This window comes from Mytilus trossulus, chromosome 8, assembly GCF_036588685.1.
Source record: "Mytilus trossulus isolate FHL-02 chromosome 8, PNRI_Mtr1.1.1.hap1, whole genome shotgun sequence".
In the NCBI taxonomy this organism is placed as follows: Eukaryota; Metazoa; Mollusca; class Bivalvia; order Mytilida; family Mytilidae; genus Mytilus; species Mytilus trossulus.
In genome coordinates, this window is record NC_086380.1 from 2,824,483 (window position 1) to 2,879,584 (window position 55,102).

The 55,102-nt window shown below is 32.1% G+C and overlaps 1 protein-coding gene across 1 annotated transcript; it reads right to left on the bottom strand.

Annotated features, from left to right (window-relative positions):
* Positions 1–25,004: 25,004 nt before the first annotated feature.
* LOC134681584 (hemagglutinin/amebocyte aggregation factor-like) lies at positions 25,005–40,612 on the bottom strand. The gene is made up of 5 exons (XM_063541232.1): positions 40,503–40,612; positions 38,029–38,263; positions 33,310–33,444; positions 28,068–28,188; positions 25,005–25,178 (listed from the first exon to the last, which is right to left on the bottom strand). Exons 2-5 carry the CDS (start codon positions 38,246–38,248, stop codon positions 25,130–25,132), a joined length of 525 nt encoding a protein of 174 aa, XP_063397302.1. The 5' UTR covers positions 38,249–38,263; positions 40,503–40,612; the 3' UTR covers positions 25,005–25,129.
* Between the last annotated feature and the right edge of the window lie 14,490 nt (positions 40,613–55,102).

The window sequence follows — 55,102 nt, forward strand, 5'->3', positions numbered from 1 at the left end:
ATATAGATGTCGGATAGTATATCAGTTTTATGTTAAAAATGAATGCATGGGTGACGAAAATTACTTGTATAAAATATGTTTTTATACATGCGATTTCTTTTTGTTACACTGTAGTGTATAAACAAGGTAAAAATCTATCATATACACATTATATATGACTTATGCATAAGGCTATAGATATTTGATAAGAGGATCCTTCTTCTCATCGTGATTGAAAATGAAGAAATTGCAGCAAGTAATTACCTCACTTTATATCTTATCATACAAAAATTCTCGTCTCATCTATAAATCTATTGTTATTTTTTTTAGCATGACAAACATTCGATATTTCAACTATACCTCCCTGTTTTAATAGAGTAAGAAAAACACAATCTTTGAGGAGATTAATATACAAAATATATGAAAAAAAAAACCAACCTCATTACCACCTATTATGTATGTTATCTATGAATATTAATTTCAAAAATGTCATTATACTTTCGTTTTAACGGGTGTTTCCCAAGACAACAAATACATTAATGCTGTTCTGATTTCCCCCCGAAAGATTGTTATTTCAATAATACTTACATTTTGCGACACAAATTCGCTGATTTTATTGATAGAATAATCATTATATTATAATATCATAATATAAAAATGACTGATTTATCAATCAGCGACTTGAATGAGGAAACATATCATCTGGGCCTTACAAAATATACCAAGGTATTTTGTGTGTACATGATAATCAGTTTTAGATATTCGCTTGAATAATTGCCTGCCCAAAGAAAAGAAAAACACATACTATTACAAATTATTGATTAAATCACCGTTTGGAAACTGTTGTAAAAAACTACGAACTAGCAGACAAAACTAACTTACTTTTATCTGATTCAATATAATGTTATTTTGGACTCGTCCAGTGACCGTCTAAATAGACTTCCTGTTCGTTTGTATATGTGTTTAAATGTTTGTAGTGATAATTATTAGTATTTAAATGTTTAAAAGTACACACTGTTTTTATTTAGTTTAAATGTTTAATGTTATATTTGTAATTCTCATCGGATTTTGTCAAATGTGTTGACGTCTTTTTTTATTATATTTAAGAGTTACGGAAAGAAAAATAATCACTGCCTTTATTAATTATATATAATTTTGTACGATAATTTACGTTTGAAGTTGGATTCATAACAGACTTCCTGTTCGTTTGTATATGTGTTTAAATGTTTGTAGTGATAATTATTAGTATTTAAATGTTTAAAAGTACACACTGTTTTTATTTAGTTTAAATGTTTAATGTTATATTTGTAATTCTCATCGGATTTTGTCAAATGTGTTGACGTCTTTTTTTATTATATTTAGGAGTTACGGAAAGAAAAATAATCACTGCCTTTATTAATTATATATAATTTTGTACGATAATTTACGTTTGAAGTTGGATTCATAACAAACTGGACATATATATACTATAGTGTATTGCTATTAATAAGTATTGCAATATGCATTGTTTAAATGTAATATCAGTATTAAGTTCTAATATAATCTTAAATCAATCCTAATTCTATTCTACTTTTAAATTATAGATTTTCGTATGTGACGTCACGCTGTTTCTAAATTTCATAAATTCTAATATGGCGTAATGTTTGTGCCTTTTCGCCATCGTATGTGACGTCATTTTTTAAAATTTATGATTTGCTGCGTTTAGGCCTGAAGTGAGTCGGGTGTGTCTATTCTGTTCGGTCTTGGCATTAGGTATTCGGGTTTAGTTTTCAGTAATTAGTTAATACTTCAGTTTCATTATGTATATCTCTTTCATATTCATTTGATGAAATTTGCTGTTTGCGATAGCATTAATTGTTCTAAATGATAAGGATGTTCTTATCCCAAGCATAAAAACTACGCCGTATTTGGCACAACCTTTTTCAACTTTTGATCTTCAGTGCTGTACAACTTTGTACTTTTTTTCACTTTCGATGTTTTATATCTGGGCGTCACTGGTGAGTCTTGTGTTGACGAGGCGCGTTTTTGACGTATTGAATTTTAAACCTGATTCTTTTTGTTATCTATTAATCATGTGTTTCTTTGTATGATATGTTCTCCTATTTATTTGTTTTGTAGTCCTGTAATATTATGTTGTCATTTCAATGTTATATTTAACTTGGCCATTAAAGTGCGAGGTTTGGCATGCCACAAAACCAGGTTCAACCAGGTTATTCCCCTTTAAAAATGTCCTGTACCAAGTCAGGAAGATGGCCATTGTTATATTATTGTTCGTTTCTGTGTTTGTTGCATTTAAATGTTGTGTCGTTTGTTTTCTTTTATTTTTGAGATATTAAGATAAGACGTGGCACGGTACTTGTTTATCCCAAATTCATGTATTTGGTTTAGATGTTATATGTGTTATTCTCGTGGGATTTTGTCTGATGCTTGGTCCGTTTCTGTGTGTGTTCCGTTTCGGTGTTGTGTCATTGTTCTCCTCTTATATTTAATGCGTTTCTCTCGGTTTTAGTTTGTTACCCCGATTTTGGTTTTTGTCCATGGATTTATGAGTTTTGAACAGCGGTATACTACTGTTGCCTTTATTTGAATAGTTGCATACAATTTATCATGTTTATCTAAAAGACAGAAAATACCAACGGGGCATTAAAAAAATAACCTGATCTTGAGAGCTTCAAAATAAATTATTAATTTGGCAATTAACTGAAGCAACAGTATTTTATGTTTTATCTATGAATTCGGTGATTCAGAAAACGTAGTGAACTACTATACATTGTAGGAGCAGTTTGAAGACTTTATTTGTGAAGATCGAGAACCACATTTATAAACAATAATAGATTTACAGGGAAAAGATATACGATGACGCCGTTAATATATTACAGTGGGTCTCACAAATGTCACACCTGCGTAGTAAATGAATTGTGTTTAGAAATGCAAAAACATGATAATTTCCTCGACAATGAAAGACCTTTAAAACATGTTTTTTTGATTCTATCTTGTATCTTTTGGACATCTATTCTAATACAATTTATTTTCTCAAGAATTCTCTAAATCACACCATTAAACAAAAAATAAACCAGTGCACTTAACTCCTAACCAAAGGTTAATGGTTGGTGCCATAATTGTGTTTTGATGAAATGCACAGGATATTGAAACCACTTACGTTATTTTTTCTGTTATTTTTGTCAAATATTTTGAATACAAATTCTACATTATTTAAGTAATCATGCGTTGTTTAATACGGTATCTTTAAACAAGAATGATCAAACATTTGATTTCACAATATTGAGGAATGTATGTGTTTGCTACCAGAAAAAAACCCTTTTAAGATCAACATCAAGCCATTAAAGACTCTGGCCTTTGTTAGTCTTGTATGATTTTTAATTTTAGTTTCTTGTGTATATTTCGGAGTTAAGTATGACGTCCATTATCACTGTACTAGTATACATATTTTTTAAGGGGCCAGCTGAAGTACTCCTCCGGTACGGGAGTTTCTCGCTACATTGAAGACCCATTGATGGCCTTCGGCTGTTGTCTGCTTTATGGTCGGGTTGTTGTCTTTTTGACACATTCCCCATTTCCTTTCTCAATTTTATCTTTTGTCCCTTTAAAGCACTCATCTTGCGATTGTCTTCAATTCCTTATACTATTTAAAATATCATATTGAACCTCTGCTAAATTAAATTAATTCTAAACGATTATCATCAATGCATCTGTATTCAAAAATGTTATATTACCATACATATATGGAACCTCCTACTGAACATGCATGAAATGATGATTTGAAAAGGTAATGCATTTTACTAGTATTTCACAGTTACTGTTTTTACAAGGTATCTTTAATAATATCATACTCGTAACAGAAGTACATAGCCAATTTGGATTGAATTTTTATATATTTGTCTAAATTTCGACAATCGATTGTCCTGCGGGGTACCTATCAGTGCTTCTATTTTAGATATAATGTACTTGTCATCCCGCTATGACGATCATATCCTTTCACACTTTCTTTTCTTTCAACACGAGATTATGACATAAGGAAACAATACCTACATCTTCAAACCAATTAACTATTCTTTGACAAATGAAATACTATTGGTTATCGTATAAGTTTGACATGATTTTGTGAAGTAGATTTTTCCTTGATAACTATACTAGGTTTTTATTCTATAAATTTGTAAACGAGAAAAAGATATCAAATGCGCTCTTATCTTTATACTGTGTCTCATAATTCGATTTAAAGGGCTTGACCGTTAAATCACGTTATCAGAGGAAGACAAGACTTGCTACAGTTCATGCACAGGTCAATGTAACGCGCATGTCTTAATTCGATTACACGGCATATCAATTTTACCAGCTAAAGCACTCCTCACAATATTTTGAATGCACGGTCTGCTAGGAAGTAACTATATATATCTACGGTCAGATTGTTGAGTTTATTTTACGCATAATTATTGTAAATACTTATCTTAATAATTTTTCAATTTCAACTGATTATTGATTAATTAATTTCAAATCGGTCACATTCAATTTGATAATTTATGAATTATTGGACAATTTACTAAAGCAAGGATTTATATATAGTATACAAATCTTTGTCTAAAGTTATTATAATACGAGCGAATTTATTTTAATTTATTTTTATGATTGTATAATAAATTTTTGATTCGCATAATTTTTAATTCAGTTATATTGATATTTTTGTATCTTTTTATCGAGGTATTAAAATATGAAAACTAGGTTCCAGGTATTTCTATTCAATTTACATTTCGTAATGCAGATTAAAATGGTAATGTTCCATTATCAGGTATGTTTAACTATTATTTAATAATGGGGTTGTCTTGTGAGACATTAACACCATCAAATGCAATAATTAATGTATGGTACCATAACGATTTATTGTTCTTTAGCGTGTTTAGGACAGCAGTAAATCGTAAATTATATTTCAAAGTTGAGCATCCGTTAAAAGAAACTAGTGGATAAAATTTGATACGGCAGCTACAGTAATGTCTTTATAACCGATTGTTGTTCAGTCAGCCAAATTGCGTTGCATATATACAGCGACATATAATACAATATGTCTCTGATATTTATATTTAATATTTATTTCAAATAATATTCATTCATATTTTGAAGTAATGTCTTTATAACCGATTGTTTTTTCGGTTATCCAAATTTCATTGCACACATTTTGATATTTATTTAGTGTATAAAATCAAGGATTTGTATAGTTGTATATTATTTTAATTATATTTGTTCATATTGACATTTATTGTAAGGTTTATGATGCCTGAGAAGTAAAGGCGTTAAAAGAGGTGTTATAATTGGGGTAAAGAAAATGGCTTTAGCTACCTGTGAGGTAAAAATAGCTACGCATCGGAAACAGAAACTGAAAGTTTGTTATCTAGGATTATTTCATTCATCAGCAGGATCATTTTTATGTATGTCAGTCAGAGAAGTGTCAGTATGCCTTATCTAAATACATCAATAAAAAAGGTACTTCTTTTATTCTTTAATTTTAATGTAACTAATTTAGTACATGACTTTTTTAGCTTTAGCATTAATTTGAGTAGTAACATTTCGAGCATAATAAGAAAACGATTCTAAATGGCGGATACTATATTGATCCGGATTGCTTTTTACTATGAGAGACCATACCACGAATAAGAATAAGATTGATTTAGTTAATTGGTTTCTTATCTATATTTCTCACCACGATTAGAAACATTTCAACATTGATTTATTTTATAATTACACTGAGAAGGTATAGTCCCGCAGTCATTTTATATTCAGTGCATATTTTTAGTATGTGTATATATCACGAAGGAATTTTTACATTTTTCTCTTTGTATCACTCTGACCACAAGTATATCTAAATTTGATTTATTTTCACGCATCTTTATAAAAGAGAGAATCATTTCACTAATCAAGTTTCAGAAACTAAATCTGCACTACTTGTGCGAAATATAAAAATAAATGGTATCTCGCAGCTATATACAAATTCATCAACAAAATATCAATGATGATGCATTTTATATCAGATATTTTTTTGACAACCAATTTGAATTAGGCAAGAGAGCAAAGAAGACTTGGAGCTAGCAGGGTTCAGGTCATAAGTTGGAAACGAGCTGTTTCGGTTAAGGAAAGCAATTTCCCAGTCTTGTAATTGGGGACCAGTTGATTTAGATCTATGGATATTATTCATGTACCATGATCACAACAAATCATTCATGCCCTGTCTGTATTATGTGTAATTAATATGATCAAAACTAAGGTCTTGCACAAGGGTAAACCGTCATGACTCACAAAGCTTTTTTTGCGCACGTTTTAATCGTGCCCAGAAAAATAAAATGCTACATGTAATGGACAAGATAATCAATTGTTGATTTTCAAATATTTACATAAGATGAAAATAGTATTGCCATGTGTTTGACGTTCAAGTCACGAATCTTTATTGTTTTTTTCGGGGTTTGTTTAAACTAGCTTTATTGGATTTTTCATATGAGTGGAACTAGTAGCTATTAATCCGGGATCCACTTGGGCATTTTTAACTTTAAAGTTTCCATTAGCCTCAAATTTTAGAAAATTTATCAGCAAGGCAAGACATTTTTACTACTATACTTGGAAAAAGGCTTCGTTGGTTTATGTCTGTGTCATATTTGTTTTTCGTAAACTGCTTTGTTATAAATTAGGCCGTTAGTTTTCTCGATTGAAATGTTTTATATTTTCCATGTCGGGACCTCTAATAGCAGACTATATGGTATGGGTTTTTCTCATTGTTGAAAGCCGTAAGGTTGACTATATTTGCTTACATTTACTTCATTTGTACTTTCAAGTGGATAGTTGTCTCACTGGCAATTATAATCTTTTAATTAACACTAATAACGATTAGAGCAGAAATAGTATACACTTCTGCAAGTTACGTTTACAAACTTTATTACCAGATGCGTAGATCTCTGATAAAATTATCGTCTGAAAATTGTTGATATAAATTTACAACTTAAGCGAGTTTTTGTCTGGGTTAATGGTTTTCTTTAATCTTATGTATATCATTACAGAGGTCAAGAAAAGTCCAAATTAGTTAGGTGATGAATTGATTTTATTGCTTTTGTAGTTTAGATATTAAAGTTGCGTATATCTCAGACTATAAAATTGCTAATTAGTGCGATTTTGTTATCTGAAAGAGAAACAACGTAATTGGGTTAAATACTGTGAACAGTTATACATGGAATTTTATGTATATACGTTTATTAGAGAATACTAGTTTTTGTAAGCAGTCATAAATGATTTGGCATACTAATTGTTGTCGAACGCCATACTAATGATATGCAATAAAACAAAAACAAAACAAAACAAAAACAAACAAAACAAAACAATAAACAAAAACAAAATAAAACAAACAAAACAAAATATTACACGATACCAGTTTTTTTTTTTTAATTTATCATATTTTAATGAAATCTGTACATTTGTTAGTTTAAAACATCAAGTATCGGTACCTTATCCCGGCCTCGTTAACATTAGTAAATATCATATTTATACAGTTGTTAGTATTTGTTAGTAATATACATTCAATTTTCAATATTTGAAAGAAAAAAAAAAGAAAAATAAACAGAACGAAGTTTACTAATGAGATTTTCAAATACAATTATTTGTATAACAAATGCACAGGTTTTGAAAAATATATATACTGTTTTCTATATTAAATTTCTCTTTTCCTTATTTGCACATGAACATAATAGGTTACACACATTTGTATGCATAATAGTTATATACACTAAAAAATAGTTTGATACATTGCAGATAATGATTTTAAGACAGAGGCTGTTTGGATATGAAATATATACACTATATGTGAAGTCTATTTGGTTTTTGTTTTTTTTGTTTTTATGATAGTAAAGGAGTCCAGGGGTTCCAGCAGTTTTCTGCCCTACTGAGTAATTTATTTTTATAGAATATATTTTTTTCTATCAATAAGTTTTCCTTCAAATAATTTTAAGTGCTATTATATTGGTTTGTTCCATAGCTAATTTGCTTCTATAGATGTAGAATTTTGTTAGCAGAAGTATTATGTTTCTTATATCATTTTTATCTGTTTTTGTTAAAATACCAAATAAAACCAAATCAATATTTAAAGTTAGTTCTATTTCTGTCTTCTCAAATATCCAGAAGTTAAGGTCTTCCCATAATTTTGATATATATGGGCACGTCCAGAATATATGTTCTATTGTTTCGACCCCTCCGCACCCAAAACTGCAAATATTTGTATCTTTAATTTTAATTTTAAGGAGGAGTTCATTTGTGCCTAAGATTCGATGTATTATTCTGTATTGAAACCACTGTAATTTTGATTTTTTTGTTATATGAAAGGGCAGTACATGAATATTTTTCCAATTGAAGTTTGCATTGAGAATTAATGACCATTTTTGTTCACATTTTTGTTTAGGATTTGATTTGTTACCATTCAAAATGTTATACATATCTTTTGAACCTTTCTGGGATTTAAAAAAAACCTTTAACACTGAGGGCAAAACAGGACCGTTTTCTCTCTTTAAGTCATTTGGACATATTTGATATTCTTTTAAATACTTTTTGATTGACGAAATTAGGCCTTGATATGTGAGAAAATTAGTTTTAATATTGTATACCTTATTAAAGTGATCAAAAGTCATAAAATTTCCATCTTCCTGTAACAAGTCATTGATCAGCCAAACCCCTTTTTTTGTCCAATCTTTATATAGTACTGGATTGTTACCAATCTTTATTCTCTCATTCTTCCATAAAGGGCATGTTTAAATTTGACAGTTATTTTGTACATTTTGTAGATCTTGCCATGCGTCAAATACTTCTTTCCAAAATGGATTATTCAACTTTTTATAAGGACCAAGAAATTGCATTTCCAAAAAATTCAAATTTTCTGAAAAGAGGAATAGTTTTACTAGTTTTGAATTATTTCTATTAATTCTTCTTATCCAGGTTAATTTAAGACCTTTTATATAGTTTTCAATATTTATCATTTTTAGTCCTCCTAAACAGTGCGGTTTGGATAAGGTGTCTCTATTGACTTTATCTGGTTTGTTATCCCAAATAAAGGAAAATATTTTTTCAGTAAAATGTTTCAGCTTTGTGCTATTTGGACTAGGTATGGATAGGAATAGATGGTTTAATTTTGATATTATAAGTGTTTTTATCACTGTAATTTTTCCAATTGGTGACAGTATTTGATTAGTCCAAGTTTTTATAATGTTTTCAATTTCTTTTAACCTTGGGTTATAGTTTAAATTTTCAATTTCACTAATATCCACTGAGAAATTTATCCCAAGAAGTGTAAATCTGCTGGAACCCCATTCCAATCCCCACTTGACACACATAGTTTCTTGGCTAAACCTTTTCTTCCCAATCCAAACAACCTTGGTCTTGTCTAAGTTTATATTGAGACCTGATAAATCTGCATATTTATCTAGAGTACGGAGAGATGCATCCAAAGATTCAGGTGATCCATCAAGTATAAGAGAGGTATCATCTGCATATTGTGATATGAGATATTCTGAGTCATCTATAGTGATTCCTTTAACCTTGTCATTATTTCGTATAAGTATACCCAGTATTTCTGCACATAGTAAAAATATATAAGGTGATAGGGTATCCCCTTGTCGGCAGCCCCTCTGAATCTAAAAAAAATCTGAGAGATTGCAATTTTGAGTTACTGCAGATTGAATCTTAGTATAAAAAGTAGTGATCCAATGTTTAATAGAAGGCCCAAAATTAAAAAAGTCTAATACACTTTCAATAAAACTCCAAGAAATTGAATCAAACGCCTTTTCAAAATCAATAAGGAGGAGAATACCAGGTATATCATGTTCTTCTGTATACAATAAAATATCATAAATTAGTCTAGTATTTTCACCAATATATCTACCAGGGATGAACCCTGTTTGATCATTATTTATGAGAAGTGATAAAATAGACTTCAAACGCTCTGCGATACAGCTAGACCCTAGTTTATATATTGTGTTTAAAAGACTTATTGGTCGCCAGTTTTTCATATATTGTCTTGGTTTATCTCCCTTTGGTATACAAATAATTATCCCTCTTTTTTGGGATACTGACATTTCACCCATATTATACCCATAGTTGATTGATCTAAGAACAAATTTACCTAAATCTATCCAAAAGAATTTAAAAAACTCACTGGTGTATCCATCAGATCCTGGGCTTTTGTTACTTTTCATTCTTTTAATAGCAGATGTTAATTCTGAATAGGAGATTTTTCCCTCAAGGGTATCCCTTATTTCATTTGTTAACTTGGGAACGTCTAAAAATGGAATTTCCTTATTGAGATCAACACTATTTATTGTATCTTTCTTTGAATATAAATTTTTATAGAAGTTTTTAGCTTCCAATAAAATATGTTCTTGTTTGTTTATTAAACAGCCTTCATTATTGACTAGTTTTGGAATTGTTTTATTAACAAAGTTCTTAGTTTCTAAGTTGAGAAAATATTTTGAGGATCTTTCTCCTTCTTTACCCATTGCATTTTTGAGCGAACATAGTGACCACGCATTTTTTCTTGTCTTAAAATTTGTAATTCAGATTTCTTTTGGTTGAGATCTTCAAGAGCTTCTGTGGTTTGTATATTTTCTTCTAATTTTTGAATTTCATGTATTAAAGCATTTTCCAATTTATTTTTTTCTTTCTTTTTATATGATGCAAAGGAAATTGTTTTACCCCTAATTTCTGTCATTAATGTTTCTAAGAACAGCTGATCATTTATTGTAAATTGAATATCTAAGCCATAAATCTGGTCCAGTGGGTCTCTATTGTATACTAAAGTTGCATATTGATCTTTTACTTGTTTTATTTTTTCTTTAACAGATTTAACATATTCCATATCGTACAATAAACTATTATTAAACTTCCACAAACCCTTCCCAATATTGAAATCACTTATTTTAAAGTGTAGAACTATAGGTGAATGGTCAGATCTATAGCTGTGTTGAATTTCTACTTCTTTTACATTTTGATAGAAACTTCGAGATATAAGAAAAAGGTCAAGCCTAGCTTGCTTCAGAGGATGAGTTTTTCTCCATGTAAATCGTTTCTTGTCTGGGTAGTATTCTCGAAAGGGATCAATTAGATCATAAGTTTCAATAAGTTCAAAGATTTTTTCTCTTGCTCTTGGATTATTTATATTAAGATAGTTGTATGTATCTAATGCCTGATTTTGAACTAAGTTAAAATCCCCTGTCAGAATAACTTGTTGGTAATTAAAGTTTTCTATTATTTCATTAACTTTATTATAAAAAGATGGTGAGTCATTATTTGGTCCATATAAATTAACAAGTGTTATATTTTTACCTTCAATTGAAATATCTACACCAAGAAAATTTCCATTATCATCTTTCTTTATCTTATTTATTTTAAAATCAAGATTATTTGCAAATAAAATGGCAACTCCTCTTTGATTTGAAGCAAAAGAATTGAAAATGCATTCTCCTCCCCATTGGTTTCTTATAAATGATTCATCTTTTTCAGTAAAGTGTGTGTCTTGAAGACAGTAAATATGACAGAGCTTTGATTTTAAGTATTCGAATACATCTCTCCGCTTCTCTCTAGAATTTAAACCTTGACAGTTGTATGAGAAAATTTTTAAAGAATCCTTAGTCATTTAAATAGCTAGATATATATAGCATAAACATTCCATTTATAATTTTTATTCCTTTTATCACACTTTGACTCATACAACTGTCTATGAAAATACAAAACTGTAATATTATATATGAATAAACAAGTTGATATATAAATCTATCTTCATGCATAAATAAATCTTTATAAAACATTGTGCAAACATCATAAGAATTGAAATAAATAAAAAAAGCAAGAGTAACAACAATCATGATTGTAATATTGTGATATGTTTTCTGATTTTTTATAAATAAAAACAAATTTTGGATTACCTGTTTCCAAAGAAAGGGGTTACTGGAGAAAAAAACTAACAAATGTATACCCATTCAAGCTAAATTTCAACAATCAAAGAGAGATAATCCAAAATATTTTCTCCACTTAATTGTAAGATTGCAAACATGTATATTTTAGTCAAGATTTTAGTCAGCATAGTAATTCTATGGCTATTATCAAAGTCTTAATTTGAATGTTATATAATTGTTCTTGTTATTCCTAGGGTATTATTTTTCACAATTGTCCAAAGAAAGACCTTGGTCTCATAACCATAAAATGGACACATATTTTGATATTTAAAATGTTTTCCTTTTTCGAGCAACGAGTCATGTATGTTGGTTATTTAAAACGAGGATGCAAATTTCTTGTACATAATGTACTGCAATACCAAACCAATTGAACAAAGCAGCACAAAAAAAAACAATTTAGCATAAAGTAGCATGCACTTTCATATAAATGAAAACAAGCAATTGCAAACATGTTTCAACAGTTACAAAAGTAAGCATGTCAAGCCTAAAGCAAATAAAATAAAATGGCTGTAGTCAATAAATACAACTTGGATTCAACCCTAGACTATAACTTTTCCTCCGAAATAATTTATCAATTAAGACATTAAACATTTCAGCCCGTGGTTAAATATCCACATGAAAAATAAATATATAAGTGCATATTTAGAAAGCTGTCTGAAAAAAGAGAACTGATTCCCTTTTCCCTTTTTTTCCCCCTTTTTTACCAGTTTTAAAAAATACCAGTTTTAATGCCGTATTGACGAGCGCCCCTAAGACGGCTAATATTCCATCGGCTATTTTTAGAGTCAAATTTTTGGGGGGTCTTAACTGCACCTCAGTTTTAAAAGTTTTTGTCTGGGCAACGCGATTCATTAACTAGTTTGAATTGACTTTGAACATGCTTTCAGTAACTGCGAGTACTCTTAGGTGGGTACTTGATGTCTTTAGTCTATTTGTTAGTTGTGTATTGTGTTTTGTGTCTAGCTAATGAGTTAAACCTACCTCAACTTTGTTTTATTTTGTGTTGTTAACCCGGCGATGTCCCCGGTTACGGTAGGGATAAATTCTCACAAACTTGTTGTGTGTCGCAGTCTTTTATACTTGTTGTACGTTTAAATTGAGATATACTTAAATATGGCTTTGTTTTCTTGTTTGCCGGGACCCTTTGTTGCTATTATACTGTTTGGACTATGTTTATTGGTGAATGCTGTACGGTGGTATATAGCTGTTTACGACCACGCTATTAAGTTTAAAAATAGTTCATGTCAGATCTTCTAGTTTATATATTTTCTGATAGTAAAAGTAGAATTCAGCCAATGGTAATATAAAAAGTATCAACCATATATCTGATTACAAACATACATATAACAGTTGGCAAGTCAAATATTTTTTATCTGTTATCATATCAATTTTATTTATTTTTCTATATTGTAAATTACCAATCTAGAGCTGATTATTGATTGATTGTCAATTTAAGATATTTCATGTTTCCAAAAGCATGCTTGGAAAGTGGGGGTTTTCAATCACCAAAACTTCGTTGTTGCTCGGAAGTTTGTAGTTACTTATGGTTGTGTTCTCTTATACATTTTCGTATCACAATTTTTTAGCAAGGTCAAAGTGTTATGGGGCACTTTAAGTAAAGAGATAAACTAATCGTATGCTCATTTTTGAAGGGCCCTGCAATATTAAGTAATCCACTAAAATGAACATGACATCGGACAACCGTTCTATACGATAGGTCCTAACTTATAAGCGATTTGATTTTCTCCAAGATTTGTTACCTTAGTCAAATTTGCTTTGTTCAAATGTTACCACGATTGCAATACAAGCACAAGATTCCAAATAAGTGATTGAACCAAACTACAGTGAGAAGGAATATGTTATTTGTCAGATTTGAAAGCTATCTAATTTTATACAAGTTACAAGTTACAATTTTAATTTATGCTATTATCTATTTTCATCTATTTATTGTCTATCAAACGGCGAAGTAGGTTATTGGCTTCGGGAATCGGTTAGCTAGTAGTGACTGCGGTCAGATTCTTGTTATTACACAATATAACAATCAGAGTTATCTGTTATATCGACTCTCAATGTATGGTACTGGTTGGCGGTAACAAGTTCCAAAACATTCTTTGTGAAATCAGTGTTTTTGAACTTGTTTAGTGGCGGACTTTATAGGCTGCGCCAGTACCGATGAACTTGATTTATCACTGTATTATTATTTCATTTGGAACATTAATCCATGTTATCTTTATTTTCACCTCAAACGAAATTTCTCATGTTGATTTTGGACATCTGTTGCCAGGGTTCAATTCAGCACCCCATTATTTCAAAATTTTCAATTCATTTTAGTTTTTATTTGAATTTTGAATTTTATTTATCTATTTTATTTGCATTTTATTTACGGTTGCCCAAAGACCCTTTGTTTGTGGGTTGGTAACCGACAGAAGCCATGATCTTACTTCGCCAATAAAATATATTTTGACTTTAATAACGTCTTCTCTCTTATAATTCGATTTAAAGGGCTAGACCGTTAAATCACGTTATCAGAGGAAGACAAGACTTGCTACAGTTCATGCACAGGTCAATGTAACGCGCATGTCTTAATTCGATTACACGGCATATCAATTTTACCAGCTAAAGCACTCCTCACAATATTTTGAATGCACGGTCTGCTAGGAAGTAACTATATATATCTACGGTCAGATTGTTGAGTTTATTTTACGCATAATTATTGTAAACCCACCCATCCCTCCTCTTATATTTTTTCGATACTGCTGTTTTATGTCTTATTTTACAGATTTCTGCTTGTTTTTAACCTCAACATAGAACTCCTGTCACGGCTTCTGGATTTACAACTCTTCGCCAGTCTATAAACACGATTAACCACATTATGCCGTCCATCTGACGAGTGATAACGGATTAACAGTCATAGTGAACCGATAAATAATGTTATGACAGTCTTTTAGAAGAGTTCATCACTAGGGCGGACTTTATAGGCTGCACCAGTACCGATGAACTTGATTTATCACTGTATTATTATTTCATTTAGAACATTAATCCATGTTATCTTTATTTTCACCTCAAACGAAATTTCTCATGTTGATTTTGGACATCTGTTGCCAGGGTTCAATTCAGCACCCCATTATTTCAAAATTTTCAATTCATTTTAGTTTTTATTTGAATTTTGAATTTTATTTATCTATTTTATTTGCATTTTATTTACGGTTGCCCAAAGACCCTTTGTTTGTGGGTTGGTAACCGACAGAAGCCATGATCTTACTTCGCCAATAAAATATATTTTGACTTTAATAACGTCTTCTCTCTTATAACTCGAAACTCTACAACTTTAGATGAGATTTTTTAACACATAGTTCTATTAAAACATTTAAAACGTACATTAACGGAATTAAAATTGTTAACGTTTTGTTGAATGTATCTATTTGAATCCTAAGAAACCTAAATGATAGATTTACCAAGTAGGATAGTAAGTATAGTTGGCATTCAATCTGTATCTTTGGTATTTCAAGGAGAAATATGTTTTAAAAATCTGATTTAAATGACTTCTTCCTTATTTTGTTAATATATCAATAATGATTGGTTATTACATAATAAAGAATATAGTCAAGTTAGTTTACCATCAACAGTGTCGTTTTCTGGAGAGGTCTTTGACAGATATATCTACAATTGCATACAAACAAATCGTCAATTCATAACACTAAGTAAGATTTAAGAGAGCAACTATTTTGTTTTATTGGAGAATATAATTCGCATGATAGAAAAGGTGTATTTTATTTGTGAAATTAAAACATTTACTAAAAATAAATTGGTGCAGCGCTTATGACATTCAGGTTGATATCTTTGGGTGTTTCTTGTTAAGTGTAATCCAAAAGAGATCGTTGGACACATTATAGAGAATAGATAAAAAAGAAAATTGGTACCCCACGAATAAAATTATTTTCACAGTAGTTCGTTTCGATGTATGCTGCATTGTCGTTTCATTGTTGTTGCACTTCGGTGTTTCTGTTTTCACTCATAGTTGATGTGTTTCTTCAGTTTTCTGTCAATCGATTTATACCTTTTAAACAGCGGTATACTACTATTGTTTTTATCTAAATTACTAATGATTGATGATGTTAGTGCTGCATTTATTGTATAAATATTTCGTTTACCGTGGCATCCAATGGCATATCTGTTGCGTTACATTTTATAACACACGTGTCTGTTCCATCAATACATTGGAATATAAGTCTAATATCTGGTTTTGCTGCTACAACATAAAACATTTCAGTCAATTGCAGCAATTCAATTGTCAAACACACTCGAAACATTATTATTTACGACCAAAACACTGGCAATAGAAAAAAGGTAGTTGGTATGATTGGCAATGAGACCGATGTCCACCAGACTAAAAGGACATCGTACGCGTGTGGTATTTTTTTAAGACAAATACCACAGCGTATAGAAAGGGCGAAAAAATAATATATTATTGCGAATAATGATTAAATACGATTTGACATAAAACAAAATTTGAGAATCAATCTGCATAATAAATGTAAATTTTTTCTCTGTAATCTTAACTTTGTTTTTCCTTTTTTCACCTTTTTTTCGTTTCAATACAACCCAACAAGAATGGATATGTAGTTGTATATTGGTTAATTTCAGCGTTAGAAACTGGTGACACTATGATTCAAGGTTATTCCCCTGTACGTTCAGTAAAGATCTCGGGTAAGATGTTCATACAATGAACCGTTGATCGCTTGAAAGGAGTTAAAAAAAGAATAAAAGATCTGGAATTATCCTTTGATCGAATTATAATTGATATACTGCAATTATGTTTTAACAATTTATTATGAATATACGAATGAAAATATATACATATGGTGTTGACAAAAACAATTATTTGATATTTTGTGTTTATTGTACAAAAAAAGTTTAAAAAACAAAAAACATCAATATTTTGAGGAAAATTTTACCAAACATTGCATTTGAATTATTATTTTTTTATTTTTTTTTTTTTTGAGGTCATTGTGAGCTACTTGGAGATCATTCGGTACTATAATACATTTTATTTAAGAAATAATTCATGAAGGCATTAGATTTCTATTTGAAAACGGTTAAAAAAACACTGAAGCAGAGAAAAGTATGCTGTTTATGGAGTTGTTTTATTTGACACCGTTATTTTTTTTTAAATATGTTTAAATATATTGCATTGATTGTTTCCTTAATAGCCCCTAGAAACAGTATGTTAAATCCTTATAATCATCAATCCATAAATTGTTTTCGTGGAGTGCAATGAATTGTCAAATCCGCAGTTGACATTACTATTCAGTGAGACTCCATGTGTACACGGTGACAGTCATAAATGACGGAGAATACAACCAAAATGGAACATTAGGCAGTACATTCGATGTTTTGGTTTTTTTCGATTGAATTATTTCATATTCTCTAGAAATATGTAATATGTAAAAAAAAGACTTTCATTGCAAGATTATTAAATTGATGAATCAAATCCTTGAAAGAAAATTTTTCTGAAAAACTCTTTCTTTTTAGATTTTGATAACTGAAAGGTAAAATTTTCAACGGAAAGTCCCAAATTAAATGGCAAAATCAAAACTTCAAACACATTAAACGATTCCATAAATATTTACTGTTCAATTTTCCTGTTTTTACAATAGAATAAACTTAAGGTGAACTCTTTCTATAATATTAGTACATACTTACAACTTCTCGTCCAACCAAATTGCTTATATTTGCCTTCTAATTTTCACAGTACATAATTTTTCCATGTACTAAGTAACTACGCATGAATTACTACAAGGGTAAGATTTCATTGTATCGTAATCAAGATATTAAAACAAAAATTATTCTGGCTTTTTTTAAATAAATTATGTGTTCTAAATTAAACTAAATAGTTTGCAATTAGTTTTAAAGTTGATTTTTAAACATTGTACCATTTTATCTTTGGATCTAAAATTTTTTTTGTTTAAATAAAGATTAACACGTATGTTTTTTGATACCTTGAGTACAACACCATCTAAAAATTGTAATCATTTATCCTCCATGCAAATACTTTGTACACAAAAAAAGTGAACCATAAAACCACAGTTTGAAGGGAAATTAAAAGCAATTTGATCTATTTCGTCATGAATTGATTGATAATTGGTTGATTAATGTCCAGTAACAAATAATTCATGCACGTAAACTACCCATGTTACTCTCTATTTGTAAATAACAGGGGTAGATCCATACATTTTTAAAAGGGTTCCCAACCCAAGATAAAGGAGGGGAATTCAACTGTATGTCCTCATTCAATTGCATTGGTCATCAGGAAAAGGGTGTTTTCTATCGTCCTCCCGAACTCCCCGGTCCCTCTTTTTGGATCTCCCACTGCAAATTATGCTTTAAGGTCAATGTTTTTTTATCATCTTACTATGTAAAGAAGTACATATATAGTAAAACACCGCTTTATGTCAATAAACATACTCACACCAGCAGCTACCTTCTTTTTATTATGGATTCAATATTTTACAATGATACTAGTGAGTAGATTTACAAAACTATGAAAATGAGCTACACTCAGTCAGCCAAACCATATCAATAGACTAATTACAGGATTACTTAAGTTGTAAATATGTGCTTAATTGGATAGTGTATGGAAAGGTATATTCTATGAACTTAATAGCTCGGGGCAAGCCCCTCGCTCTTAATTTCATAGTATATACCTTTACATACACTAACCAACACAAATAAACGTACAGTTAACTGTTTCTATAATAGAATAAACTAACAGTGGTCGGTTTCTATAATATAATAAACGTACAGTGATGCGCGTTCATTGTTAGAGGTTTAACAGTTTATTGTGTTTTAAAGAGAGACAAAAAAAATGCGAAAAAGTCCTACCTGAAGCTCCTACTAACAGGAGGTAAACAAAATTGATCAACATCTTTTGGCTTGTTGTGACAAAGCTGTTGTGAACTTGGTCTGCCTGCTCCATGCTGACAGCTTTTTATATGAAATTAAATATTAAATATGTCACACGATTATTGTCCGATTATATAGTACAGAAATTGTTAAAACTCACTCATCATAATTATTGTAATATATCACATACAGTTAATTTGAAAACAAATGATATAATTGGCTTTCATACTTAAATTTTCAATTGATGATTATATTTCAAAGTACTCTGAAATGAGCAAACAGTTGTAATGAGATGATCTGAAAAATATCCAGGGCCAAACTATTTAACTGTTTGTCCAAAAGTTACAATGCAAACTGAATGTCAACTAGTGTCACTTTCACATGTTGTAATTTGCATAATAAAATATCAAGATGGTTTAGTTTCATGCCAAAAATTACCAATCGATGTACCAAATGTTTGCATATAAATTAATAATTAAGAAGGAACGACACATGTACGAGTAAAATTCAGTTAATAGAATATTTTCATATTACCAACTTTTGATTCCGGAGTTTATATTTTTTGACAGATTACCTATTCTCTGGTAGGACATCCTGGTACTTGGTCAAGTAAGAGCGACACAAAGATTTAAAATTAAGCTGACAATATTTATATTTTTTTGGGAAAATTAACTATTTCATGTTTTCTATAGACGCCAAATCATCAGAAAAAAAGCAAACTTTCGCCCTAAATTGCACCGATTTTATGACTGATTTGCCTTTTGTTGGTTGCTTTGTCTTGACTGAGTACTAGGACGTTCTATCACAGGTAACCTGTCTAAAAATATATATAATCATGAGTCAAAAGTCGGTAATGTGAAAAAAGTCAATTGAAAATGAACACAACATTTCTTCGCTATTTCAGATAAAACTAATCAAGTCATTGGTTGATAAGCTGAAATGCTGCCCGCTTCTGTCGATATATCATTGATTTAGTTCTTTTTTATTGGGATTTATGTCACTGGGTATCATATGAATATATATATATATAAAAGGCGACAAGTTAAACTTTAATTATAGAAGCCAAGTTTAAAGTAAACATTACGATATTATGTTCTGAAACATAATCGACGAAAATCGCCCTATTTTATGTGACTTTGACTTTAAATTATTCATAGTGTTATAAAGTGCTGACTCCACAAAATATAAAGGTCAAATTAAAGTTTATTGAACGCTTATCTATTTAAAAAAAAACAACATGTTGTTCATTTGCATGATATAAAAAAGGTTTTGATAAATCAGATAACTATATATTTTAATAGTAATATTTGTTCAGTCTGAAATGCAGTAAAAAGTAAAATAAATTAAAAAAACTGAGATCTGAGGAAAATTCAAAACCTAATCAAATGGCAAAATTAAAAGTTGAAACACATCAAACGAATGGATAACAACTGTCATATTCCTGACTTGGCACAGGTATTTTCTTATGTAAAAATTTGTGGATATTTGGGAAAGATATGTTAAAAAAATCAATAAAACAAATAGTGAAGACAGTAAAAATTGGTACTGTGAGTGATCTCGATCTAAAATCGCTACGCAATTCTACACCAAATTAGACCTTACTAACTATCCTCAGCATTGTTTTTTTTTATAAAATATTCATAGATAATTAATTTTGTTTACATACGGGTTTCCGTTATGGTCTCTATGTTGCATCTCATAGAGTCATAACTTTTGAAGGTTACCAGTAAATATACATGTGTATATTGTTTATATTGAAATCTGTAGTAACTCTAGAGTCGAGATAGGGGTAGTTAAGAAATATAGTGTTTGTTTAAATTGTTAGAAGTTCGGAGCATATAAAAAGTTGAAAATATGCCTCACAGCCCTATATATTGACCTTTGAAAACAAATAGTGCATATGAACTTTCCATTCTAGGATATGATTTTTGTTGCAAAACTTCATAGTAAAAGTGGTAGAGTTTTAGCCGTTAAAAGGGGTTCTCATGGGAAAATGCATTGTCAATATTTACAAATAATGCAACCTGTACTGTGTTTAAGGATAAGGAAGGTGGCGATTGCTCTATTCCTGTCGCTCTTTGATATCTCCAATTTATTCTAAAGACAGATTCTAGTCAAACAATGTCATTTTACTCTGCAAATAAATAGTATTGGGGTAAAAAGGGATAATTTGGAAGGCCAATAAAAAAGAGCTACAATTTTCTTTGGTGCGTGACAATATTTACCCCCGGAAATACCAATGTCATTTATTTACTTTTTGTTTATTTGAAAGAGTTTAAGAAAAGGAAATGTGGTAAACATATTAGTTTAATTTGTTTGGAAGGGCAAATAGGTCCTGCTTATAGAAAACAAAAACAAAGGAACAGCACTTGTATTAATGTATCTTCCACTAACACGGCTGTGTTTTTATGTAATGTGTCCGTTTTTATTCTATAGCTAGTCACCACTTCAGTTTTATAATGTAGATCTATTATATAGTCATTTTATAACATTTACTGTTCACAAAATTATTAATCATTCTAAATTCTACATACTAATGATGTTCTTGTTCCAGGCGTATTGGTTACATTTTGTTTTGGGACTTTTGGTCCTCAGTGTAATAACTTTGTACTTGTTTTGGCTTCTAAACTTAGCGTCACTAGTTAGTCTTGTGTGGACGTGGCGCTCGTCTGGCGTATTCAATTTTTAACCTGGAACATTTGTTGGATACTATTCATTTGTTTCTCTGTCCTATATGTTCTTTCATTTATTTGTATTGTAGTCCTGGCATGTGATATTGTCATGTTAATGTTATAGTTAACATTGCCATTAAAGCGGGAGGTTTGGCATGCCACAAACAAGGTTCAATCCACCATTTTTATTTTAAAATGCCATGTACCAAGGAAGGGATATGGCCAGTGTTATATTATAGTTCGTGTCTGTGTGTGTTACATTTTAATGTTGTTTTTCTGTTGTGTCGTAGTTCTCTTATATTTAATGCATTTCCATAAGTTTTAGTTTGTAACTAGGATTTGTTTTTTTCTCTATCGATGTATGAATTTCAAACAGCGGCATACTACCGTTGCCCTTATTTAACACCAAAACCCTAGATTTTACGCTCACAAACATGGTTATTCATGTGCCACAATATGTATGTGGGTTCCAAGTGATAACTGCCGGAAGCCATTTTTGACAAACTTATACGAAGCATGCTTTTCGTCCGGTTATCAATTAGTGTCAAATTATCCTTGTTCTTTGTAACAGAACCTTTATCTTAAAGACGGATATAAATCTTTGATAATTAATCTAAATGAAAGGATTATAGTTCAGTGTAAAATACAAGTAACCTTTGAATAGCGTAAAATACAATACACTAATAAATTATTAAAACGCAATAAGGACTCGGAATAATTGATAAAAAGCAAACATTATAAAAATATACAAAATCCTAAATGTGAACTTTGAACGAACAATTGTCGGGTCATAATAGTGAGCGCAAACGAAAAATTCACTACAGTTTTCCAATTGTAAAGAGACAGTAATATAGAAGGGCAACAACATATTCAGCATTTTTTTCATTTGTAAAAGAGCATTACTCTAAAACGATAAAAGTGACATAACATAAATTATAACTTCATTTGTGTGATGAAGTAATACGCATTGTGTATTAGTTCCATTACATTTGACATAGGCGTACTAAAGTTAGAGAACAGAAACCAATTTTATGACACTTCAACATGTATCTTTGTTTTGTGGTAAGAAGCATTATGTGTACGTTTCATAACTTTTGGTTAAGACAAGGACGTATGTTAGTTATACGTCCTTGGTTAAGATAATATTTGGTTGAGACAAAGTGAAGGCCGTACGGGAACCTATAGCTGTTAATTTCTGTCATTTGTTGTCTAATGGAGAGTTGCCTCATTGACAAACATACCACTTTTTCTTTTTTTAAATAAAGTTGGAGATGGAAACTAATTTTACGGACACTCAGATGTAAATACCTGGACCTCGACCTGGACGGACGAACAAGGATAAAACTTAATGCTCCCTCTGTCATGGTGGGTGTATACAAATTAAGATTAAGGAATAAGTAACGAAAAAGTAACGAAAAAGAAATTGGGAATAAGTAACGAATAGGTAGCAAATAAGGAATAAGTAACGAATACTAGCAGGTAGCAAATAAGGTATTACTTAGAAGAATAAGCAACGAATAAGTAACGAAAAAGGAATAAAGAATAAGTAATGAATAGGTAACAAATAGGGAGTAAGGAATTAGTAACGAAAAAGTTAAGGAATAAGTAACGAAAAAGTTAAGGAATGAGTAACGAATACGAAAAAGCAACTTGACGACCCTTTGATCGGCACTGATTTTCAAAATAGTCCTGTACGTTCCTCGTATAATATAAGTTTCCTAAAAATTTAGCAAGAATTTGACCGAAGGCAGTAACTCTATAAAAAAAATGATCTGACTGATTTTCTTACTTGTTCAATGCATTTATGATATACACCTATGATATAATTTTCATACATATCTTAGAAGAATTGTACACATAAGAGCGCTAACAAGACTAGGGGATAGAGAGACGGATGGATGTACGCCGGTAATTATATGCAACAAGCACAAAAACCTTTCAAGGATATTAATTGGAAAATCGGTGGTAAACATGCGAATTTGCTACTATTTGACATACGGGCGATATATAAAGTTATTTCTATGTAGAAAATTTACAAAATTGTGCTCCTCCGAAAAGCTATGATCGAAAACGAGAAAATTTTAATGTTTAGCAAATTGTTTTCATAAAAAAAAACGTTTTCTGAATTTAATCTATGATTTCTATACTTTATATTTTATATGATTCTTTATTCAATTACATAATACGACCATATAGTTGTTCCCTAATGTTTTATACTATTATTAACTTAATAATCATCAACTGAGATTTTTTTCAATCCTAAGTAAGGTCATCAATGAGCCCCCCACAGAGTTTTTTTCACTGCTTTCTCTCTCTTAACTTGATTTTGGGGACATTGATTGATGAATATGAGTATATGTTATCTAATATCAGAGTATACTTTTTGTGTCAAGACAATATATATATAAAAAAAGATGTGGTATGATTGCCAATGAGACAACTATCCACAAAAGACCAAAATGAGAAAAAAAAATTAACAATTATAGGTCACCGTACGGTCTTCAACAATGAGCAAAGCCCATACCGCATATAGTCAGCTATAAAAGGCCAATAAGACAATGTAAAACAATTCAAGCGAGAAAACTAAAGGCCTTATTTATGTAAAAAAAATGAACGAAAAACAAATATGTAACACATAAACAAACGACAACCACTGAATTACAGGCTCCTGACTTGGGACAGGCACATACATAAATAATGTGGCGGGGTTAAACATGTTAGCGGGATCCCAACCCTCCCCCTAACCTGGGACAGTGGTATAACAGTACAACATAAGAACGAACTATGAAAATCAGTTGAAAAAGGCTTAACTCATCAGATAGACAAAAAATAAAAGTGGACGTGGCCGGGTATGTTTGTTCTGCATATTGACTTGGAGATGACTTTTAAAAAGTATTTGTGTCTTTTTTAGTATGCATCATAAAAGGCACTGTTAAATTATAATATTATAAACACTACAGTCAGCATGGATCCTGCTTCCGTTAAGATTTGTTGGATTTCATATGGTTATAGTCCAAACATATGTTAAAGCCGAACTTAGATCCATATTGTTCCGTCCATCTGAAAATCGATGTCGGATAAACAAAACTAGCAGCGATGTTTACCCCTATCCCCAAACTATTTGAACTAAGTTTTTTTTTAAATCTTACATTGATCTTGTGATGTCGTTCCTCACTTTGCTTTGTGTTTTACGTATTGATTTTTTTGAAATTTGAATATTGGTAAAGAAATATATAATTAATACATGGTTTAAACGGGATGAAGGACGGGTCATTTTGACTGTTATTACAAAATAATGGAATGCTGAATACCGCAAAAAGTCTCACTTTTAATAGACTATTGATATATGGACCCAACAAAGAGGTGTTCGTAGGGTTATCCAATGTAAATAGAGCTGTGTACTCGCCAATCAGAGGGCCTTAGGTTGTTCTTAAGCTGGTTATGGCTTTCTATATAAGTGTTTCATTAACTATAATTAAATTTATTTTTGTATGCTGTGAACAAAGAAGCATTTTTCATAGAATAGATTATTAATGTTAAAGTTCGATGTTAAATTGATGTTAAGCTCTCAAAATCCTCATATATGGAAAACTATCCACGATTCACCAACTGGCATACTTCCCAGCTGTATCGTCGATCTCTGAAATGACATTAAAATATTAGAAAATTAGAATGTAAATAAGAATGTTTTTAAGATACAACACCCAACTAATTTAAAGAGTAGAAAACAGCCGAAGGCCACCAATGGGTCTTTCATATATTTGAAGATCCCGCGCCCGGATGCGTGCTTCAGCTGGGCCCCAAACAAACGTGTGTACCAGGTCAGTGATAATGAACGTCATATTAAATTCCAAAATATATCAAGTTTAATATGTTTTGAAGATCTTTTAAAATGCCAGAACTGTTAAAATGAAATATTCCGCTACGCACAGCCTGATACATTTACGACCGCAGATATCAAACCATGAACAGTTAGGACAAGTTTGGACACAATATTTTAGATTGATACTGTCTGAATTTGGATTCATTGTTATCAAACTTTAACATAATATATGTTTCTGAAACAAAATAAAATGTGGTCAAAGATCTTAAAATTTCGAAATTGGACTTTAATTTACAAAGAATGGTCTGATATCCATGATTTAACAACATGGTTAGATTAATCATATAAAAAAAACACATTTAATTTAAGTTGAAATCAGACAAATATAAATGTTTGGCCCATTCAAACATTGATATAGACTAACTTGAAACCAGGGACCAAAAATAAAAATCTAAATGCACAAAAAGATTCAGCATATCACAGAGTCGTCATAATTCCGTTATGATGAATTCAATCAATTGTTTACCCTTTTGATCTCAACGGATATCAATTTAAAATGGGGCCAGATATTCAAAAAAAGTAATACAAGGTAAGAGCCCATAAAAAATAAACACTTTAAATTAATCCCATTGAATTTGGTTAAAAGATTTGCATTTATTTTCAATTGAAATCTCTTGCTATTGTGCAATTGAAGATTTCTTGACATTGTGCAATATTGTGTCATTGTGCAATACTGTGCAGTTAAAGGTTTCCTGCTATTATACAATACTGTGGAAAGCAGATTTCTTGCTATTACACAACACTAAGTAAATGAAGATTTCTTGCTATTGCGCAATACTTTTCAATTGAAGATTTCTTGCGATTGCGCAATACTGTGCAATTTAAGATTTCTTGCTATTGCACAATTTTGTGCAAGTTGAATAATTCTTGCTTTTTTGCAATACTGTGCTATTGTAGATATTTTGCCATTGCCTAATACTGTGGTATTGGACAATATCGTGCTATTGAGCAATTAATACTGAACAATTAAATATTTCTTTGTATTGCGCAATACTGTGTGATTATATGAAATTTCAAATATATATAAGAAAACAAACATAACCCTCTAAACAAATTTTGAGACAACGTCCCCCCAAAACATTATCCCAGCCTTCTCCTGGTTGTATGGAACCGTGTAGTACAATTTCAGAGAGATCAATACACTTACACGCAAGTTATTGTCCGGTAACTACAAGCTTGGTTGTTTTTGGCTTTATATTGGTCCCTAATTCCTAAACTGTTGGTTCCGAAACCCCTAAAATCAATCTCAACCTTCCTTTAAAGGTATTTCAGCTTCTGGTAAAATTCTAAGAGATCCATTCACTTTAACTAAAGTTATTGTCTGGAAACCAAATGTATCTTCGGATGGCACTGATGCTGACACTAACGACGACGAAGACAACATCATAACATTATACGACTGTGATTTCTTTTTTGAAGTCGTATATAAAGGGAAGTCAGTTCTGTTGAAAGCCTGACGAGCAATTTTTGGATTTTTACATAAGGCATCATCGGAGTTTATTGATACAAAATAGTTCATTTAGTGAACGATTAATTCAACAGTGCTAAAATTATTTATATGTTCTCTCTAAACGAAATACTTGTAACTGGACAATGAACATTTCAGTCAAAAGTTAATTCAAAATTATAGATTAAATTTCCCATTAGGATAATTATCAACAACCGGCATTGAACAAAATAATGATACTAAATTACCACTTCATCAACTGTGTCCCCAATTGCAATCATAGAAATGCCGTAAACGGTATTGATGTCATTTAAGACGTACATGTGTTAACGCTTAAAGACATGATATGTTCTAATGTGTAACATTGGGCACGTTTTGACTAATAACAATTATCGCACCAAAAGTAAATTACCACGTTTTGATTGGATTAACGCCGTCACGCGGTGACTCCCTTTGGATCCGTAGGTTAGTAAAGTTTGAGAGGTTCATGACGTCACGTCTACTGTTAATTGTGACGCCATCTATTGACGTTATTGTGTTTTATTGTTTATTTTTTAACGCAGCAGAAAAAGCCAGCGTGCGATAAATTCGTTATAATGTAAACTACTGACGCCCTACCGACCATAAAGCCTCACCCCTATGATTTATACTAACCCTCTGTGGATTTTTATCGCACCGCGGGTAAATTATCACGTTGTGATTAGTTTAACGCCGTCACGTGGTGACCTTTATGAGACCGTATGGGGTTGGTAAATTTCATATGTGGTTCATGACGCGTTAATGGTAACGTCATCTATTTATGTTGTTGTGTTGCATTGTTTATATTTCATGAAAACGCAGCAGAAAAAAAACTAAGCGTGCGCTGAATTCGTTATACGGTTAAATACTGAGTCTCCAGCCTCACCTCTAAGGATTTTATGAACTCTAGATGGATCCGTATTTTCAAATATTTTCAAGTTTACCATGGACATATCAAGATGTGGTTTTTCAACATAATGATCATTCTGTTTATTTCTATTCAAATATAGAAACTTACTCATAGCTGATGTTGTGTCAATTTAAAACACCTCTTATGAAGGAACAATTATGTACAAACCCATTGACATATCCTTCTTTCATAATATTCACTGTTGTGTGTATTGATAACATATTTAGTGAAGAAACCATTTGGTACATATTCGTGGAAATATCTTACTTACTCTTTGCGGTTGTCATGTGTACTGGAAACACCTCTTATAACGTAACCGTTTGGTACACGCACTGAATCGGGATAGTCGTATCGATTTCTCCAGGTTCTATAACATTGACTGAGATCCTTTCCTATAAAATACAAGATATAAATATAAATAATTATCTAACATAATTAGGTTGATGTTTAGACGAGTTGTATATACATTATGTACACAGCCATGTATCACCATGATTGATGGCGATCCGATGGATACATCTGTTGTAGGGTTGTCACAGACCCAGACGTACTTATGAATATAATTATTTTTTGTGACTGTATCTTACATTAATTTGTAGGATCCTTTACTATAGATAATTTAGCTGATCTGTAACAATAACATCTTCATGCCTTATATAGCATGTACTGAAGAACGCCGCTAGATTAACACTGACGTGGAAAGGTAACACATGGCCAGCGAAAGATCTTTTTTTAAGAGCCCAGGTGGTCGTGTGGTCTAGAGGGACGGCTGCAGTGCAGGCGATTTGGTGTCACGATATCACAGTAGCATGGGTTCGAATCCCGGCGAGGGAAGAACCAAAAATTTGCGAAAGCAAATTTACAGCTCTAACATTGTTGGGTTGATGTTTAGACGAGTTGTATATACATTATGTACACAACCATGTATCACCATCATTCATGGCGATCCGATGGATACATCTGTTGTAGAGTTGTCACTGACTCAGACGTTATTATGAATATAATTATTTCCTTTGACTGTATATTACATTAATTTGTAGGATCCTTTACTTTAGATAATTTAGCTGATCTGTAACAATAACATCTTCATGCCTTATATATCATGTACTGTAGTACGCCGCTAGATTAAAACTGACGTGGAAAGGTAACACATGCCCACCGAGAGCTCTTTTTTAGAGAGCCCAGGTGGTCGTGTGGTCTAGCGGGACGGCTGCAGTGCAGGCGATTTGGTGTCACGATATCACAGTAGCATGGGTTCGAATCCCGGCGAGGGAAGAACCAAAAATTTGCGAAAGCAAATTTACAGATCTAACAATGTTGGGTTGATGTTTAGACGAGTTGTATATACATTATGTACACAGCCATGTATCACCATGATTGATGGCGATCCGATGGATACATCTGTTGTAGGGTTGTCACAGACCCAGACGTACTTATGAATATAATTATTTTCTGTGACTGTATATTACATTAACTTCTAGGATCCTTTACTATAGATTATTCAGCTGATCTGTAATAATAACATCTTCATGCCTTATATATCATGTACTGTAGTACGCCGCTAGATTAAAACTGACGTGGAAAGGTAACACATGCCCACCGAAAGCTCTTTTTTTAGAGAGCCCAGTTGGTCGTGTGGTCTAGCGGGACAGCTGCAGTGCAGGCGATTAGGTGTCACGATATCACAGTAGCATGGGTTCGAATCCCGGCGAGGGAAGAACCAAAAATTTGCGAAAGCAAATTTACAGATCTAACATTGTTGGGTTGATATTTAGACGAGTTGTATATACATATATATATCGATGGATACATCTGTTGTAGGGTTGTCACTGACTCAGAAGTACTTATGAATATAATTATTTTCTGTGACTGTATATTACATTAATTTGTAGGATCCTTTACTATAGATAATTTAGCTGATCTGTAACAATAACATCTTCATGCCTTATATATCATGTACTATAGTACGCTGCTAGATTAAAACTGACGTGGAAAGGTAACATATGGCCACCGAAAGCTCTTTTTTTAAGAGCCCAGGTGGTCGTGTGGTCTAGCGGGACGGCTGCAGTGCAGGCGATTTGGTGTCACGATATCACAGTAGCATGGGTTCGAATCCCGGCGAGGCTAGAACCAAAAATTTGGATCTAACATTGTTGGGTTGATGTTTATATATATATGGAAGAACCAAAAATTTGCGAAAGCAAATTTACAGATTTAACATTGTTGGGTTGATGTTTAGATGAATTGTATATATATATATATCTAAATCTGGTGTACTAAAGAAATATTGACACCGAATGTTTGTGGCACAACATCGTAGCCACAAGTTAACATATTTTTTTCTTTCTGTGACGTATTAAATTTATATTCAGATTCATTTTGTTACATGTTGTGATCAATTTTATTTGGCAATCGTCAATGGCAGTCAGCAGGGTTTAAGAACATCAGTTGTTCGACCTGTTAGTCAAATGCGTTTTGTTTAAATATACTTTTTCACATTTTTGGTCTTTTGGAAAATGTTGTTTGTGCTGTTTTTAGACCCTTCTACAACGAAATTTGTTTGACGTGCACACGTATAAAAATTGCGGTTTTTATCCAACGCAATCATAGGTTTGAACGTAGTTTTCAATTTAGACTCGTTTATATTTTTTGTTTGGGCATGTATCATATTTTCCCTCCGGTTTATATGATCCGTTCATCCTATATTGTCTCTTAAAATTCAAGAGTCAATCTTAAATTGAGAGTAAATTATATGGCCTTCCAAATACCGTTTCGATCCCTAACATCACTGAAGAGACATATATTGTCAAAATCTAGATCTGTTGTACTAAAGAAATATTGACACCGAATGTTTGTGGCACAACATCGTAGCCACAAGTTAACAATTTTTTTTCTTTCTGTGACGTATTTAATTTATATTCAGATCCATTTTGTTACATCTTGTGATCAATTTTATTTGGCAATCGTCAATGGCAGTCAGCAGGGTTTAAGAACATCAGTTGTTCGACCTGTTAGTCAAATGCGTTTTGTTTAAATATACTTTTTCACATTTTTGGTCTTTTGGAAAATGTTGTTTGTGCTGTTTTTAGACCCTTCTACAACGAAATTTGTTTGACATGCACACGTATAAAAATTGCGGTTTTTATCCAACGCAATCATAGGTTTGAACGTAGTTTTCAATTTAGACTCGTTTATATTTTTTGTTTGGGCATGTATCATATTTTCCCTCCGGTTTATATGATCCGTTCATCCTATATTGTCGTTTAAAATTCAAGAGTCAATCTTAAATTGAGAGTAAATTATATGGCCTTCCAAATACCGTTTCGATCCCTAACATCACTGAAGAGACATATATTGTCGAAATCTAAATCTGGTGTACTAAAGAAATATTGACACCGAATGTTTGTGGCACAACATCGTAGCCACTAGTTAACATATTTTTTTCTTTCTGTGACGTATTAAATTTATATTCAGATCCATTTTGTTACATGTTGTGATCAATTTTATTTGGCAATCGTCAATGGCAGTCAGCAGGGTTTAAGAACATCAGTTGTTCGACCTGTTAGTCAAATGCGTTTTGTTTAAATATACTTTTTCACATTTTTTGGTCTTTTGGAAAATGTTGTTTGTGCTGTTTTTAGACCCTTCTACAACGAAATTTGTTTGACATGCACACGTATAAAAATTGCGGTTTTTATCCAACGCAATCATAGGTTTGAACGTAGTTTTCAATTTTGACTCGTTTATATTTTTTGTTTGGGCATGTATCATATTTTCCCTCCGGTTTATATGATCCGTTCATCCTATATTGTCTCTTAAAATTCAAGAGTCAATCTTAAATTGAGAGTAAATTATATGGCCTTCCAAATACCGTTTCGATCCCTAACATCACTGAAGAGACATATATTGTCGAAATCTAGATCTGTTGTACTAAAGAAATATTGACACCGAATGTTTGTGGCACAACATCGTAGCCACAAGTTAACAATTTTTTTTCTTTCTGTGACGTATTTAATTTATATTCAGATCCATTTTGTTACATCTTGTGATCAATTTTATTTGGCAATCGTCAATGGCAGTCAGCAGGGTTTAAGAACATCAGTTGTTCGACCTGTTAGTCAAATGCGTTTTGTTTAAATATACTTTATCACATTTTTGGTCTTTTGGAAAATGTTGTTTGTGCTGTTTTTAGACCCTTCTACAACGAAATTTGTTTGACATGCACACGTATAAAAATTGCGGTTTTTATCCAACGCAATCATAGGTTTGAACGTAGTTTTCAATTTAGACTCGTATATATATAAATATATATATATATAACTCGTCTGTACATCAACCCAACAATGTTAAATCTGTAAATTTGCTTTCGCAAAATATATATATTAAAAATTAAATACACAAAAAGAGATTTAAAAGCAGCATTACCTAGCGCTTTCATCCATCTTGGGACTTTTCAAGACTATTAACGTCGTTATGGGGAACACATAAGTATTATGACGTAACGTCATTGTTTGTAAAATATTAGTAGCATGACGCAACGTTATTGTTCGTGTAACTACTGTATATATATATATATATATATATTAAATTAGCTCCTTTATTGGTATACGCAAACCGAAATAATTAAGAAATATAGAATCCTACTTTGCGATAGGATAATGATTTAAAATAAAAAAAATCAATCGTCGTCGGAATGTGACAATTTTAACTTCAATAGTGACATATTTTTAAAATTAAATAATTCAATTGGATACAGGAAGATATGGTATGAGTGCCAATGAGACAACTCGCCATCCAAATCACAATTTGACAAATGATAATCTGTCTAACGCTGTCTTACCTATGACGGCGTTGTCAATTTCATATCAATATCATCACGTGTCCCCTTAGTTTCTAGCAATTATTTTCATATCACTAGACTCTGCTAAGAAAGAAAATTATCAGATATCTTTTTATAAAATTTACCAAAAACGGTGACACGATTACATTTCCGAATGCGGGAAGCGGGAATATAAAAGAAATAAAAAAAATGTGTTTTGTGTTTTGAAAAAATAGGTGTGGGCGGGTCCGTCGAACAAGGAATTAAATTGGTGTGGCCTAAAATAGCGATAATAGAGAATTAGGGGGATATAGAGTAGATAAAATTAAAGGATACATCAACGAAGTATTGCTTATCTATACCCTCTCAGCTTTTAGCATTTTGATATAAAGATCAAAATTTGCATCGGTTTCCAGTGCCCGAACGACACGTTATTTTTTAACTACCTTCACTAGGAATTTCAAAGTCTATAATTTTCAAAGGCAATAATATCTAAACAAGAGCATCAAAATATATGAAGGCACTGAACAAGATTACCAAAGTCATATAAGGTTATCTAACAAGAAAAGTTGTATTTATAAATTTAGAAAATCATATTTTATTTATTTACTGTAATTTTTTGATAACATATATATATCGTAAGGCATGTCAGTACCGGAATAATATTATTACTAAACAATAATAAAATATTTACCAGCAATTGAGCAACATTGAAACCTAAACCGTCTGTCCTCACGGCGATTGTCATGTATGCTGTCCATACCACATATGAATCCAGAATTGTTGCATTCAAAGCTGAAGAATTCATCCCAGTCATTCACATAATGAGCTGTTAATAAAACATAAAGACACATTTAGCACTTAAACTTTAATACAGAATAACAATTTAAACTTCCGCATAATTCTTCAAAATATTTTCACCAAAAACTAATGAATTAAATCAATTTTCAGAAGACATATTCCTCTTTAATATAGTCCGATTATCAACAGGAAATCGCATCAAAATAATGATGGATTAAAATCAGTTTATCAACCACACCACTAAGACGGCAAAACAAATTGCAAATGAATCTGTCACTTCATTTATAGGTGTGTTAGTTTATATTTTGTTTTCTTGATAATAGGTGGTAATTGCTGAATGAACGAATCATTAGAAAATGCATGAGACTTAAAATAATCTTTTCTAGTTATTATAGTGATAATAAAAATATTTATAATTATGATATATATACTAATATTTCATTATTTACAGAAGGTTACACAGTTAGCTGTAAAACGAAGATTCAATGAGGCCACCATGAAAATCTGTGTAATATAACAAAATAAAAAAATACAAATTCAGACTTTGTCTAGTGTGTAAGGAATTATACATCACAAAAACTCCTTCAATTATTTTAATATCAAACTTTGTGATTAGATATAAAAATGTCAAATACCTGCATTGTTTCTGTCCTGGGGTGGTATTACAAGAAACTAATCACCACCATCTCTACATGTTGAAAAGCTGAGTTTTTGTTTTGTTTTAATCATCTGTTTTCAAGTGATATTATCTGTATCTAACTTATCCATGATACAATTGAAAAAAGATGTGAAATTTCAACTGTGAGGGATTTAGACGTACGATTGAATCTCGAGAATTGAATACAACGTCTTCAAACATCTATAAAACTTATTTCTAATTATATTTAAATCATCTATCAATGAAGAGTAAAATTCAAACTATATCTAAACATATTATTTCTTTGAAGTTATATGTGATGCTTTATCTATTTCAAAGAATGTCTTGACGTTTCGTCTCCAATGGTATCATCAGCCCAGTAGTCGACACTTCGGTGTTGACATGCATATCAATATTGTGGTCATTTGTTTTTAATTTCCTGTTTACAAAACTTAAAATTTTTCGAAAACTAAGGATTTTCTTATCCAAGGCATAGATTACCTTAGCCGTATTTGGCACAACTTTTTGGAATTTTGGTTTCTCAATGCTCTTCAACTTTGTACTTGTTTGGCTTTGTAAATATTTTGATATGAGTGTCACTGATGAGTCTTATGTAGACGAAACGCGAGTCTGGCGTACTAAATCCTGGTACCTTTGATAACTTTTTAATTATATATTTTTAATCATTGTACAATGCATCTCTGAGTTTGGATTCTTATTATATATTTTGAAAAGCACATTTCAGTCTTAGAATGAGTGTTTATTAATACTTTAAAAAATATGCAATTGGCATTTAAATTTTCAATATTCAAAATTTAGATAAAGTACGGTTAGAATAATCATATCAAAGAACCAACATATTTTTCTTTTTTGTGAAATCCAACAAATTTCAATTTTTGACCCTGTGGATCTTTATAAATCTGCTTGATAAAGCTGGGGTCACACATTCACGATTTTTACTACCGTTCTTGATATGACCATTCCCGATTAAAATTTATTAAAAGTCTGATCAAGATCCTGTGAATCGTGGATGGAAATTCAAACTTAAATTAAAATTTGTAAAAAAAATAATTTGATCACGACAACAATCAGATAGTATTCAGGAAGCACCGATATTCAACCGTTTCTACGGAATTAGTCCCGATAATACCGTTCTGAATCCGCTTCTAATCCGATTTGTATTTTTTGCCAGGTAAAATTCGACCGAGTCTGTCACGACTGCGTCCCGACTCTACCGAATGTTATCCGACTGAGATCAGACAGTGACCGGACAGTGAACCGACGCTGACGGAAGTTATCCGTTCGAAAACTGTCGGCATATTCGGGATGATCAAGTACTGTCGGAACGTAATCCTATCATAGTCCGCTCTATCGCATTGCAAACGGCTTTGTCTGGTCTCAGTCGTATTCTATTCTGTAATTGTCGGGACTCTGACGTGGGTATCATTGACGAATTTCGTATTAATAACGGGACTGTTTCGGAACGGTTTCGGCAAAAAACGGTTCGCAATCGACAAGATCTGGATGCAATCTGGACTCAATCGGCAGAAAAACAACTATGAAAAATGACTCCGGATCATTCCCGTTCCACAGGACACCGTCCAGAATACACAAGACATTGTTCGGAATTCGATCCGATACAGCAGAATCTGTCACGACATAGCCACGATTGTAATCCGACTAGACCAAACAGGCTGATTTGCTCCGAATGTTACGGGACGCACCTAACTGTCGGGATGCTTTGCCGAACTATTCGGACCCTTCCCGATCCGTAGGAATCTGTTACGAACTGAAACGAATGCGTTCAGACAATGATAGGACATTCCAGATAATTGAGGATACTACTCCGACTTTTTCACTTTTCGTGTCGTATTGCCGTCTGATCTCAATCGGGAGCAATAATCGGCAATGTGTGAACCCCGCATAATATGGCACAAATTCCGAAATATTAATACATGGCAAAATTCAGTATATCAAAGAACTCTATACATTCAATGTTGGTTGAAATAAAATAAAATATAAATTTAGACCCCGATTCGTGCGAACTTGAAAACTAGAGGCAAAATAAGAAATCAAGTTTTGATTCAGCATAATATTATCAAGAAACCCTTGAATTTAGATTTTGTTACAACTAAACAAAGTTGGACCCTTCGGACTCTAATCTAAAAAAAAATAGGAAACATGATCTCAAAATAAAAAAAATGTTAATACACGTTCAGTTTCAGCATAACATAGAAACTCCAAAACAAATCATTTTTTTTAAATCAAACAAGGTAAGATTATGCATATCAAACCACAATAATCATATTGTTTATGAAACTTAACAAAGTTTAATTTTGGAACCATTTACTAATTTTGGATCAATTCAAAAACAGGGCTTAAAATCACAATCCTAATAACCACGTTTAGATGCAGCGTATCAAATGACCCCGGTACTTCAGAACTATACCCTTTTAAATTGATCTGAAAAAAAGCAATTCATCTTTTTTTACGAAAAAAAAACCAAAGCGATTATTTCTTGGTATCATTTTTCATAACAGTTATGATCATTTCCGCCAAAATCGATCACAAAAGAGGGACGAAAGATACCAAAGCGACAGTCAAACTCAAAATCGAAAACAAACTGACAACGCCATGGCTAAAAATGAAAAAAGACAAACAGAAAAACAATAGTACACATGACACAACATAGAAACTAAAGAATAAACAACAGGAACCCCACCAAAAACTAGGAAAATTTAAGATAAAAAAAAAAAAAAGACAAGAATTTTTTTAACAAAGATCTGTATGTGTATTCACAATATTTATTTAATATATTTGTGAAATCAATTATACTATAGATACTTATATTATGAATAAGTTATATCTTACCAAATAATGTTTCCCTAAACTATTAGGTAAACTAACATGAGGGATACTAAGTTACAAGCTGTCAACTTGGTAAATTGTAACAGCAAATTTGAAATAAAGATATTTATTACGTTTAAAAAAAAAAAAAAAAAACTAGGGATGATCTCAGGTGCTCCGGAAGGGTAAGCAGATCCTGCTCCACATGTGGCACCCGTCGTGTTGCTTCTGTGATTAAACATCCGGTAAATAGTCTAATTCGGTAGATCAAATTCATGAAAGGGAAGGGAATTGTAGTTACGACGTAAGGAACATATCCGATATCATTTGTATTGTATTGCCTGGAACTTCTTGGTACAATTTCATAGTTATCCAAATACTTAAACTTTTAACGTTATAGTCCAAAAACAAGAAAATCCTAGTTTGGTGACCCCATATCGGCCACTTATTCCTGAATAATAAAGGCCATGTGGGGAAATTATCTTATAATATAACTCTGATCAATAAAACAACGACTTTGCAGATTGACATGCTACTAACCGAAGAAAAGGTGACGACGACCTTAGATACAATGTGACTTCCGATACGTTACCGGTCCCGCGGTCTTCGTGACAGGCCATGACCCCCGATCTTACTACTGTGGTTATTAACTTAGTGAAAAAGTTCATAGGAATTAATACACTTATTCCTAAGTCATTATTCCTAAATAAACAAGAACATTTCACGTTGTTGGCCCCGAAGTACTAAATTGCTAGGACAAAAATTAACCCCCAAAATAACTTATACTCAAATTATTGTCTGCGACTTTAAATGCCTTTGGTCAACACTAGTCTTCGGACTACGACGCAGACATCGTCACAATATACTGCGCAAAAATTTCGCAGTTTTATAAACGTGGGTTTTTATGCAAATGCCAAAAAGAAAATATGCCAAATGTGCAATTTTGCACGACTGGTAGCTAGTCAAATTCATTTGGTGATTTTTTTTTATCAGTTACCGGTCCTTTATTATCAATGAGTATTCAATCAAACTTTATCTCAACTGATTTACTTATTTCATTGGATGTATAGAATTAAAACATATGCTTGCTAATGTTTTATGGATTGAAATGTTTTTCTTAATATTTACGTGTCTTGTAACAGCTGTGGCTTTCGCTTCCAGTACTTCTACATTCTAATGCCCATTTACGATCTTCATGACGGTTGTGATGTGTACTATAGAGGTAAGATATGGCTTTTCCTCGTGGACATTCAAAATACATATCTCCATCATAATCGTTAACCCATTCCCATCCGACCACAAAATTCAGTGTACATATCAAACAAAGGATATGTAACACCAGCATCATCAATCAATGATTTTACTGAAATAAATAAATAATGATACTTGTATTATATGCAAGTCTAAATTTTTGCACAACTGTACTACAAATATAAATTCGTAGTATAAGAAGATGATCTTATAAAATTGTGTAGACCAATATTTTGGCATTTTTAATATCGGAATTGACATTTTTCCATCCGGAAATAACAAATTAACTACCTTATTTCAAACAAAAATAGAAACCATACATTTTTGGAATCTGTATAAAATGAGCCATCATTTGACACTGAAATCGACATTTATAAAAATAATTTATTTTGTATCAAAATATATCGTTTGGGGTCGACAAACCTTTAGTTATTCTCTGAACAACTTGCTTTTTAATTATTATTTTTATCTTTTTCTTTTTCAGACACATTTGTTCTAACGACATATAGTGGTTTCTCACGATGAATATGCATGCTATCCAACAGTTAATGCTTTTTTGAATCCGAATATATTTAACCGAACAATTATTATTGTAAGAGTTATCGCACCAAACACTGCTTTTGTTGTGTGCCCATCATCATTGCAAACGTAAAGGATTACGACATGATTGTTTCACCAAAACGCTCTAAAGAATAGTTTTGATAAAGGTGTCCTGACACTCCCTATGAGAGATTTTTCTTCATTCTGTGTTTAAAACAAGTGAAATGTTATTGTAATTTGATAACCATAAGTAAAAAAATAATTAGGGACTTTTTACTGAGGTTCTTGGTCCACCATACAGAAAATGGGGTCAAGATCAGAGGTGAAGGTGAGATTATAAATTTTGAATTTGGCTTTATATTGTATTGCTTCTTTTCAAAAAATGTATTAGATATCAAAAATTTGTTTTTCCTAATCTGATTTCGAGACATGATGTTCTATACATTGTTTTGTTACAAATGGTGAGTTGACATTTGATGAGAGATTCCTCCAATCTTATACTCGTCGTTTACCTGACCCTTTTGGGTTGTTTGAAATCATATAAAATAATCATAACAAATACTTAAATATTGATTTACAAATGTAGGTCAAATTTGGTTTAATATTTGCCTAATAATTTAGTAATAAATCCTGGTGGTCATCTTGAACAATAAATCAGGAACACAGTAGCAACCCTCATAAGGAACATTTATGACATAATTTAGTTATTGCAACCAATGGTTCTCTACAAGAAGACATTTGCACGATTTTCATTTGTTAACCTAAGTCCCCCGCTTGCGGCCATCTTGGATGATGAATCAGCTAAAAAGTATCACAGTTGTTCAGCAGTTCATCAGAAAAATTCATGCGATGTTTGGTTTCATTCCATTTAGTTGTTTTCTAGAAGAAGTTAAAAATGTAAAAAGTTAACGACAACGACAGAAGACGATGACGGACGACGACGGACGATAGACGACCAGTAATGATAAAAGCTCAATAGGACCTTTCATAATAGAGACTAAGGATCATTTGATTGATTGTCTTTGGTTTATGACCTTGAAATTGAGTTCAAGGTGAAATTAAAAATGACGTTCTAAGTTTAAGACATTTGCTGTAAATTCATATTTATTCACGATAAAACCTTGGGTCTTTTGCATTAGGTAAGAAGACATATGACCTTTAAAATGTCAAACGGAAGTGAACTTTTTAAAACCAGAAGTAGCAATTTGTTTCTCTTATTTATAGAAAAAAGTATAACTAACTATATATTTCTAGAATCAGAGTAAAGCTACTTTGATTTAACGTAAGTGGCTCCCTTACCTCCTTTAATTGATAAACAAGTGACACCAATATGGTATTTTCAAAATCAGTGTGTGACAAATTATCACTTAGGACCGGACATACAAAATTTTATCATATTTTTTTTTTATCTTGAGTGAATTTGGACCGTCACGTGTTCTCTGATATTGTAGTATAGAACCAGCTATACTTTTGTTTCTGTAGACAAAATTTTCAAAGGTTTATGAACAAATGTTGAGTAATACACCAATAAAATTATAATATAGATATGATAGAGCGGCACATAAACGTCCGTAAACTTTAAAAAAAACGGTTTTAAGAACTACAGAATGTTACTCATAAAACCATCATTATGATGCAATTAATATATGCATGTCAGCTAATGACCGCATTCAGTTTAAAATCTGTGAACTTACCATTTGTGTATGATAGTAGATAAATCTTTTTTTGGCAGAATAAATGAAAGTGTTCTAATAAAAATGGAACTGTCTAAAAAGTGACAAACATTGAGAAAAAAATGAAAGTTTACTTACATTGAATCTAAGTGTAGGTAGATAGAAAAAACAGCTTCCTGAATGGCACTACTTTCTAAATTTCAACACAATTCGCACTCAGTCAAAACCATCGTCAAGGTCAAATAAAAAACAGATGTACGCATATCTAAGACGTATATCAAGTTTGAACTAATCAAAAGCGTTCAGTAATTCTACAAATAAAAGAAAGAAAACGGAGTATAAAAATAGCAGAGAAAATGAAAAAAGAAAATTCGCAATTACGGAACGTCGATAACTACGTCAACTTTTGCAATTTTTTTCTCTGTAAAGTGGCATAACTTTATAACAGTAAAAGTGAGTCCTCCAAAATTCAAGATTGATTTGTGTTTTCTAGTAATTATTATTGTGCATTCTTAACATTTAGTTGTGACTCATTAAAGTTTAGGAATGTACGGACGGACGACCACGGCCAAGGCGGGAACATAATATGTTGATTATTTTTTTTATTAAATAAGTAAGGTTCACTATATTTAGTATCATAATGTCTTTCAAAGAGCACCAGCTAGAGATATATAAAAAATAGTATGACTTTGTTTGGTTCAATCATTAATATAAGTGAAATGATGAAACATTAATTCGTTTTATGCGTGGTTTTGTTGTGCTGTTTTTATGTGCTGCCCTAGGTTGTTTTATGTATTCGTTCTTATTCTGTGGTAAGTAAGCATTGCGGTGTCGACATAAATATCAATTACATGGTCATTTTATTCTATAAATTTAATTATCACATATTTGTTACGAATACTTTGGGTTTTGCATATGCAATAACCTCAAAATTGCCCGGGGCAAAAAACAAGATATTGATATTGTGCCCTTATTCCAAATGACGTCACGTCATTGCGTCCTTAACGACACGTTTGTGATACAAAATTTAAAATTTTACCTGTTATGTTTCATTACATTGTAATAATTGAACTTTGTGTCTCTATTCTGCAGAACTTTAATATGTGATAAATGGATTATAACATGTCTTTTCCATATTGGCCCTGTTATCATCCCGAGACTCCCATATCGGCCTCGAGGCTTTGGGCCAATATGGAAAAGGTCATGTTATAATATATACTTATTGCAAAAATATGAAATAATCTAAATACTAAGGATGTTTATCCCATGCTTAGATAATATTACCCGTATTTAGTATAACTGTTAAGAATTTTTTGGACCAGTGCTCTTTTACTTTATACTTGCGTCTGTATATTATAAGCCTGGTTCCTTTGATAACTATTTACATGCCGAAATATATTTTGTATTGTTTATTTGTGCATAACTCTGCCCTGAATGTTCTTGCATTAATTTGAACTGCCATGTAATGCCAAAAAATCACGAGGGCTGGCTAGCCCAAAATTTAGGCTCAATCCACATTTTGTTTCTATGTATTAAGTCAGTAAAATGACAGTTGTTATCTTATAGTTCTTTTCTCTGAGTGTTATAAGTGATGCTTTTCTCTCAGTTTTAGTTTGTAAACCGGATTTGTTTTATGACTTTTTTACGCAGGTACATGTAAACAACTGTTGTCTTTATTTAGCATCCAATTTGTTTCGTTTTTGTCAAAATAAGCAATGAAACATTGGAAGTGAATGATTCGCCTGCAAAAGAAAATTCGACCTCATTGAGTCCGTATTTATTTGACTCAATTTAACCCAATAGTTAAAGATTGCAATTGTTTACGCATGTATAAATCGTGGTCAGACATTTAAACAAAAAAGAATGTCAAAATTGAAAGTGCAACAAAGGTAAACCATTGTTTTGACTGGTTCGATCCACAAATTCATCATTTTTAAATAGATAAAACAATTGTCAACTTTTATGTAACCTATAAAATGAAATCAAACAGACACGGACAAATCCAAATGCACGAGGTCGCTCTTTATTTAAATTTATGTTTATGTTGATAGCGGGTCATATGACATCGGTAATCTCGAGTGGTAATCTGGAAAGTTAAGTAGATGGCCTCTGGGCTAACTTCACACTAAATTCTTATATATATCATCAGGTAAATGCAGTGTTAACTGTATATTTCCGACTTATTGTAATTTTAATATATGTTATTGGTATGTTATTAATCAAATATGAGAATTTAAGTCACATCGGGGAAAATGAATTTGCAGGTAGTGCCCCTGAAATGAACGTTTATGTTTCGTATTCATTTTTTGTAAACTATTTATCGATTCTTTTTTATAAATGCATATGACGTTATCAAGATTATTGTCTGAAATCATATCTTTTGTCGTAGAGGTTTGTTTTCCAACCTACCCTGATTGTATATGACTAGATGTAATTCAATAAATGAGGCAGACTTAACTGTATCTGTTGTATTCATTATCTCTAGTTCGATGGAATAGATGCGTTCAACGTAGTAACGGAATTTTTATTTATTTAGTCAAAGAACATATATACACCTCTACAGATGAAAGTTAAGTTAAAGGATATTGCTAACTTCTATTCTTTCTTTCTAAACAATTCCTCTATGACGTCAGCATCATAAGAGTAAAATAACAAGTCGGCAATAAGGTAAAGATGATTAAACAAGACAAGTTCTACTAATACATCAACAGGGTCGAAATCGTCAATCGACGCCATATTAGAGCTGTTGCTCATTGGTGATTATTTTGACCGTTGTTTTGTGTTTTTGCCCATATTATTTTTATCATTATTATTATTATTAATATAATGATAATTATTATTATTATTATCATTATTATTATTATTATCATTATAGTAGGGCATTAAATAGTATTAAAATTACCCTAAGCGCCTTACAATATACCTCCATTCACATATAAATATTAACAATAAATCATGAAAGCCCATGCTATAATACTAAAAGAAACAGATTTTCCCGTTTTAATGCTTTATCTCCAGCCCAGTAGTCAGCACTTTCGTGCTGACATGAATTATAATTGATATGGTTATATTTTATAAATTAACTATTTAATATTAAGGCCCTCAGGAGTAGGTTACCGTAGCTGGATTTTGCAAAGCTTTTAGGAATTTTGGTCCTCAGTGCTATTCAACTTCGTACTTTATTTGGCCCTTGTAACTTTCTTGGATTCGAGTGTCACTGATGAGTCTTTTGTAGACTAAACGCGCGTCTGGCGTATGTACAAAATTTAGTCCTGGTATCTATGATGCGTTTATTTACACAAGTGATTTTTGGCGCTTCATAGATTGTTGTTCGGTGTGAGCCAAGGCTCCGTATTGAAGGTCGTACATTGACCTATAATGGTTTTACTTTGATAAACTGTTATTTGGATGGAGAGTTGTCTCATTGACACTCACACCACATCTTCCTATATCTATAGATTTTAAAAATAAATATTGCATATAGACTTTACTATCAAATTTACTGTCAGATAAACAATAAAGTATACTATAGTATATAACTATTCGTATCATCTGATAAAGTCATGCAATTATAAGATGCACAGTTTTCTCTGCCGCTTTCAAAATCTTTCTGCTTGAACCTGGAACTTTCAACTATTGGTAAAGGTAATTTTTGGCAAACAAAAGGGTCAGAAATGGAGTATTGTTTAATCAACAGCATTGTCCTATATTAGTTATAAACCAAGTTGAATTCTTTGATTCGCTATTTTACGTCATGCCGGCTAACAAATAGAAAACTGTACCTATACATAAAGGCAACAGTAGTATACCGCTGTTCAAAATTCATAAATCGATAGAGAAAAAAACAAATTCGGGTTAGAAACTAAAACTGAGGTAAATATTCAAATATAACAGAACTACGAAACAACAGAGACACAATAATGAAACGTAACACACACATAAACCTATATGCCTTAATTTAAGTCCAGATTTTTATTATTCGTATTGTCATCTTAGAAAGTCATACTTATTAAAATACTACAAAAGGGAACAATGTGACAATGATTGAATTTAGTAGTGTCAACCCTGTAGTTATGACTCGTGTAATTGCAAAGTCCTAAATACACCGTAGTGGTGATGCGCCTGTCAAATGCGGAACGCACAGATAAGTTAATTGGAGATAAAGAATACTACAGATACAGTTAAGTCGGCTTCATATCATGACTTATATCTAGAAATTGACAATGAGGGTCGGTTGAAAACAAAACTTTACGACAAAAGAGATGATTTCAGCTTTCCAATTGTGAACTTTCCATTTCTAAGTAGCAACATTCCACCTGCATACGGGGTATATATATCCCAATTGATACGATACTCCCGTGCTTGCATTTCCTTTCATGATTTACTTGATAGAGGGTTACTGCTCACAAGGAAGCTTTTAAACCAAGAGTTCCAAATGGTGAAGTTGAAATCATCCCTACGTAAATTTTACGGACGCCATCACAAGTTGGTTGACTGTTATTGAATAACCGTTTCACAAATGATATCGGATATGTTCCTACGTCGTAACTACAATCCCCTTCCCTTTCATGAATGTGACCTACCGAGTTAGACTATGTACTGGCTTTGTAATCACATAAGCAACAAGACGGGTGCCACATATGGAGCAGGATCTGCTTACCTTTCCGGAGCACCTGATATCACCCCTACTTTTTCGTGGGGTTCGTGTTGTTTATTCTTTAGTTTTCTATCTTGTGTCAGGTGTACTATTGTTTTTCTGTTTGTCTTTTTCGTTTTTAGCCATGACGTTGTCAGTTTGTTTTAGATTTATGAGTTTGACTGTCCCTTTGGTATCTTTCGTTACTCTTTTAATAGGTAACAGGTGAATATATTATCGGTATCGGTAACGGATTCGTCCCGGAACTTGTTAATTATTGGAAATATTAATTATGTGGACAACAAAAGGGTCTGGAGTGTTGTAATTTTTAATCAACATCATTGTCCTATATTATTTATATATGAATATGAGGTCTGACAAATTGAATCTCGATATTTGAGTATTAAAGATGGGCATGGTCAATTTAAGGAGATACTAAGTCTTGTTAAATTTGTCTCAGGAGTTTCAGAGGAGAACATTTTTGTTTGTAAATTTGTTAACAATTTACTATAAAGGACAATTACTGCCTAAGGGGTCAATTGACTATTATAGTCGTGTTGACTTATTTGTAGATCATACTTTTATGAACATTATTGCTGTTTACACTTCATCTCTATCTATAATTATATTATATATTATATATAAATATACTAAATAAATAAATGATTTGGAAAATACGTTGAAGTTATAAAAAGTCATGAGAATTCCGAATGCAATAAGGTTCTATCCGGGCACTCTGGTTCTAAACCTTGGTTCTATCTGGGTTGTTTGGTTCTGAACCTTGGTTCTTTGGTTCGCAACCATGGTAACTGGTTCAACATCCGGGTTGTTTGGTTATAGCAACCCGAATTCTTGGTTCCATCTGGGTTCTATTCTAGATTGTTCTAATGTTCCCGTTGAACTTGGAGAAGATGACCACAAGTATCCGAATAAAAAGGTAAAGTAGGTCAAAGACGCTAAAATTGCTTTAATAACATTAATCATTTCAGGATCGACGGTAAAAGAAGTTGTAAGGTATTTATTTTCTCATTCTAATAATTAGGAAACTAGATAAAAATAAAGCATCGTTTAGATATTAAAAATAAATCAAAATGTTACATTATATCGAACATTATTTTATTTAATTCAGTCGTTCTGTTTTTATTTATTTCCGTTAATATTTCTAGACGTTTTAAAACAACAAAATTTGGAGACCTGTCGTTCAATTGGCCAACGATATATGCATCTAGCCATTTGACCAGTTAACGACTTGCATATCTATTTAAATGCACATTTAAAGTTCGAATGCATTTTATTTAATAGCTGCTTTGTAAGATTTGATAGAAAGACGTGTGAAGTATATATGTAACAAATCGTTTTGTTCAAAACGGAATCTTAAAAGACATATAAAAAAGTGATGATCAATTTAAGTTTAATTGTAAAATAAGTTATAGAATATAACAAAAGTGTATATGTACAATAAATTTGTCAAATTTGATACTACTTGTGAGATTAGGGCATGCATATAATCATTATAGGCCAAAAAGAATCAAATCAAAATGAAGATTGAATATTTTTATAATAAAATTGTGTGTGTGTGTGTGTGTTAATGACAGTGCTGGTGGAATACGTAGCACCAGCTCACTAGTCAGAACTTCCGTGTGTTGGTACAATAGAAAAGGGGCATCAACTGCGGAGTTACTCTAGTCCGTTCGTCCCGAACGTAATAAAAAAGGGGGGTTCCGTTCTCTTAACATTAGTTGCCTCGACCAAATACTACAAAACTTATACACAAAATAAAAAAGAAGATGTGTCATGAGTGCGAATAAGAACACTCCACAAAAGACTAAATGGCACAGAAATTAACAGCTATAAGTCACCCTACGGCCTTTAACAATGAGCAAAGTCCGTACCGCATAGTCAGCTTTACAAATCACCGAAATGACAATGTAAATCAATTCAAACGAGAAAAGAAACGGACAAATTATGTACAAAAAATGAACAAAAACAAATATATAACACATAAATAAACGACAATTCATGAATTAGAGTCTCCTGACTTGGATTCCCCACCCTTCACCTTATGTCACGTGGCATGAGCGCCAAAGTTGAGACTATGTTACACAGAAATTAACAACTATATGTCACCATAAGGCCTTCAACAATGAGCAAATATGTATAGAAGATGTTGTATGAGTACCAATAAGACAAATCTCTATCCAAATAACAATTTATAAAAGTAAACCATTATAGGTCAATGTACGGCCTTCAACACGCAGCCTTGGCTCTCACCGAACTAAAGCTATAAAGGGCCCCAAAATTACTAGTGTGAAACAATTCAATCGAGAAAACCAACAGTATAATCTAAATAAAAAACGAGAAACGAGAAAAAACGTATAAATTACACAAACAAACGATAACTTCTGTACATCAGATTCCTGACTTAGGACAGGTGCAAACATTTACAGCCGGATGAAACAATATCATAACATCCCAAAATAGAAAAAAAACACGATAAAACGAAATTCAAACGAGGAAAGAAATGGACAAATGTATATAAAAAAGAAGATGTGGTATGATTGCCAATGAGACAGCTATCCACAAAAGACCAAAATGACACAAACATTAACAATTATAGGTCACCGTACGGCCTTCAACAATGAGCAAAGCCCATACCGCATATAGTCAGCTATAAAAGGCCCCGATAAGACAATGTAAAACAATTCAAGCGAGAAAACTAAACTTATTTATGTAAAAAAAAGATGCTTTATCTGTTGTTTCTGTTCTTTAACTTTAGTTTGCCTCAACCAAATGTTTTGAAACTTATACACACTGCTTATGGTCACTAAACAGTCAAAATTACATGAATCCTGTTTCTATATGTGGATGTTTACATTTTTTTCACAAGCAGGGGCATCTGTGGCCCATAGACATATTGCTCATTTATTTCAGTAAACGGTTTATTTACTACTTCTGGATTCTACTTCTATTAGAATTAACTTGCATTTGTTATACGCCCCTCAAAATTTTGACGGGGCGTATTATGGTATACAAATGTCCGGTGTCCGTCCGTCTGTCTGTCTGTCTGTCTGTCTGTCTGTCTGTCTGTCCGTCCGTCTGTCTGTCCGTCTGTCTGTCCGGCGTAAACATGTCGCACCGTAACTTGAGAACGACTTATCCAAATTTCATGAAACTTAAAAAGTTGTTTCTTATGATGGTCAAATGATTTGTATACTTTTTGGTGAAAATAAGATTAAAACTTTTTGAATTACGGCACTTTGTTACTAAAACAGGGGTGTGTTTTTTTCACATGTCGCACCGTATCTCAAAACCGATTCTTGATTATGGCTTAAAACTTTGAACACTTCTTAGTTATATTAATGTTAATATCTGTATACTTTTTGGTGATGATTCAAAATTTTATTTTTGAGTTATAGAGTATTTTGTAAAAAAGGGGGAGGTTTTTTTTTACATGTCACACCATATCTCAAAAACGATTTATTATTATTGCTTAAAACTTTACACATGTCTTTGTTATATTAATCTAAAGATCTGTATACTTTTTGGTGATGATTTAAAATTTCATTTTTGAGTTATTGAGTATTTAGTCCCGCCGTGTCTCAAAAACAATATATGGTTATTGCTTAAAACTTTCTCAGAAACTTTTTATGATTATTGCATAAAACTTCCAGACAAGACGTCGGGTGTATCATGCGCTCATGGCGCAGCTGTTTAATTCTTTTAGGATTGCGGTGCAGTTTGATAACAGACAGTGACCAGCATAAAAAAAGTGTTTCACTAGATTGAGCTCTTTGTCTAAGTGTACTTTAAAGGTTCTTCGCACTGAGTTCAGTTTATTGATATGCGTATACCTTCATGTGATTTTTAAGATGCTTAAACCGACTATCCACATCAACATGTCCATGACATGAAATCCAAGGTAAAGTGATTGAACCATTTTGAATTATCTAGCTATCACAACTGGCAGCACATCCTGCTACTAGAGCAGTAAATATTCTTTCTAATTTTTCACGGCAATTAAAAGATTCAGTTTTCATTGATTCAAACATTCTTCATATCAAAAATTGAGAATGGAAATGTGATATGTGTTTAAGAGACAGTAAAATGACAAAAAAATCAAAAAGGAGTCAAAAGTCACCAATGGGTTTTTAACAAAGTGAGAAAATCCCTCGCTCGATGGCGGACTTCAGATGGCCCCTTAACAAAATGTGTACTAGTTCAAACTCCAACACATAAAACCGATCTTACAATCAAAAACATACAAATATATCTATATATTTAATACAGATATAAGAAAATGGGATATGAGTGCAATCAGACGATTTTCCATATACTTGAAACTAAATATACAAGTTGTACAATGAGGGCAAATGTCAAGATCATATACAGTTTCTCGTGCCACAAGACTCGCCATCTTATGACAATACATCTTCATGCTACATGTTCAGAAGTAAGGTCAATTTAGAATTACACTTCTAGGTCAAGGTAATATACAAAGGAACACACTGTATCATGATGACACACCCAAAGTGCATAGGTCAAGAGTCAAAAAGTCATAGTCTGGTCAGGAGTTCCATGCCAAAAAAAAACATAAAGCAGTCCTGCACGAAAGTTCATCACTGTACAAGTAACAATGTCTCATGGCATGATGCACTACACATCCCGAATAAAGAAAACATGAGTCAGGGACAGAAACAGAAGACATGTATCTAAACTCAATGGAAAAGTACTTGTATTTCAGGTCACTATATACAAATGTCTTCAACATAGAACATAAACTCAAAGTTAAAACCGTCTTACCACTGTTAACTGAAAATCTGATCGTGCAGTTATGTCAATAAATCAAAACGGTAAGATAGAACATTAAAACACTTAAAACTAGGGTTTACCATTGATTTCTAACCTTACCATGTGATAGCACTATGGTAAACTGATAGAAACACTTGATGCAGTCATGAAATTAAATAGTTGCAATATTACGAAGAGAACAATACACGACAGAGTAAGAAACAAATGAAAGTAATTATACATACGAACTTGTAATCACAATGCACAAATAAGGAACCGTAGTTCTCATTCATTTTATTCATTTAAAATGTACGCTCCCGTTAAACTATGGGAATTAACGCTGTATATTTATATAAACGATCAATCTTGTAAATATACTAAATAAATAAATGATTTGGAAAATACGTTGAAGGTATAAAAAGTCTTGAGAATTCCGAATGCAATAAGGTTCTATCCGGGCACACTGGTTCTAAACCCTGGTTTCATCTGGGTTGTTTGGTTCTGAACCTTGGTTCTTTGGTTCGAAACCATAATAACTGGTTCAACATCCGGGTTGTTTGGTTATAGCAACCCGAATTCCTGGTTCCATCTGGGTTCTTTTCTAGATCATTCTAATGTTCCCGTTGAACTTGAAGAAGATAACCACAAGTATCCGAATACAAAGGTAAAGTAGGTCAAAGACGCTAAAATTGTTTCAAAACATTAAACATTTCAGGATCGACGGTAAAAGAAGCTGTAAGGTATTTATTTTCTCATTCTAATGATTAGGAAACTAGATAAACCACAAGTATCCGAATACAAAGGTAAAGTAGGTCAAAGACGCTAAAATTGTTTTATAAGATTAAACATTTCAGGATCGACGGTAAAAGAAGCTGTAAGGTATTTATTTTCTCATTCTAATGATTAGGAAACTAGATAAAAATAAAGCATCGCTTAGATTTTAAAAATAAATCGAAATGGTACATTATATCGAACATTATTTTGTTTAATTCAGCCGTTCTGTTTTATTTATTTCCTTTAATATTTTTACATTCTAAAACAACAAAATTTGGAGACCTGTCGTTCAATTGGCCAACGATATATGCATCTAGCCACTTCACCAGTTGACGACTTGCATATATATTTAAATGCACATTTAAAGTTCGAATGCATTGTATTTAATAGCTGCTTTGTAATAATGTCAGATTTGACGGAATCTTAAAAGACATATAAAATGTATATGTACAATAAAGGAAAAGGTATAAAAAGGGCCGTTTTTGGCCCCCCTTTTTCCAAAATTTTTAAACTTTAAAGTTGAAACTCATCACGCTTGTGTAATGAACTTCAGTATCTGTTCGTCCCTGTCAAATTTGATACTACTTGTGAAATTAAGGCATGCATAATAATCATTATAGGCTAAAAAGAATCAAATCAAAATGGAGATTGAATATTTTTATAATAAAATTGTGTGTATGTGTGTTAATGACAGTGCTGGTGGAATGCGTAGCACCAGCACACTAGTCAGAACTTCTGTGTTGGTACCACAGAAAAGGGGCATAAACTGCGGAGTTACTCTAGTCCGTTCGTCCCGAACGTCAAAAAAAAAGGGTTCCGTTGTTTTAACTTTAGTTGCCTCAACCAAATACTACAAAACTTATACACAAAATAATAAGAAGATGTGTCATGAGTGCCAATAAGAACATTCCACAAAAGACTAAATGACACAGAAATTAACAGCTATAAGTCACCCTACGGCCTCTGACAATGAGCAAAGTCCGGACCGCATAGTCAGTTATAAAAAGCACCGAGAAAAGAAACGGACAAATTATGTACAAAAAATGAACAAAAACAAATATGTAACACATAAATAAACCACAATTCATGAATTGGAGTCTCCTGATTTGTGACAGGTACATACAAACAGAATGCGGCGGATTAAACATGGTAGCAGTATACCCGCCCTTCACCTCGTGTGGCATGAGCGCCAATGAAGAACTCTCAACAAGAGACCAGGTAACACAGAAATTAAAACCTAAATGTCACCATACGGTCTTCAACAATGAGCAAATAGGTATAGAAGATGTTGTATGAGTGCCAATGAGACAAATCTCTATCCAAATAACAATTTATAAAAGTAAACCATTATAGGTCAATGTACGGCCTTCATACGGAGCCTTGGCTTTCATCGAACCACAAGCTATAAAGGACCCCAAAACTACTAGTGTAAAACAATTCAATCGAGAAAACCAACGGTCTAATCTAAATAAAAAAACGAGAAACGAGAAAAACGTATAAATTACACAAACAAACGATAACTACTCATCAGATTCCTGAATTAGGACAGATGCAAACATTTGCAGCCGGATGAAACATTATTATAACATCACAACATAGAAAAAAACACGATAAAACGAAATTCAAACGAGGAAAGAAATGGACAAATGTATAGGCCACTGACTTGCGACAGGCACATGCATACTAAATAGGGCGGGGTTGAACATGTTAGCGTGGTCTTCACCATCTCCCTAACCTGGGACAATGGTTATTTCCACATACAAAAAAATGAATTTAAAATTTGGTAGCGTCACTTTTACCGTTCAAGAGTTATCATGTTCCTTTAAAAACATAGAAAATGCTGAATTTGCGTTTTCGTTTTTTTTAAATAAGTTTGACTCATTCAAATTTTTAAACCTTATACGTAATGCTTATTACACCATAACACAGTTCTATCAAGTTCGATATTGGGTGGTGTTTCTGTTCAAGAGTTATTAGATATAAGAAGTTGGTACTAGTACTAATGATACAAATATCAACACGTAGACTAAAGATAGGAAAGATGCTTAATCTGTTATTTCTGTTCTTTAACTTTAGTTTGCCTCAACCAAATGTTTTGAAACTTATACACAATGCTTATATAAATGGTCACTTGACAGTCAAAACTACTTGAATCCTGTTTCTACATGTGGAGTTTACTTGTGTTTTCTTTTCACAAGCAGGGGTATCTGTGGCCCATAGACATATTGTACATTTATTTCAGTAAACGGTCTATTTACTTCCTTTGGATTTTACTTCTATTAGAATTAACTTGCATATTTTTTAGGATTGCGGTGCAGTTTGATAACAGACAGTGACCAGCATAAAACAGTGTTTCACTAGATTGAGCTCTTTGTCTAAGTGTACTTTAAAGGTTCTTCGCACTGAGTTCAGTTTATTGATATGCGTATACATTCATGTGATTTGTAAGATGCTTAAACAGACTATCCATATCAACATGTCCATCATATGAAATCCAAGGTAAAATGATTGAACCATTTTGAATTATCAATCTAACACAACTTGCAGTACATGGTGCTACTAGAGCAGTAAATAGTCTTTCTAATTTTCACGGAAATTAAAAGATTTAGTTTTCATTTGATCAAAACATTCTTTATATCAAAAATTGAGAATGGAAATGTGAAATGTGTTTAAGAGACAGTAACATGACAAAAAAGCAAAAAGGCAGTCAAAGGTCACCAATGGGTTTTTAACAAAGTGAGAAAATCCCTCGCCCGGCGGCGGACTTCAGATGGCCCCTTAACAAAATGTGTACTAGTTCAAACTCCAATACATAAAATCGATCTTACAATTAAAAATATACAAATATATCTAAATATTTAATATAGATATAAAAGTATGGGATATGAGTGCAATCAGACGATTCTCCATATACTTCAAACAAAATATACAAGTTGTACAATGACGGCTAATGTCAAGATCATATAAAGTTTCTCGTGCCACAAGACTCGCCATTTTATGACAATACATCTTCATGCTACATATTCAGAAGCAAGGTCAATTTAGAATTATAATTAAGGTCAGGGTAATATACAAAGGAACACACTGTATCATGATGACACACCCACAGTGCATAGGTCAAGAGTCAAAAAGTCAAAGTCTGGTCAGAAGTTCCATGCCAAAAAAAAAAGCAGTCCTGCACGAAAGTTCATTACGTACCAATGTCTCATGGCATGATGCACTACACATGCCGAATACAGAAAACATGGGGGTTAGGGACAGAAACAGAAGACATGTATCTAAACTCAATGGAACAGTACTTGTATTTCTAGTCACTATATGCACGTTTCTTCAACATAGAACATAAACTTTCGCAACAATTCAAAGTTAAAACCGTCTTTTACAAAAGTTTACGCAGGATTTTTTGCATCGATAACTTTGCCACTGTTAATTGAAAATCGGATCGTGCAGTTATGTCAATAAACTAAAACGGTAAATAAGACATTAAAACACTTACGGTGGTATGGGAGTCTAAAATAAAAATGATAGAATTTGTTCGTACTTTGCCAAAACGTGGTATCTATTAAGGGGATAGACCTTGGTTCAGGGAGATAACTCTTTAAATCAGTTATGCGTTTGTAAAAGTCAGGTGTCATCAATGTATTTTAAGCCTTTGCATGAAACAGATTGGAAATAATCTATGTAACCTACAAGCTTAGAATGTATTTATGAAAATGGTTGACACAAACGTACTGATGATTTTAAGAGTTATGTCCCTTAACCTAGGTCTACCTCCTTAATATATCTTGAAAAAAAACCATAAAAATGATAGGTCACCGCACATTTTCTCAAGCTACAGGACGCGACAAAATGAGACATTTTGTAAGGATTATACAGGAAAAAACACCATTTTGTGGTTTACAACTAAACAAAATGATAGAATTGTTAAATACTTAAGGAAAAGATAGCTTTCAGACAATGCGTTGAGAATCTCAAAAGAAAAGATAGGGTCACCGTGAGTTTTTTCCCGGTTAAAATACAAAATAGGAAAATTCCATGTAGAATCCTTTAGAAAATGCACTATTTTAGAGTTACCTCCCCTTAAAGAGCAATTTAAAAACAAACAAACATAATCAATTTTTGCAAAAATATTAATATTTATAAGTAACATTCTTATGAATTGGTTCTTTTAAATGAAAATTCCAATTAAATATCTGCATTCCTGCATCAAATTTTGCTAACTTGATTAATTTCTAACCTTACCATGTGATATCACTATGGTTAGCTGATGGAAACACTTGATGCAAGCATGAAATCGAATATTTGAAATAGTACGACGAGACCAATACAAGAAAGAGTAAGAAACAAATGAAAGTAATTATACATACGAACTTTTTATCACAATGCACAAACTATGAACCGTAGTTTTCATTCATTTTATTCATTTAAAATGTACGCTCCCGTTAAACAATAGAAATTAACGCTGTATATTTTTATAAACGATCAATCTTGTAACATAAAAGATAATAACCAAAAACTGTAAAATGTCCTTAACATATCC

Excerpts from the sequence above, each read along its gene's own strand:
- LOC134681584 (XM_063541232.1), bottom strand. The coding sequence starts at position 38,248 with ATGATGCTGGTGTTACATATCCTTTGTTTGATATGTACACTGAATTTT. Across the intron at positions 33,445-38,028 it reads CCACAGCTGTTACAAGACAC|CTCATTATGTGAATGACTGG; the intron begins GTAAATATTAAG and ends TTTTATTAACAG. Across the intron at positions 28,189-33,309 it reads TCAATGTTGCTCAATTGCTG|GAAAGGATCTCAGTCAATGT; the intron begins GTAAATATTTTA and ends TGTATTTTATAG.